The sequence below is a fragment of the Vigna unguiculata genome, chromosome 9 (genome assembly GCF_037176805.1).
Source record: "Vigna unguiculata cultivar grain cowpea cultivar isolate G323 ecotype 2 chromosome 9, ASM3717680v1, whole genome shotgun sequence".
In the NCBI taxonomy this organism is placed as follows: domain Eukaryota; kingdom Viridiplantae; phylum Streptophyta; class Magnoliopsida; order Fabales; family Fabaceae; genus Vigna; species Vigna unguiculata.
The window spans coordinates 995,767-1,050,476 of record NC_140800.1 but is presented as its reverse complement, the minus strand read 5'-3'; the positions used below and the strand labels follow the sequence as shown (position 1 = coordinate 1,050,476).

Below are 54,710 nucleotides of genomic sequence, written 5' to 3'. Positions count from 1 at the left end.
CAACAATCCAAATACAAATAAAAAAAATGACCAAATAAAATACGAATTGTGAAAATAAAGATTATTTTAAACATTTAATAAAAAATGAGGATCATTTTACATATTTTATCAAAATAAAAACCATTCACAACAAATACTACGTGAAGATGAAAAAGATATTTAAGTCTGGACAAAATAAAAACTTTTTATGTCAATCGTATTTATGAAAATGGACACAAAAACAACCTTAATGGTGGAGCTGACCTCATCCTCTAAAACCCACGCTGTTTGATGTTCTAGATGCGTGGTTCGCATGGAACCTTTTTTTATTCATCAAGCAAGGAAAACAATGCACCTCGTTTCACACAGCACTTTCCATATCATACCCCACACTTTCCTTTCCAAGTCACCATATTTCTCACCGCCATTATTCCTCTTCACCATCATCACCACCACCACCATGATCAACTGAACTTAAATCTTCTCATATTTGCACTACTCTCTCACACCTTCATATATCTACAACAATGTCACCACACTTTCAAACACTGTTACCACTTCATCTTAATCTTAACATGTCTTCTTCCTTTCCACCTTCCTGGCTCACTTCCCCTTCATGTTCCACTCTCGACATAGATTCATCTTCACCCACCGCGTTTCTCACAGTTCAGTGGCTAAGGTTTCTTCTCCTATCACCATGCCCTCAACGAGTTATTCTCTCTGGTCTTGATTCCATCTTCTTGCTCATTGTCTTCGCCTTTTCAGCTGTTAAACTCTATTCTAGATTCACTTCCCCTCGCACCTCTTCCTCTTCCGTTACCAAACCCCTTTTGCAGGAGGAAAAACGCTCTCACTATAAAGTCACCTTCTGGTTTAAACTAACCTTCTTGGTGACCACCCTTTTGGTCGCAGCTTATGCTGTTCTTGGTGTCTTGGCCTATACTCAAACGAGTCTTTCTTCATGGACAGTCATAGAGGCACTCTTTCGGCTCTTTCAAGCTGCGGCCAACATAGTGGTTGTGATCCTGTTGGTTCACGAGAACAAGTTCAAAGCTTTGGAGCACCCTTTGTCGCTGAGAATGTATTGGATTGCAAACATGGTGGTTTCGTGCTTTTTTGCCGTTTCGGCTATTGTTCGCTTTGTGATTGTGGATGGAGCGAGATTGGAGCTTAGTTTGAGAGTGGATGACGTGTTTTCTTTGGTTAATCTCCCACTTTCTGCGTTCCTTTTCGTTGTAGCAGTGAAAGGAGTAACGGGGATTCAGGTGGTTGGAATTTCTGATGAAGTGACAGCATATCAGTGCCTTTCCAGCGAGAGAAATTTGAGTCCTTATGCTCATTCTTCGATTTTTTCCAAAATAGTGTGGCTTTGGATGAACCCTTTGCTGAACAAAGGGTACCAAACACCCCTGAAGCTCGATGATGTGCCTTCTCTTCCTCTGGAGTTCCGAGCAGAAAAAATGTCAGAGCTTTTCCAAAGCAATTGGCCGAAGGAAGAGGATAACAGCAAGCACCCGGTTGGTGTCACCTTGTTTAGATGCTTTTGGAAGCACATAGCTTTCACTGGCTTTCTTGCAGTTATAAGACTTGCGGTTATGTATATTGGTCCAATGCTTATTCAGAGTTTTGTTGATTTCACCGCAAGGAAAGATAGCACCCCTCTTGAAGGACTTATTCTGATTCTGATCCTGTTCTTTGCAAAATCTGTTGAGGTCCTCTCTGTGCACCAATTCAACTTCAACTCTCAGAAACTAGGCATGTTAATGCGTTCCAGCATCATAACTTCCGTGTACAAGAAAGGTTTGAGGCTGTCAAGTTCTTCAAGGCAGACTCATGGCACCGGCCAGATTGTGAACCACATGGCCGTTGATGCACAACAGCTCTCAGATTTGATGATGCAGTTTCATCCCATATGGTTGATGCCACTGCAAGTAGCTGCAGCATTGGCACTTATCTACAACAGTATTGGCGTGTCAGCGCTTGCAGCGCTGCTTGGAACCAGTGTGGTGTTTGTTTTCACTCTCATTCGCACCAAGAAGAGCAACACGTTCCAGTTCAGGATAATGAAGAGCCGTGACCTGAGGATGAAGGCCACGAATGAGTTGCTTAACAACATGCGTGTGATCAAGTTTCAAGCTTGGGAGGAGTACTTTGGCAACAAGATTCAGCAGTTTCGCGAAGCCGAACACGGTTGGATTGGAAAGTTCTTGTACTACTTTGCCATTAACATGGGGGTTCTCACCACTGCTCCTTTGTTGGTATGTGTTCTCACTTTTGGAGCTGCTGTTCTTCAGGGGGTTCCTTTGAACGCTGGCACTGTGTTCACCGTCACTTCGGTGATCAAGATTTTGCAAGAGCCTGTGAGAACCTTCCCTCAGGCTCTCATCTTGATCTCCCAAGCGATGATATCTCTTGGGAGGTTGGATGAGTTCATGATGAGCAAGGAAATGGATGAGGGTGCAGTGGAGAGATTGGAGGGATGTGATGGTGACATCGCTGTGGAGATAAAAAATGGAGAATTCTCCTGGGATGATGCAGATGCAAATGTGTCTCTGAAAGTCGAAGAGTTGGAGATCAAGAGAGGGGAACATGCTGCTGTTGTGGGAACAGTTGGGTCAGGCAAGTCTTCGTTACTGGCTTCTTTGTTAGGGGAAATGATCAAGATATCAGGAAAGGTATGTAATTACTCTGGTTTGACTCATTATGTGCATGCTGATTACTATATATTAGATGCATTGACTTATATTTATAACATAGTTTAAATACGGGGAACTAAATTGATCCAAAGTTTCGAATAATGACTCATTTCAATGTTTACTAAAAGTTAAGGGACTAAAAACATATTTAACTCGTTATAACATGATATCTTGTAGGAATACATGTACATAAATGTGTTTTGTTGGTTTATGAATGTTCTAGCAAATGAAAATTTAGTTGTATTGTTCTGTGATCATTACTTTCTGTTTTCTTTAATCTTTTAGGTTAGAGTTTGTGGGTCAATAGCCTATGTAGCACAGACATCATGGATTCAGAATGCAACCATCCAAGAGAACGTATTGTTTGGTTTACCAATGAACAGAGAGAAGTACCAAGAAGCTATAAGAGTGTGTTGCCTGGAAAAGGATCTTGAAATGATGGAATATGGAGACCAAACTGAGATTGGAGAAAGGGGTATTAACCTCAGTGGTGGCCAGAAGCAACGTATACAACTTGCTAGAGCTGTATACCAAGACTGTGACATCTATCTCCTTGATGATGTATTCAGTGCTGTTGATGCACAAACTGGATCATTCATTTTCAAGGTAAGTAAATAAAGAACAACAGACATTGTTCACTAGCTTCATTTCCTTAAACGTTTTATGGTTTATGGTGTAATGTTTTTCATGCCAGAAGAAAATGAAAAACAAAGTATCTATGTATAAGAAATGCACATAAACCATGAAAAAAGATTTTGCCATAACCAACGAAGTTTCTAATTTCTTCACCTTGTTGCAGGAATGTATCATGGGGGCTCTAAAAAACAAGACCATTTTACTTGTAACCCACCAAGTTGACTTCCTGCATAATGTTGACTGTATAATGGTACGTGTATAAAGACAATTTTCTTACTCTAGTGTTCTTATGTTAATCGTGTCGATCAGTGACAAACCTATGTGTACACAAGGGTGTGAAGGTGTAGTTTTGTTACGATTATTACCGAATATTTGAAAATGTTTTATTTTGTTCCCTAATATTATATATTTAAATTTGGTCGGTGCTCTGCGATAGACTATGTAGTAGTTGAGAGTGTACAAATACACCACTTGAGGTGTTCTTGATGTATGAAGTCCGGACAGCCTCATTAATGGGCGTGTCCCGTGTCCGACACGTATCGGACACCAACACTTGTATGACACTTGTACGACACGTATCAGTAAAGTATCCAATTTGAAAAATATTTTTTTTGTCTTTAACATGATTTTGACATGATTCCAACATAATATTAATAACTACAAATTCAATAATTTTCTAAAAAATCCATAAAATTGTAAATTTATCACATAAATTTCTATTATGATTATAAAAATAAGGAAAAAGTATTATATGATCACTACTTTTCACTTTTTTTTTATATTAGATAAATAAATTAGATTTATTTATATGTTAGTTGAAAGTGTGAAAATAATATGTATATACATGCCGTGTCCTGTGTCCTATATTTTGCAATTTAGTCGTATCTCTATGTCCGTATCCGTATCCAAGCTTCATAGATTTAAATTTAGATTCGTTCTTGGTGTCCTTCACTAATCTTTCAACTGAGCACATTTTCTTGTTTTTGATACCATCGTCAAGGTGATGAGAGAAGGGAGAATCGTGCAAAGTGGGAAGTATGATGAACTTCTCAATGCAGGCCTGGATTTTGGTGCACTTGTGGCTGCTCATGAATCATCTATGGAGATTGCAGAATCTAGCGATAAAGGTGGTGGTGATGATTCGATTCAGTCTCCGAAACTGGCTCGAATCCCTTCAAAAGAAAAGGAAAAAGCAGGTGAAAAGCAACCTCAAAATCAAGCTAAGTCAGCTAACACCACTGCAAAGCTCATTGAAGATGAGGAAAGAGAAACCGGTCGTGTGAACCTTCAAGTGTACAAACACTACTTCACTGAAGCATTTGGGTGGTGGGGTATTGTGCTGATGCTGGCAATGTCTCTAACATGGATTTTATCCTTCTTGGCTGGTGATTACTGGCTAGCAATTGGAACTGCAGAAGGCACTAACTTTGCTCCTTCTACATTCATCACTGTCTATGCTTGCATAGCACTTGGTGTAACTGTTGTTGTGATGGCAAGATCAATCTTATTTACCTATTGGGGTCTCAAGACATCTCAAAGCTTCTTCGGTGGAATGCTTCAAAGCATTCTGCATGCACCAATGTCATTCTTTGACACCACTCCCTCTGGCAGAATTTTGAGTCGTGTGAGTTTTAACGCCATATTTCACGTTCATTTTTTTCTAGTAAACTGCATAAGCTAGCATATTCTGTTTGCTTGGACTTATTGTGTTGTGTGAAATGTTTAGGTATCTACTGATATACTTTGGCTTGACATATCAATTCCAATGTTGGTGAACTTCGTAATGGTTGCATACTTCTCGGTGATCAGCATCCTCTTTGTGACATGCCAAAATGCTTGGGAAACGGTCTTCCTCTTAATCCCACTGTTCTATCTTAATAACTGGTATCGGGTATGATATGTCTACTCACTCTTGTTTGAATTCTAGCCTCTATAATGTTATGATACAAAAAATATGATGGAGTTTTGTTGATATTTGTGAATGGATAGTGGAGAGTTCTTAGGAACTTGTGATTACTCGTAAAAGAAATGGTTAACTCTATTTTTAGTATCTGTATTCTGACGCGAAATTGTAGTTCGTTATTGTTTGAAATTTTGATATATTTTGGTTTTTAAACTTAAAAAATGAATGGATTTAAATCATTTTAATCCAATTAGGTTAAATATTTTTCACGTGTCAAATGCGTCTCATGTTAGCATCTAAGTTGTTTACACCGTCTCACATGCTTCCGTTTCAATGTTGGCCGGAAATTGCGTTTGACATTTAAAAAAGTTTAACCTAATTGGATTAAAATAGTTATATTCATTCATTCTAAAAGTTCCAGGACTAAAATATATTAAAATTTGGGATAGAAACGAATTTCAATTTTGCATTAAAGTTTTTATATTAAAACCATATTTAATCCTGAAACAAAATATTGAGTGCATTTTGACACTTGCTTGCTCTGGTTTGCAGAAATATTACCTTGCATCTTCTCGGGAATTGACTCGCCTTGATTCTATCACCAAAGCTCCTGTGATTCACCACTTTTCAGAAACCATTGCTGGTGTTATGACCATTCGTGGCTTTAAAAAACAGAACGCATTTTGTCAAGAAAATATTGACAAAGTCAATGCTAGTCTGAGAATGGATTTCCACAACAATGGGGCCAATGAATGGCTTGGTTTTCGCTTGGACTACATGGGAGTTGTTTTCCTTAGCATCAGCACTGTTTTTATGATCTTTCTCCCAAGTGCTATCATGAGGCCAGGTACACCACACTACTCAATTATTATGTCATGAATTTTCTTATAGAAGATAAAACAAGAACTAATCAAACATTGGATTTTGCAGAATATGTTGGTCTGTCTTTGTCCTATGGTTTAGCTCTGAGTAGTCTTTTGGCATTTACCATATCAATGACTTGTTCTGTTGAGAACAAAATGGTTTCAGTTGAGAGAATAAAACAGTTCACCAACCTTCCCTCAGAAGCGCCATGGAAAATGGCTGATACCTCTCCTCCTAAGAATTGGCCCAGCCATGGACACATTGAGTTAAACAATTTGCAGGTACGTAATAGTCACAAACATCTAAGTACAAACTTTTTTACATTTGACTTAAATTGCTTTAAAATAAAAAATTGAGCATTATAAGGTTTTGGATGATGTCAATCTCTTATATGTGTCGGACTCAGGTTTCACTGGTGTTGTATCTTTTCAGTGAACTTCCTCCCTCTAGACACATCAATAATAATCACAAACATCTAAGTACAAACTGTATATGTTAGGCTTAAGTTTGTTTAAAATAAAAAAAGTGTGCATGTCTTGCTCCTTGTTCAATGACCCTTGTATTGGGGATCCAAGTGTATGTCTAAGTCTCACATTGAGTAAAAATGAGAAAGTTGAGCACTATATAAGGATCAAGGTCCATAAATCCATCGCCTTAAAGTTTTGGGTTAAGAGTGGTGTCAATCCCTTATATGTGTGGTGACTAGCTTAGATAAGGCCCTGTATCGGTAATCCTCTCTTGAAAGATCCAACACCTTGTGATTCAGTAACTAGTTCTTACATAACCTTTGTTATTGAATGGTGATGAACAGGTTCGGTATCGGCCAAATACTCCTCTGGTTCTCAAAGGAATCTCTCTCACCATTGAAGGAGGAGAAAAGATTGGTGTTGTTGGTCGAACAGGGAGTGGGAAATCAACCCTCATTCAGGTGTTGTTTAGGTTGATTGAGCCTTCAGCTGGGAAAATAATTGTTGATGGTATCAACATTTGTACTGTGGGCCTTCATGATCTCAGATCTCGATTTGGAATTATTCCTCAAGAACCTGTTCTCTTTCAAGGAACAGTACGAAGCAACGTTGATCCCCTTGGCCTGTATTCAGAAGAAGAAATCTGGAAGGTATATAATTGAGAGTTCTGAAGATCTCACGACGATTATAGATAAAGTGATTTCGATTTCACAATAACATATAAGTGTGTTTATAAGTCCGTTTTCGTTTTAACCAGTTGAGTTAAGCTTAAAGTTCAATTCTTAATTGTAATTTGAGATTCTCAGAACTAATAACTGGCTTTGAATTTTGTTTCTGCAGAGCCTAGAACGTTGCCAACTGAAAGATGTGGTGGCTGCAAAGCCTGAGAAACTTGAGGCTTCAGGTGTTAACTCCTCTCACAAATCTCCTTTTAATAGCTTAGTTGGTCCAATATGTCTAGAAAGCATTGCTTAAGATATTCTTGTTGACAACATATTTACTATGTCACCAATGTTGTTTTTGTGTTATTCATGCAATTAACAGACTCAAAACAAACAACATCTAAAACTAGATAACACATTAAGACTGATATGTTTAAGTTTATTCCAAAGCTAAAAATTCTGGTATTGCTTTATGATGTTGTGTTTGTTGAAAGTATGAACTGATATACATAATGTACTTGATTTTATCTGGTAGTGGTTGATGGCGGAGACAATTGGAGTGTGGGGCAAAGACAGCTTCTGTGTTTGGGAAGGATCATGCTAAAACGCAGCAAAATACTGTTCATGGATGAGGCAACAGCATCTGTTGATTCACAAACTGATGCTGTAATACAGAAAATCATCCGAGAGGATTTTGCAGATCGTACAATTATCAGCATTGCTCATAGAATACCTACAGTGATGGACTGTGACAAAGTTTTAGTCATTGATGCAGGTAACTACAACTACAAAATTCATACAAATTTTTACAATTTCAACACAAATTTTCTGCTATAACAATGATTTGGGTGTTTGAATTTTTAACAGGGCTTTCAAAAGAATATGACAAGCCATCACGGTTGCTAGAAAGGCATTCACTTTTTGCAGCATTGGTTAAGGAGTACTCCAATAGATCTGCATAAATATAGGCTTAGATTCTGACAAGGATAATTTTTGTACTCTCTTTGGAACACATGACACCAAAGTCAAATGACTCTGGTAGATTTTGATGTTTTATCCATTCACTGGTTCAATAATTAGACTAGGATAGTATGCAATAAGTTTTTTTTTTTTTTCTTTTAATTATTGGGTTATAAATATCCACTTTAGATGCAATTATTATTATCATCATTATTCATTTTTTTCTTTTGATATGTGTATTCATTCCCTTTTTTTCGTGTGAAGCTATTTTACTCCAGAGAGTATAACAGAATTGTGTTTCGGTAAACACTTCGAAATTTGAAAAAAAAAAATTATACAGTGTCAAGTATCTATTGTATTGTACAAATAATTTTAATAATAAAATATTTATATTATCCGTTGTGAAAAACTTCACTACAATTCTCTTTAACTAAAAATTTTGTTCTTGGACCATGTTTCATAATATTAACTTCATTTATAATATTCAACTTATTATCATTTAAAAATTGATCATTCATTGCAATTTTATCAAACATACGAAGTCCATTTAGAAAAAAATAAACAAAATCCCCGAAAATGTAAAACACAACTTTTAGATTGTAGAAACAATAACACGATCTATACATAAATACATTATTTATTACTAATCCGTGTGAAAATATATTATGAATTACCTAGTATGAAGTTTGTTATATCCACTTCCAAATTAGATAATGTATGATCTTACGAATTCTTTTGAATTTTCTTTCTAATTTTTGTTTTTTAATTAAATATATAAAATAATAATTTTTTATACCGATAATTAAATATTTATAACAATATATAAAGAGAATTTCTCTTTTTGTGTCCATTTTTCAAAATATCGATTTTATCTTTTTAAATATAATAATTTATTAAATTTTTAAAATTGATCGTTACTTTTATAAACTTTTTATAAAATCAAATATTTTTATTTCTTTTTTTTTATTTATCAATAATTATTCTTTTATTTATTCTATACATTTCACTTTATTTTTAATAAATATATATATATATATATATATATATATATATATATATAAATTTAATAATATTATAATATTATCATGCATTTTGTAATATAAAGAGAAAATATATATATATATATATATATATATATATATATATATATATATATATAACTATATATAAAGGGGATTCCCTCTTTTGTGTCCACATTTCATAATTCCAACTTTACCCTTTATAATTTAATTATTTATTAAATTTTTAAAAATTAACGGTTATTTTTATAAGTTTTTATAAAATTATTTACTTATCTCTTTTTTCTTTTTTTCTCTTACTATTCATCAATAGTTATTTTTCTCTTATTTTCTTCGTACATTTTATTTTATTTTTTATAAATATACTTTTATTTTGTTTATTAAATTAATAACATTACAATATCATCAATTCTTAATATAATTCAAAAAATGCGTACACACAGGCGCGATAGCGCCTGTGTTTACACCAGTATATATATATGAATTTGAAAAAAAAAATCTCCCTGTGATACCAAATTTAGAGTTCTAAAATATAACAACTCAATTTCGATCTTCTCCCTAAATTAAAACCTAATTAACCCTTTCAGAGAAGAGACAGAACAGAAGCTTCCCTTCATTCAAACGATACTCACTCTCACTCACTCTCACTCACAGTCGCTCCGTAACCCCGCGAAAATTGTTTACGGTTTAAGATTTTCAGCAGAAGAAACCCTAATTCCCCAAATTCACGCGGTGGACATGCTTCAATCACTGTACGTTTCCAATTCGATCAATCAATGGGTGCGATGACCACCAACCGCAAGCGTACCGAAGAATGCATGAACGTGAACCTCACCAATTCAGATTCCTCCCGTAAACGCTCCAAATTATCTACCAAACCCGCTCCTTCCGCCATCAGTGCCGTCGCGCGACTCTCCCGGTATCCGCAGGTTTCCGCGCCGTTGGCGAGGGAGGTTCACGCGCCGTGTCGGCCGACAAAATTTCCACTCGCTGCTAGGGTTAGCATTCGCGTCGGCGATGCCATGGGGAACGCTCTGATCACTAAGTTCGAGAAGGCGAAGCGTTCGGCGTTGGAGAAGTGTAGGTCTGTAGTGGAGAAGGGGAAGGAGGTGATTGTAGTGGACGCGGAGAGTGATGAGCCTTGTGCGGATTCGAGTGTGGAAGAGCCGCATGGTGACGGTGACAAGTTTAGGGTTCAGCAGCAGTCGCAGTCGACGTTATCATTTGATTCGGAGCTGAGGAATGCGGAATTGAAGGTAGCGAGTAGAGGGAAGTTGTGGGGTTCTGAGACGCAGCTTGATGTTGAAAGTGTTCATGCGTATAAGAAGTTGCTTGAGGATGTTGGGAGGAGAAATGGCACATTTCAGAGGCTGACTTTTGAGATTGACCTGAATGAGAAGCGCAGGGACCATTTTAATTTGTTGAGACCGAAGAAGGAATTGGATGAGGTGATTATGATTACTTATTTGGCATTTAGCAATCAATCATCTTTTGTGGGGTGTGTTTTGTTTATGGAAATGGTTAATTTTTATTTCCGTAGGAATAAGAACGGGGTCCTTGTTTGTATTTTGTTTCTGGTTGACAGATTTTTTTTTGGGTTGTTTTCTCCATTTTTAGTATGAATTTTGGAAAATTGAAGAACGTAAAGTGTGACAACTGGTTGCAGTTATTAGTGGAAATGGAAAATTGAAACCTAATACGGAAGTTACTTTAAGTATTAGTACTAATGTGTAAGTTGAGTTGGTCTGGTTGGTTGAGGAATGAGAGGCAGGATACATGTTAGTGTCAATTTACCCTGTGTGTTGCTATGATTTACAGGAATCAGAAGCGCTGCAAGAACCATTTGTTGCTCTTAGTAGTGAGGAAGAAGATGAGGTTGAGCGTGCCTTCTCTGCCAACCGGTATGAATTTATGATTTGGCTATATGTGGGAGGTTGAGTATAATCTATAATGTATTCATTGCTTTTGCAGTTGGACAATCTTGGTTACCCATGAGCATTCTAATATTGAGATTACTGGAGAAAAGTTTCAATGCCTTAGGTCAACTGGATGGTTAAATGATGAGGTAAATTTGTTTGCTTTATTATTTGTTTATCCCTTTGTTGAGTTGCTGAAGTAGAGAAGAATTTAGTATCTAACTGTATCATGATTTGAAATTTTGGTACCATGAAACTCAGTGATAGATCATGTACCTTTATTGTGCAGGTGATAAATTTGTATTTAGCTTTGCTGAAGGAGAGGGAACAAAGACAGTCACATAAATTTCTGAAATGTCATTTTTTCAATACCTTTTTCTACAAAAGGGTAGGATAATTCTTCACGTGATTATTTAGTGTTGTTGAGCTAGAAAAACAATTCAGCTTTCATATGATTGATTACCATACCATTACTAAGGCGAGGGGGGCATTTCCCTCCTTTTGAAGCATTGGTTACTGTTGACCTAGAAACTATTAACATTTGAATCTTGTTTCAAACTAGAAATTTTTATGTTTGTATACCATTAGTTGATTGATACTCCAAAACTTATATATTGTGCTATATACAAACATGTTTACATGTGTGCGTAGATGTGAAGAAAAAGCTAGCCTGCAGATATTCATTATTGCATAGTTTGGCCTTTCCTTACTTACATATGTTTGAAAAGCGTAACCATACCAACCAGTTTAATTGACAAACTGATCCATGTTAATCCAATTGAACTACAAAGGCAGCCAGAAAATGTGCTCCATTTCGATATATCTGGTCTTATGTTCTACTCACATGTTTAAATGGTAAATGACGCTGTTGTCGTTTCTCTTTGATGCCAACTGTCTGACCTCGACCTCCCAAGTGTGCTTGTGGCCAATTCTAGTGGAGTTTACAGCTAACTTGCACACTGTGGAACTGTGCTCTCTCTCTGTTCTTTCTTTCGTATACTTTTATATTACTTGTATGTGAAAAGGCACTTTTGAGATTCAAACTTTTGGCCATTGCTACCAAGGTGCAACTTTATCAATATATAGTGCTCCTGATTGACAATTTCTTTATGTTTGGCACTCACTCATTAATATTATAATGAACCAAAGCACAGATGAAAAAAGTAGATTGTCTTAATATGATATGCATTTTATTATATTTGTAATTTAGTCATATTGACCAGACACTGATGTTTATTATTTTGAATGTTATTGCAGTTAATAAGTGGCCCAAATGGTTATGATTTCAAATCTGTCAGAAGATGGACAAGCCAACGGAAATTGGGATACAGTTTACTTGAATGTGATAAAGTAATTATGTTGGAACTAATTGTTTTTGCTTCTAGCAATTTTGATTGTTTTTTTGTATTGAACTTTCACCTGCTTTATTGTTACTACCAGATATTTGTACCTATCCATCAAGAGATACATTGGTGCTTGGCAGTCATCAATAATAAAGATAAGAAATTGCAGTATCTTGACTCAATGAAAGGAGAGGATAGTTCTGTGCTAGAAAAGCTGGTAATTTTTTTTTTCAAGTAATTTAATTGTAAATTCCATATTCCAAGATCTATTATGCTAATTTTGACCAAAGTAGGAACTATTTTTTATTTTCTTATTTAATAATTTTTCATGAAAACCCAAACTTGTGGTTTGTTTTGTTTATTTTATTTTTGTCCTTTTACTGTGCTTTTTTGCAATGTGAGGTGTTTTGGAGCTAGAGTGATTTGATTGAACCCTATCGATATCAATAAAGTGTGTAATTTGATTAAGTTCTCAATCAAGGTTTGATGAGGAAGACATATTTAAATTATATCAATAGATTTGAAATTCCATTCCTAGTCCAGTTTAGAAGTGTGTATGTGGCATATGAATTTAAACATTTAGGTAATTGATTTATAATTGTATACACTGTAGATATAAATCTATTTCCAAAGGATGCCGCATAGACATTCAATATACTATAAGTAACAAACTTAATTATGTGACATGAAAACTGTCTTTTTTCCCGCATTGTCAATTTATCTTGTTGATTTTTAAATATTTTAACACGCTGCTTTGGTCAGGTACAGGCTTTTGTCTAGCCTTTGGTGCCTTACACTTAAAACACCAGAGGTAGCCATTGTAGCAAGAGCTGTCTTTAGTTTAAGTTTTAGTGACAATGTTTTGATATTTGATATTTATGTCTTTACTTTGTAAGAACTGAGGAAAATTGTTAGTTTATATGACAATTGGCTGTTGTTAAGTTCACTTATTATTTTTCATTGATGTCTGTCAGGCTAAATATTTTGCTGATGAAGTAAAGGACAAGAATGGAAAAGATATTGGTGTAAATACCTGGAAAAAAGAATTTGTGAAAGACCTTCCTGTTCAGAAAAATGGGTTTGTATTCTGATCGCAAATCACTCTATGGGATCATTTAGTTTATTGAATTTCCCCCCAGATTTTCAAAACATATGTATGCAGTGAATTGTAGGCCTTGACACATTTTTGAAAATAAGAAACCCACAAGTATGCCATCTTTCACAGATAAAGAGCCTAATAGAATTTTGTGATCAAAGTACCTTGAGCATATCAATTTATCTCTTTTATTGTGGAGATACTACAGCAAATGTGCATACGAAAAAGGTACTAGACTAATAAGAGGGACAAAAGTTTCTTCATTAAATGATTAATAAAATTAAGAGAAATATATTGGCTTTAAGCCTATTCATCAGGGCCTTATTTCATGGAAGTTTAAGTCTTATGTTCCTCTAAAAGGTCAATCATTGGTGGTAGTTACTAATCAGTCGTCAATAGTATGGAAATGCTGTAGAGTGTTCTTTTATTAGGGCAATTGATTAATTTAGGAAAGTGAAACTCGATCTTAATATGGTTTCGGTGGACAAGTTTTCGGCATTTTTGAGATATTTTCTATGTGTACTTCTGCGGATGAACTTCTCTAATGAGAATTTCAAAGGAACGACGATGTCGCATTTTGACATTAACAGTTTTCCATTTTTATTCTTATTTTTCTTCTTTGCCTCTGCATGCCCCAAGTATCTGTTGCAACTATGACCGGTTCAAGCTAGCATAAGTTTTTGGTGAATGCTTTTTGAACACTTTTTGTTTCGTATCTAAACAGGTGTGATTGTGGGGTGTTTATGATCAAATATGTGGACTTTTATAGCAGGGGCCTGGAGCTGTATTTTGACCAGGTAGGACATGGAGCGTTTCATTTATAACAGGATAAGAGTTTTTATATTCCATATATTTTGTCAAATTTAAACATTTATAACTCGTGTTTATTAAGAAACGGAAATTATTTGCTTTAAATCTCTCCAAATCAATAACCTAGTAGCCACAGACTTGTGTTATGTATTTGCTTTAATTAATTGCCTGAAATATTTTAAATTTGTTAAAATTGGTGATATTTGCATATGGTGCATGGCATGAAAAAATCCTACTCTGACAGTACCGTACCCAGACATGTTTGATTCAAACTTAAATTTCAAGAAAGAATAGTTTTTTTTTTTCAAAGATAAGTAAAGATGCTTATTTCTTCAAATATTTAAACCCAACCTGCATCAAAAGTTCAATGATGCTTATTTCGTGCCTCATGAGATGGCGTGTAAAGTTTTGTATGGCTTAGTGACATTTTTATCTTTCAGATATCATAATTGTACAATTATAATTATTCAGATTTCCATTGTGTCAACTGGGTCCCCTAGTTACCGCAGTGTGTTTAACCCCTCTGATTCTAATTGCGTTAATTGGTTCCCTTGAGTATCAATATTATGTGACTTTACTTCTCAGAAAATTCCAACTGAATTTTGATATTTGAAAGACCCAATTGATTCATTATTAGATCCTAAAGAACTAAGATTGTTTGAGATATATGGAAGATCCTGCTGATACAATTGGATTTTGAATAACTAAAATTGTTTGAGAAGTGAAATACTCTTTTTCATTTGTAGGTAAACATGCCTTACTTCCGGCGTAGAACAGCTAAGGAGATATTGAGATTGAAAGCTGAATGACTGGGGCAACAGTCCAATACATAGTCGCCAAATTTTTGTGTGAAAGGTATGTATTTCAAAGGTCGTTACATTATTCTCTAATAGGGCATCTTTTGAGGAATGATGTCTTATTAGTGACCTTTATAGAGTTGAAGAATGTTTTAGATTGAAAACCGAAATGATTATACATGTATTGGTTATTGAGTTTGTTTGGATACAAGTTGTGTGTAGTGTAAAGTGCAGTAGGTTGTATATTGCTGCTATACAGAGTGGATTATAAAACGAGGCATACATAGTTTTATGGTTAAGGTGTCATTTCTTCCTCCCTAGTCCCATTCTTTCTACTCTCTTTCATCAATGGGACATTTTGTTCCTCATGTAGTTATTATCTCATACTCTTTTGTATTATATCAGTGCAGCTTTGCATTGTTGCTTTTATGTATAACAAAGCTTTACTATTCACACAACTATTTCTTAATTGTCTTATTTGTTGTACATATTATAGACATGCTCAATGAAGGATAAAATCAACAATGAGAGGCAGAATTCTCCCGTTAAATCCTAACTGAACTGAAGCAACCCTTTGCGAGTTTATCCATGCAATCGATAACTTTTGTTCTTTCTCAGGATACCACAATGTTTTACTAGACTTTTTACCTTTTCTTTAGTAATTTAGATCTTAAGCCATTATTCTTATATTATTTAATGTGGATATTTTAGGACTTTATAATATTTATTTTGGATTGCAAAATTTGGAAACGCAATACGAATTGATCCAAAAATTTATTATATCTTAGGTTTATGAATTGTTATCGAATTACGTAATTTATAATATTTTTAGATTTCATAAATGTATTTTAGACTGCAGTCCAAAACATGTGTCCAATCTGAAAATCTAAAGCATGAATATTTTTAATTTTTTCAACAATAGAAACCATAGGGCGCAACCATAGGGCGCTTCTTCCATTACCTTCATAGGTTAGGTAAAAAGACTATTTTGTCCTTCTTTTTCTCTCCGAGAAATAGACCATCAACCCAAGAATTGAATCTTATCCTGTATGGGATAGAAGGACCTCTGAAGGGGAATTCGTGACACAATGATGCTCAAATCGCTCCCTTCAACGAGTCTCATCGCAAATGCATTTTTTTTTTGTTTTTTACATTTTCTTAAGTTATAATAATGATAAGATCGCTACAAAACTTTTTCAAATAGATTTCCCCTCCAAAGGATCAAATCTTCATGTTCAATTAACAACATACCTACAGAAAGCTTACTAACCCTAAAAGGAATAAAATGGAGAAATGCATTCAATTTAGACACGAGAGAATACGTTCTGTTTTGATGTCATTGCCCAAAATGTTCCAAGATTGAACTAGAATCCGTAGTCATGATACGGATTCACCAATAAAAATAAACGAAAACATATACATAGACGAATTCTCGACTAAGTAACCTTTAGGAGAGGCTTTTATTTCAAGTCTCTTCTATGCGAATTGTTACTTGTACATTAGTGCATCCCGTGAGCTTGAAAATGAATACATTAGAAAAATTCCGGATGGCTAGAAAGAAAGAAATATTAAAACCTATTAATTTTGAATCTGCATATATCAAATTCTATTTTTATTTTTTTGCCCTCAAACTAAAATTTAGGGGCATACAACCTTTTTTGTGTTTTTTATAACGGCGCAGATAACCCTACATAGATTACACCAAATTTGCAAAGGCATGAGGTGGCCCAAAAGTCACACGACTCACACAAGGGCATATACATTTAAGTAAATTCAATTAGAGCATATTCACCAAAAGATTTGCTTATATCAAACAAAACCTTTCAACTATTTTGCTAACAAGCAGGAGAATAGAGATGAAGTTGAACAAGAGAAAGCGAGAAATCCCTTACTGACGCGGTACTCTTTTTCTACTTAGAATCTCCTGCTCTTTTAGTCGATGTTGGAATCTTGCGAGACGAGCTTGAAGACCCACTAGACCCGCTGCTTTGCGAGAAAGCACAAAACTCAATTGGGTAACATAGTTGTCAATAAGGCTTCCCGGTTGGTCCACTTCTGCCAGGAGTTTCATTTCCTACGAACCAAAACATGACCACAAAATGATAAATTGTCAACAAGTCACCTACCTAAAATTTAAATTTTTTACCAATTTTCCTTTTTACTATTTTATAAATTTTACAAGTGAAAAAAGTAAAACATACTTTGTCCATGTCAAGGCACTATAATTTTCCTTTTACTATTCTATAGATTAACTTGAAAAAAAATGAAAAGGCATAGAAATACATGTCAAGGTGGCACTAGCTTCTACTTTGTCTTACGAAACAAAAACTTAACTTTTACAGTTAAATGATAAATTCAATTAGAAATTGAATTCCAAAACTTAAAATAACTTCTACAAAAAACATGTAATAACTCACTTCTCGAACAATCTCCATTGTATCCTCAATTTCCTTCCTATGAGCAGCAATGAGTGCTTCTTCCTCCTGAAAAAATACAATAAAGAATTAAACAGACACCATAAACAAGTTTATATAACAGAAGCTTTATTGCACAAGTTCAGTTATATGGATAGAACAAAACAAGCACAAAGAAGTTCATTATTCAACTAAAATTTGGTAAAGAATGAGCAATTCCATATATCTGACAAACCTCAAGCACTGCATTGATATTCCCGTTAGGAGAAGATTCTCCTTCATAAGGCCTGGATCCAGTGGTAATATTGTTATAGTTCCCTGTGCTCGGCTGCTTGGAGCTTGTAGAGAACATATCAGAGTTACTGGCAACCCTTTTCATCAAGTTTGCTGACCTTTCAGATTTTTCATCCTTAGACACATTATTCCCTGTGCTCTGCTGTTTGGAGCTTGTAGTGAGAAGATCAGAACCGCTGGAATCCCTTTTTATCCAGTTTGAAGACCTATCAGACTTTTCATCCTTAGGCCCAATGTTATAGTTCCCCGTGCTCTGCTGCTTGGAACTTGTATTAGAGGGATCAGAACCATTGGCATCCCTTTTCATCCAATTTGCGGGCCTTTCAGTTTTTTCATCCTTAGACCCTTTTCTGCGTGGCGGAGACACCTTTTGCAATTTTTCACCTGTATCAATTTGTGAGTAAGAGTTCATCTTTTGACTAGTAGAGTCACCATACGAGTTCTTCAGTTCAAACCTATCCCGGTCCAATGAAGCAGAAAACAAGCCTTTCTCCTCTCGCCCATTTGATAAATAATTTGAAGAAAAACTTAATGGCTGTTTGTCAACAGCAGTCGCACCAGAGCTGTACGAAGAATTTTCCCTTTCAACAAATTTCCTGCCTATGTCCGTTGTTTTCTCTTGACGTTGATGGTTAAAATCCTCTGCACCAGCACTAGCAGGAATAGATGATGTGGATGAAATCTCCTTATTAGTTTGTGGTGCAGGATTTAGGACCTGGTCTTTTCTAGGATTCCCACTTTTGGACAGACTTTTAACTCTGTTCACATTATGATAGAACAGTTAGTATAATAAAAAATGAACGTGCACAAAAAAAAAAAGGAGAGAACATGCTATGAAACATTATGTTAGAGCACATAATAAACGCATACCGATCTGCGTATCTCAAGGTATTAAGCGTGTGTTCACAAGATCCAGCACCCGGAGATATACAAGAGATCATTACAGTCTTTGAATTTCCCACAAAGGAGTCACGAAGCACTTCTGTAAGTTTACTTCCCCGAAATGGAATATGAATCTGGTCATTGTCTAAAGCACGGATGCACTCCTTCAAAGCCAACAGGCTCTTGTTGATTTCCGCTCCTTCAATCCTATAGCAGTGATAGATGAAAAATTGCAGAGTAAATTGATAGTTAATAAAATAAAACGTGCTTGATCAGAAAGAGTGGAAGGAAGCTGCAAAATATTATATTTAGCAGTTACATCAGCACAACATGCTAGAAGTACATTTGGTTTATGTTTGTAAAGTAATTCCTTAGTATCTAAAATTTTACAAATCTATCCCAGAAGGAGGCCACCTGTAGATCCAGCATCAGTGTGTTAAAATTGAAGCATTTGGGCTTCAACTGTGTAAAGCACAGACCTGTCATCTAGATATAGTAATTTGTACAACTTGACTTGGTAGGCCACAGTTTACAATATTAAATCCAGTTTGAAGTATGAAACACAACAAAGCAATGACTCAAAATTCTAAGCAGAGTCTAAGAATACATGTGTAATTTTCTTATCGGTCTCACATTTTAAGAATAATAGGGAGCTTTATATGACACTTAAATAATGAGACCCTCCCAAACTCTAAGAGTATTCTTATCAAGCAATTGATTTTTTTCAAGAGTTTAAAAATTAAGCAATTAATTTAAATGCAGAAGTACCGTGTCTGACGATCATTATCAGTAGTGTCTGCACCTCGTTCACTTCCAGCAAGATCAATGAAAGAAATTTTCCCCACAACCTTCCCACTTCTTGCCTCATTCCCATCATTGTTTCGCTTACTCTCTTTCAGTTCACTGTGTTTCTTTACAACCAGTTGTAAGATAGCATGTGACCTCGAAGACTCCTCATTGGCACCAGTGGATCCTGTACTTCTTGCAGCATTTCCCCTTTCTATGAATTCTTTGACAATTTGCACATCAGAAACTTCAAATTCTTGCAGTCCTACGATGCAAACTTGCTGCCGTCCATCTTCCCTCATACAAAGTTTCCTGTTCATATATAGTAATAAAATAAATACAGCCATTCAACAATACATTAACACTGTAAACCAAAATGCAGGGTAGAAGCACCAAGCAAGATACATAGATAAGTATATATCTATGCACCTGAAACAGAAAGACAATACATCCACATACGGGGACCACCAACATAGAAAAATGAATACATGATATAAGATAAAGTTAGATTCATACTTGATATTAGAACAGTTCTTTAGTAAATCAATTGAACCCGTAACAAAAACAGTAAAAATGTTGTCTCCTAATTAAGCCCCTAGGCATACGGGGACCAGCAATATAGAAAAATGAATACATGATATAAGATAAAGTTAGATTCATACTTGATATTAGAACAGTTCTTTAGTAAAGCAATTGAACCAACAACAAAAACAGTAAAAGTATTGTCTCCTAATTAAGCCCCTAGGTCAACAATATATAAAGAACTTATACCAAAGGCATTCATTATAACTTCAATACCTACTTTCTGTCACTAAGAAGATCATAAAGTTTTCCGCCATATATCTCAAAATAGCTGAGCCACAATTTAAATCTCTGATTCCGGTAAATTGGCTGATGCAACCGTCGAACAAGATCTTCTGCAGCTCTGAGTGGTAAGGGTTGCATTGTGTATGTTTTGCCACTTCCTGAAAGCAAAACATTATTAGCATCACAATAAAGAAGGTGCAGTAGTTGCTTGAGGAAGCATATCAATTGAACATGAAATAAACATTCTAATATGCTGAAAACAACAAATACAGCTTTATTTAAAAATTATTTTCAGGACAAATTTCAAACACTCAATTTCAAGCATAATCACATCTATCATTGGATGCAAAATATCAACTGCATTTACAGGGCCATTAATATCTTCCCACCCTCTCAACTGTTATAATATATGAAAATGTTGACTATGTTTTGGGAGTGTCTTATATTACCCTTTAGGAATAGTTTCCATATTTCCTTAACATCTATTAGGCTTAGTTTCCTTATGTCCTTGGTTTCCTTATTTCCATGTATTTCATGATTTTTTTCCTCATTTAGTTATGATGATTAGTATAAAATGGGTTAGTGCTTTAGATTTTAAGAGAATATTATCCGTTATCCGGAGTCTACTCTTCTATCAATGTCCTTACTCTATAACTGAAACTCCATGATTTCCCCATTAACAAATGAGCATTTTAAATATTGGAATTCTTAGAATTTGGCTACTACTTACTCAACCCCACTAAACAGTTTGAAAGAACTGTCCAAGTTTTATGAGGACTGCACTGATCATATCTCTGTGGAATCTAATTACCCGAGTGTTGACCCTACAATAATGGCAGATCAGATAGGCCTCAATTTAGCCATAATCAAGACATTTTGATACTACTTAGAATACACTTTGATACCATTTTTTTAGATTTCTCACTTCAGTTTTAATTTAACCAAACAAAATCAAACTCATAAGATGGGAAATTTCTAAACTTTAGAAGGACTACATTGGTCATAACTTTAGTCATAAAGTATTTCAACAATAATAATTTTTTACATGTTGAATTTAGAGGCCAAAAACACCAGCTAGGAACAACACTACACCCTCCCCCTCCCAAAAATAGACAAAGAACTGCATTCTTCCCTTGTTCACTGGATTCTCACACTGACCACCAGTAAGGAATACTATAAAGTATATAAACAAAAACTACTAAATTTAAACCCAAAAAGAAACACACAGATAGAAGATATGAAAAGCTAAAACCTTTGAAATGTAAACTGGTAATTAATAGTTTGGTAATAGTTTTTATAGGATAATTTCTTACCCGTCTGACCATAAGCGAAACAGGTAGCTTTGGTTCGCTCGAAAATTGTAGGAATAATTGGTTCAACAGTAGTTCGGTATACCTGTCATTATAAAACAATCACACCATAAATCAAGCAAATCAAGATCAAGACAGAGACAATCTTTTACTTTCATAAACCTCAAATTCCACCAAAAACAAAGAAATCAACAGATGGTATCAAAACACCTAAATAAGTTATTAAATAACAAAATTTAGTCCACGACAAGATTAAGTCTTACTTCATCATTGGTAACATGCTCATCAAGCACAGCATCAAAACAAAACTCATGCTTCTCCACATAAGCTGTCAAATCAACCTTTTCATCATGATAGAACAATCAGATCTCGTAGCAGTAAATAAAATGAGAACATAAATAAATGGATAAAATTCAACCTTTACTTCAATGTAACATAGAGCTTAAATCCAATATCTAAACAAACCTTTAGTTTGGGTTCATGGACTGTCAAATATGCATTGTCAGGTACAGTTACAATATCATCCTCCTTCTTAGCTAGCTCCTTCTTGTTTAATGGTCTTTTGCGTACCTAAAGACATGCATTAAAAAACAATCAAATTTTCATTCAATTCGAATCTTAAAGAATCAAGAACATCTTATCTATCAAGTATCTAATGCTAGCACGAATATTATTAAATCAAGTAAAACATAAAAAATGACAATTGAAAGAAAGTTATTTGAGGGAGAAATGTTTACAATTATAGACAATAGATGGATAATATTTAAGAGAAACTGACATTAAACATAAGATATGTCCAATTAAGTCAAAGGAATTGAAATTAAAAGAGAAAAAAGATGACATTTGCCTAACGACAGCGTACATCATGAGCACAATCTAATTTAATATATACAGCAGCATTCAAAGTAATTAATTTGATAGAATCAGGAGAGAAAATATTAAGGGAACAGAGGATAGAAATCAAACTTCAAAAATGTACTCAATGCATGTCACGTCCCCGAAGCAGCACATGAAAAATAAGTTGCATAAAAGATGAAGTTATGCATGTGCCTATGAAATTTTGACATACCACAACTCTAATTTTAGCAACACTATTTTCTCTTGTGCTATACTCTTTTTCATTGATTGGTACAGAAATTGATGCTTCAGCATCTGCTTCCCCGCTTTCCAGCTTGTTGTTAATTGGATAAAAATCGTCTTCAAATACTCTAGCATCTCCAGGCATGAAGGGTGATGGCTCAAAAGGTTCTGAAACTACATGCTGACAACAAGGAAAAGAATTAGAACAACAAATACATCCAAAGAAAAATGCTAAGGTAGTGTACGACATGACTTTTATAGCAGGTGAAAGCTATTTTAAGCTGAAGTTGAAATTCAGAGGTTTAAAATAAAAGTTGAAGCTTTCTGGTAATTCTATAATTTTTTCAAGCTTCAAAATTACTAAATGAATTAATTTTTTTGAGTAATGTATTCTTAGATCTTGGGATTTGGAATAAAGAAAGAGAAGAAAAAAATAAGTAGAAGCTAAAAGCTCCTAAAACTGAGAGTTCATTTAGTTTGGGCAAATAATTTTTATGTTTGTTTTCACTATTATATAAACAAAATTTTGATGTGACGTTCTTGTAATTAAAACGGTAAACAAAAAGAATATTCTCAAATCAAATGCCACCCTAACAGAAAACAGAAGCCCGTTGTCCAGGAATACTGAAGGGATCCCGAAATTAAACATGCACAACTAAAACAAAATAACTGAAAAATTCTAAATTCGTTCAGACATTCAGATCCATCATTGCTGTCTGAATTACAGGTTCTAGGATTTTCCCCCATAGATATTACAACGTGTCAAAATTACATGAAGATATTTCCCCGTGGTAATAGTACTTGAACCAAACTAAGTCTATTGGCTTACATGAATTAACAGACCATTATGATATGATACACCAAATCATATCCATACCTCAGACAAAAGCTCTGTATCATCCATAGCATGAAGATCCAAAAGTCCGGCTCCAAAATCACCCCTGAACTCAGGAGAATAAAACCCATCCGACCCAGCCACTCCACCTAAAGACTGGGCGGTGGGCGTATATGGCTCTGAACCAGATTCCCCATTAAAATTGAGGTTTCTCATTAACTTCAAAAGTCTCTGCTTCTCCTCAGCCGACTGTGCTCCATAACCCTACAACAACATCACAACCATTTTTGTCACCTAATGAACTACCATAAAAAAGAGCAAACAACATTTAGCAAATTCAACCCGTACTGCAGTCAATGCATGCTTCTGACTAAAATAAGACCGTACCATCATTACCCCTCAAAATGCAGAACAGCTGAAGAATCATATAGAGTAATATAACCTACAAGCAAGTACTACAAAATTTCAACTTACTCAAACTCATCCAAAACTGGAAAAAACCTTACGACACGCATAGTCAACCAAACTCCCCTTTATCAAGCAAAGACCAACAAAAAAAAATCACAAAATAGAAAAATAAGAAAAAAGTACAACAAAAGTATACAAATAAATCAAGCAGCAATAGCGTAATACGCTAGTTAACACCTTCTAAACAAAAGATGAAAACAAAACGCTGAGTATTATACACGGAATCATATTAACTAACAGAAATTAAATGAAATATCGAGAAACTGCAAAATCAAAGAGGCTGACGATGCCATAAAGCGGCACCTGCATGAGAAGGTTGGGGAGGAGGCGATGATCGATGGCGGTAGAAGCTAGGGGAGAGGCGAGATGCTGCAAGCCGGCGGACTGGAGCCACCGCGCCATGACAGCGTCTCCAGCATCGCCGCTGTGGTCCAACAGAGCGGCGGCGGCGGCATTGCCCTGCGGCATCTGGCCACTCGCGTGGCGCTGCGAACGTCGTTGAGGCGCCAATTTTCAAGATCTGTTCGCACGAGCTGCACACCGAACGAATCGTCGAAATCAGGACCACGCTTACAACAACAAAAAATCGAAACGAAAATGAAAAAAGATAAAGCGACGAGGCTCACGGGAAGAGCATGAACGGTGCGAAAATTTAACGGAGAATGCCGGCACTGTGGATCTCCGAAACGGCGGCGATTCAGATCTGAAGCGGCGGCGTTGGAAGGAGTGAACGCGTCGAATTGGAATTCCACTTGCTTGGGCGATTATGGCGGAAGAAGGAGAATGCACGAGAAGAAGAGAGAGAAACCCTCTGAATGGAAATTTTGGAGATTAATAAAACGTTAAATATCATAATTCAATAATCATAATCGTCTAATTTTCAAATCTATAAAACGGCTACGTTGAACTAACCGGCTCGTGCTGCTTTTACCGAAAGGTTTTGAAATGTCTGATATACCCTCCCACTCTCCCACCCTTTTATTTCACCACCTACACGCATAATTGGAAATAATGAATCAAACAAACGCACCTCAACCATCTTACTTTACAACCTCTTTTTCATTTTCTTTTTGGCTGGTGCCTACTTTCCTTCGTGGTTATTATTATTATTCTTCACTTTCGTTCTTTAAGAGGTTGATTTGCATCAGATTTTCTGCAGAATATATATGTTAAGAAATGGGTGAAAAGTGACAAAGTAGGTGAGTAAAAAAATTGGGTTATCCGTTTTCCCCTTTGGTTTAAACCAAATTAATTTTTTCAATTATATTAAAAAATATTAAATATCTTTTCAGTCCCTACCTCTATACATAAATGAATATATTTTGTAATTATTTTTTTATGTGTGTCGAATGTGTTTTAAGATGATATTTAAATTATTTATAATATTTTGTGTTTTAATTTAAATATCAAAATATCGTTTAATAAGCTAATAAAACTTAATATTATTGGATTAAAAGAGATGAGATATTATTTATGTAATATTCAAACATTAATTATAAAGACAAAAGAAAAACATATAAATACATTATAATATTACAAAAAATATTTACTCAATGCCCCGATACGCTTTATATTTATTCTGATACACCCAATAAGTCTCACATCGCTTAAGAATTGAGGTCAAGCGAAATTTAAATACTTCTACCTTCCTTTATCCTCCGAAGTGCCTTTTAAAGACAAAATTGTGATGAAGCTCAAACGTTTCAAAGCGGACAATACTTCGGGAACGTAGTCGTTATTCCTAACTATGGCTGTCGGACAAATTTGGATCGGAATGGGAGACTTGTTCCGATCATTGTTCCTAACTATGACATGCTGGATTTTTTTTTTCTAAACCTAATCCATTAAATTGAGACTTAATCGATTAATTACGAAAATATGAGTTTTACAAAAAATATTGGTACAATGGTTAAAATTAAACATATTCGATTCGAGACACGTCTTATTCTTATATTTCATAGTTTAATTAATTACCTTAAAATATTGTTTTTATGCGAACCTATTTTATCCAAAATGGTTATGAAAAAATAAATAAAAACTTTATCTTTCAAGATCAACGGGAGAAGATTTTAAAAAGCTTTACAATCGAACTAGTAAATTCTTTTACTTCATATATGCTTAACTTGAACGTTAAAAAAATCTTATACAAGTAAAACTATCATCAATCTTTAATGAACAATTCAACTCAGATCTATCAAAAGAATCAACTCAGTTATTTAAAGATATCATTATTTCCACCTAAAAAATATGACATTCATTTGTAATAAAATCACTAACTCTATATTATCTTTTATTATAATTTATTTTATTGCATCTCCAACTCAAAAAAAAAATCCCTCTTTTTTTCTTGTATATACATCCAATCAATATTAGAATATATATCTAACATTTGTTTCTTGTAATAACTAAAACCCTACACGATTTTGTAAGATTTTTTATGTGTTAAAGACATGTGAATTTCCAGTTTGTAGCATGGGGACTTTAGAATAAAAAATATATATTTAAATACTCATGTTTTAGAAAATATTCACGATAAATAATTAAGATAATAAAACATTAACATTGTTTTCTTTTGTCAATAATATTTCGATGAATTTGGGGTAGTATGAATTTTGATGGTATATTCATATTGAGTTCAGTTCAGTAGTCATGCGAATAATTATTTAAGTGTTCATCAATATATAAAGTATTATACATCCATTATTAAAGTGTTCTCACATAATCTATATGTATTATTGTCGATATGTTAATGTATTCTTGGTAAAAAATATTATTTTTATATTTATTGAGTGTCAAATTAAACAAATATTGATTCTTGTTTTTTTTTTCTATTGGATAATTAAAATCTAAAATCTGTTTTATTTTCTGAGAAAGTACACATGGGTGTCACATGATTTTCAGAACGAAACAAACTCAGCCTAATGTAAAGTTAAATAAATAATCGTGTTTACATAATTAACATAGATCGCAAATTCCTAAATCATACAATTTTTTTATTGCACGACTACATAGTTAATTGGATAGTTTTATTCAACTGTTGTATTTGTAATTTGTTGTTGTATAACATTTAAATTACATTAATTTTGAGTATTTAAGTGTGACTTTGAGTTTTATATAGAATAAAAATTAAAAAGTTGTATAAGACATAAACAACAATTATACTTAAAGCATGTTTCCTTTATTTATTTTTTTTATTTTTACTGCTTAATGTGCAACTTATACTCTTAATTATAGAGTTAAATGTGATGTTGGTCATTAACTTTCAGTTAATTTTGGAATTAGTTCATTTCAAATATTGTATCATTCGAACAACGTGAATTTAATCATTTTAATCAAATTTTGTTAAGTTTATTTCACATTTTAAATACAATCCTAAAGTAAAAATATATTAAATAGTATAAACAACTCAAATACAATCCTAAAATACATACGAAATATCAAATAAACTCAATAAATTTTTATTAAAAAGACTAAATCTACGTATTTTGAGAGATAAAAGACTAAATTGATCCAAAATTTTGAAAAGGACTAATTCCAAAATTTAATAAAAGGTAAAGAAAAAAAAACATATTTAATCCTTAATTATATATCAATAATTTTGTTAAGTGTTTTTTTTTTCTACAAATACACTTTATATCACGATTAATTGTTATTTATATCATCATTCTTCTTAACAAGTACCGACAAGTTAGACTTAAATATCCCACATCATTGATGTGCAGTAGATCCAAGGTCCACTATGCTAGTTGAAAACCCAACTAATATGAAGAAATAATATATATATATATATATATTATATTTAACTAACTAAACGATTGGGTTCAGATATATAGGTTTAAAAAACAAAAGAATAAATCAAACAGTTTATTATTAAATAAAATTATTTCCTCTGAAGATTGTTTATAATATATTTATAACTGTCACAATAAAAATATGTGAATACAATAACAATTACGTAGAAATTTTTTTGTCACGTTTCTTTCTATTTAACAAAATTTATTATAAAATGCTAAACAAATTTATTAAAAAGAAAAATCACAAAACTTATTCAAATCAATGCAAAAAATAAAAAAAATAATGCGATTTTGTTTTTATTAGGTTTGAAATTTATATTAAATTTAAATCAAATGAAAATGAACCACGTTTATTTTTTTATATTTAGTTTATATGATTTGTTGCTTTTTTATAAAAAACTAACTAAATGAGTGGTAAACATTCACATTATGCTTTACTTATACAGTGATATCAATAATAATTTTATTTTCTTACGTTGTACTCATTGCTTTAATTGTATCTATGTTGTAATTTTTTTCCTTATTGGTTGTAAAAGAAATAAACTTTTAAATCTAGCTTGATTCTATATATTCTATAATTTTTTATTTTGTCTTTAATTAATATATTTATTGATTAAGAGGTTATTCTAATAGTATTAGTAATAATAAACGGAACAAATAAGTATTAGTATTGGTTATTCTAATAATATTTATATTCTATATATTCCATATATTGATCTAATATATCTTGCAAAATATTTGAAATGATATTTAAATTTGAAATAGTACTTTAATAAAAGAGCATTGCTACACAACGAAGAAAAAAATTCTCCTTATAAACAAAGTTATAGAATTGAAAAAAAGAAGATATATTTGATCAACAATAACTTGATCATATAAGAGTGTTATTTATTCACACAAGACGAATAAAAGTATATTTTTATAGTATATATGTTTCTTTGATTGTTTAAATATATTATGCATTTTTATCTATAACAATATATAAATATGATTTTTTTTCCACATTTTAAAATACTAATTTTATCCTTTAAAAATATAATTATTTATAAAAAATTTAAAAATTGACCATTATTTTTACAAACTTTTTATAAAATCGTTTATCTCTACTCTTCTATTTTTCTCTATTTATCAACAATTATTCTCTCATATTTTATGATATATTTTACTTTATTTTTAATAAATATAATATAATTTTATATATATTATAACTTAATAATATTATATTATCATCACTTACTAATATAATATTACATATATTTAAAAAATATGTAAACATAAATACTGTGACGTCTGTGTAGTAAAAGATAATGATAATAATTATATCATTTATATTTTTCTTGATAGATTTGGATGTTGATTTTAGGGTTGTAATAAATGTGGGTATGCCTAAAGGTAAAGGCTACGAAATCCTAATGTGAGGACCAATATTTTTACATGAACATTACGTACAAATATTTATTAATATGTGGTAGATGTAGGTGTTCCCACAAGCACTATTTCACGTTACGAATTAAACTTTATGAAAATAAAATTATCACCATGACCATTAATATATATCTATATTATTTTTATTATTTTCTATTCTCTCACTTTTCAAGTAGGTTCTGAATAAAACACTAAAACATTTAATATAGTATCAATAATTACCAAAGCATTCATAGTGTACCATGATGAGAACAGTACATTCGCAATAAATATAGTTAATGTTATACTTTGTTTTGGTGGGTGTATAATTATTAACGATATAATTTCTCATGAGTGGTTACATGTTCAATAAATTTTCATCGTTTTCACAATATGTTTTGTAGTTTTTATAGTTTTTAGATTTGTTTTCCTTTTCATTCTATATTAAGTACTATAAAATATTTCTATCGTACCTAATATTATCGTAGAAGTCAAGACATAAAACTGTTTAAATTTTTTTTTTCTTTATCTTTTGTCCTCCAAGATATCTTTTAAATACAAAATCACGATAGAGTCAATGCTTCAAAGTGTACAATATATCGGATGTATCATCCAATGCGGGAAGAGATGTTACCTTTCCATTAAGTTTTAAGAAAATTTCATTCTCTGTTCGTCAAGTTGGTAAGTGATTTTTTTACTTCTTATCTCCTCACTGAAGACAAAATATAAAAAGAATTTCTCAACCTAAGTAGACTTAAGAACACTAAGGCCAAAATAGCTATCTTTCTTGGCAAGAGGAGTGAGTGTTTTATTTATAAAAAAAAATCATACATGATCTCCACTCCCCCAAAGTCGAAAATCTTCTCACTATAAAAAATATCCATTAACTCTATCATAACTCTCTACCAACAAACTCGGCCCAGATCTTGCCCGAATTCCTTGCTCGGTCCAAATCCTGCTTGGATTCCTTGGTCGTCACCTCGGTCCATGATAGATATTTAATGAAATTCGTTATTTTATGACAAATATTTATCGCATCAGAATTAAAATGAGCATATTAAGATCGGTCATTCCTTAGACGATATATATATATATATATATATATATATATATATATATATATATATATATATATATATATATATATATATATATTTGTTTTTAAAAGAGAAGCTAAGAATTTTGACATAAAATTTTCATGAAAGCTTTCTTGGATGACACACGTGTGGTAACTTTTACATAAAATGAGTTTTTTTTTTTCTTTTTTTTTTTTAACTCGTTCAAGTTGAAGATAGAAGATTTGTGTGTATTGTTTTGGTGACATTTATGACCCACATGAATCTCAAAGGGGGCAAAGCAACCATTTATTTTTCTCTTTTTGGAAGAAAAAAAGAGAGGGAATGCTCTCAAATTATGCCTAATTTGTTGTCACATATTGATTACACTTCACTTATTGTATAGAAAAAAAGTGTTTGCTTTTGCTTAAAGCATGAGAGGAGAAGTTAAAGGTGTGTAAGCAGGATCACAAATTTAAACTAAAGATGGATCCATTGACCAAATTAGTTGTCCCATCATTTCTAAATGTACATCAAACAACAACATAACATTTTCTTTGTTAATGAATATTATGAATCTATCAAAAAGCTACATAGCAAATGATTGAACTAGAGTTCTACCGAACCCTTATAAAATATCTCTTCTTCTTTAATTTTTGTGTGTGTAGTGTGGGGTTGGAAGTTACCAAAGATGAATTTGAAGTTTTGATTTTGAATATGGGTAGAAAGTGAAAAAGGGAAATATTGAACTTTTCATCTTACTTTTTTTTTTTATGTTTGTTTTTTGTTGTGTTTAGCAAAGTGAAGGAAATATGGTGAATGAAAATAAATTTAGATGTGGGAAAATTAACGGAAGTTAAACTTGTTTGATGGGAGAAAAATATATAAAAAGGAAGAAAGATAAATAGAAACAAATAAAAAAAACAAAACTGTCAATTAGTTTCCTTTTTCTTTTTTCATCACAACATATTATTGTATTTATATACTTTTTCTTCTTCTTCTTCTTATTTTACTTACATATTTAGTTTTTTTCATGTGAAATCCATCCTGAAATATAAAATCAACGTTTATCATTGCTCAATGAAAGACTATTTAATTTAAACTTTGGTAGCAAATGATATTATGATATTATATGACTATATAGTAACATATTTTCATAACAATGCTAATAAGTTGTAATTTGTTAACTAAATAATAATTTCTTAATCAGATATACATTTACTTGATTAAATTTTCCATTGATTTGATTTCTTTATTTTAGAACAAGTATTTTGGTTTATCTTTTTACACTTAAAAATGATGAAATGATATAACTAGGGACAACCTCAGCTCCTTCTAAGTTACAACCAAAAACCTTCTTTTGGACATGGCTTCCTCCATTCTTATTTTCTTTTTCCACCCCCTATTTCTTTATTTACTGTTTAAACAAAAAACCTTACGCCTTTCATGATATCTAGATAATCTTTTACATTTCATATTTCAACTTTTTCAAAGTTATACTCTAAGGGTTATAATTACACATTTTAGAATATAATTTAAATTATATAGTCTGTACTAATATTTTGAACTCATTATATATAATCTGCAATATACATATACATGCAAAACAAGATCGTGTCTGTAAATCAACTACAGCAACAAATAACGAGTAGTGAAAGTAGAACGCGTGAATTGCTTTAAATATTGAAACAAAGAGATAGTTAAAGAATTTATTTCTCTTTATATATTCAAGAATGGAATTCGATTATGTAACACGCGATGAAATTTAAAAATGAATATTTAATTACTTTCAAGCTTTATTGAACAAAAATGTTTCGTTCTCAATACAACATGAAAAACTTAGAAAAGAATCACATTTTGATAAATAAAAAGAAAATTGAATTCGAGAAATTTGAAACTCAGAAGTTTCACGGCACCACTTATTTATTTTTTGAAAATTTATTTATCTGAATAAACAATTTAGACTTCAATTTTTATCCCTTTTCTGTCAATTTTAATCCTAGTGCTCCTCTTGCCGCTAAAGGAGTCGTTGGACTCGTATTACATGCTTTTGCCGTCAAAATAATTCAGAGTTTGAATGTTAGGTTAGATTTCACATCAAAGAGGCAATCTATGGTGATGTTTGAATTGCTTTGAACTATGACAGCAAATTGAGTCTAAGCTTTCAGATCTATATCTATTTTCTCATTCTACATACTAAATTGTTTTGTACTTCAATCCATAAATAATATGGACTTTTACGAACCAGAAATGGGTATCTAGAATTAATGGTTCATAATAAATACCCGAATTTATTATAGAGAAATTCCTCTATTATCATTTATCTTCCTTAAATTACCATATCTAAACACTTGAGAGCATTAACTTCACGTACCTGAAAATTAATAACGGTAAAATACCTTAATTTTTTAATTCAAATTTATTTTTTCTCTCCTTTCATTTTGTTCCCCATTGAAACAAAGGATAACAAACATCTGCACCTAGTTTACTCTATTTGGTTAAATTTTGAAAAATGCTGCTATGCGGAATCACAAATTTAAATACAGATATAAAAAAGGAAATAATTTATTACTTCGAAAACAAAAAAAGAGCTTCCCACTCACATTCAAAATTCATAAATTAATGAAACTACAATCCATAAATTTGATAGAAAATATAAGAAAGTACCAAATGTCTAGTCATTAAAAATCAAAATTACCAAGGCAGAGTTCCAAGTAACTTAAAAGAAAAAGATAAACTGATGGTAAATAAGCCTTGTATATCGAGCAACTTAGCACTTAATCTCCTTCAAGGCAGAAGCAAAGTACAGGAATGTCGGATCAGTGGCACCGTCCTTGTAGTAGGCTAAGACCAAGCAACCATCATCATGCATGCTCTCCCCAACAAAGCTGCAACATAAATCTTTAATTAAGCACAAGCAACAAGAATTTAAAAATAAACACAAACAAACTCATTTCACCGAAGGTAATACTCACAATTGACAGTCTTTAAGCTTAGGGAGCAGGTATTTGGTTGCCCCCTCAATGTGTTTCTTAAACAACTCCAGTTGCTCTCCTTCAAGTTTGGCAGTCAAATTCTTGATAAATCTTTTCATGAAGGTAACAAATGCTTTCTTGTCAAAAGTAGGTTGTTCCTACAGAGATGAAAAAACCTCTATTATTAAACCATCTGACAAATGGCAATGACATAAATTATATAAGAAATATACAAGAGGCATAAGGTTTGCCAAACCTGGAGTCTAAAGGTGTCAACAATATCTACAACTTTGACGGCCTGGTCATCAACACCCTCTTCATCACCACCTTCAGCAGAAGGGTTTGCCCCAATGTCTACATCAACTGCTCCTTTAACAACCCACTGCATATCAGAAAGAATAAAAATATATAGATTTAACTTTCACAAGTATCCAAAATATGACAAGAAAGAACAGAAACAAAATAATACAAAACAAAAAAGTTTGCTAACTTTGTTGAAATTGAAGGTATCACATAAGCAATCACTATTAGCTTTGGACAATCACAGAAAAAAATGCTAGAAAGCATCCGCAACACGCAACCAGAAATGGTAAAGGGATTTTCCTCGGTATATTATATTTGACTATGCAAGAAAATTATTAACTTCTCAAAAGAACGTAAAAAACGTGACAACAAAATTGCATCCATAACATAGAACAAAACTTTAGAAGCGTTGAAATTAAAATAGTACGTTTGTCATGTAAACAATACAATTACTAGCTTCCGAAAAGCACATAATACATGTTAAAAAATCCCATCCACAACATGAATGCCAACACGTATGAAGTATTGAACTTAGAAAGTTTTGTTTAACACATAAGAAGATTATTAGCTTATGAAAAGCACATAAGGAATGTGAAAAAATTGCATCCGCAACAATCAATCAACTATGTCTTTGCTTGAAATAATAATACGTTTGGTATATAAACAAGAAAAATCTGCATAACAAAACCGCATCTGCAACATAAAATCTGCATAAAAGCACAACATTCGACTAACCTTTCCCTCAACTTCCCACAACATCCCATTCTCAATTTCGTTGTAGCGGAAGGAGTCAGAGAGAAGCTCATCACCTACAGAAGACAGTTAACAAGATTAATCCATGCATACAACTATTATACACTCAAAAAAAGGTATGAAAAAACCAAATTAAATTAATAATAAAATAATAAGAATCACGCAAACATACAAACCTGCAAATCACAATCACTGACAAACAGGACTTACCCAAACGTTCGAATCAGAATTTTATACACAAACTTTAAGGGTAATAAGAATAAAAATAAAAAATCAAACTTTCCCGAATTACACACATGACGCTATCAATCAATTCAAATCGAAAAAATCATCCAGATCCAGTCATCCCAAAAAAGTTCAATACGTTACCATCAAAATCAAATCCAGAGATCTAAACACAGAAGCAAAATCAAATCTAAAGATTAAAGCATGTTTAACTTACCTGTGAGGAGGTCCTGGTAAACCAACATGTTTGCAGAATTTCTCTCGGATCGCTCCGACGATTAGAGGGTTTTGTGCAATGAAGGCTTGAACGGAGCGACGCGAGACAGAAGAGGGACTGAAGTTGGTTACGCAGCTGCTATATATAGTCCAGGGTTTCTAGATTCCTGCTTTTACAATTACCAAAACACCCTTCTCTTCATGCGCTTTATCTTTTCCATATTTTTGAGTTGGGCTTGTAATATGGCCCACATAAAAACAGGCCCAATATTGAAAACACTTCTTTTGAGCGGGAATAGATTTTGAACAGATCTTGCAGTGACGGAGGAAGACGCAGCACGATGGAAATGGAGGAAACTGTGGCTCGAGTAATCTCTGAGATAGAGGAATTCCGCGGAAACCATGAACAACCACCGCTCTCAGAACAAAGCCTAAGGGATCTTCAAATTCTCCTCAACAATTCTCTATCGGAGAGCCTCTACGATGAGCTTCCATCGAAGAATCTCGCTCCCTCTGCTCTCATTGCTCCAATTGCTTCCGCAATGGATTCTTCCCCTTCCCACCACTCTCTCCTCGCTTCCGATGTCTTCCTCTCGCTCCTCCTCGCCCCAAACGCCCCCGTTTTCACCCTCTTCACTCCCATATCCTTCCTCTCCTTCCTCCGCTCCCTCCGCCGCTCCTGCAAAGCTCACTCCAACCCAGGCCCGGCTCAAGACACCTCGCAAAACCGCAAGAGAAAGCGTGCCGGACGGACCCGTGCAAAAAATCCTCAAAACGACAACGATTCGGCGGAAATCAGTTCTCAACACGACCCCATGTTGCTCCTCCGCGTGCTGGAGAAGCTAGTCCGGGTAATGGACTTTATCCACCTGGACCGTTTTCCGGAAACTCTCCGGTCGCTTGTCCAAACTGTCGCCGAAATCCCCGTCACCGCGCTCGACGCGTGCGGGAACGCGGCGCAGTATAGCAAGTTGCTCAACCTGTGTTCTCGCGTGCTGAGGGAGGTTCTCAAACCTGAGCATGGCGAACCTTCCAACTCTGCCGCCGAGGTATTGAAGTCGCTCTGTCCGCTTGTTCTCATGGCGAAGTCACAGGCTCGGAGCTTTGCTATTGAATTTGTAACAAGTCTTGGTGACTGTTGCGATGGGGTTAAGAAGGCGCTGGTTAATTTTCCGAGGTATTTGGTGAAGAAGGCGCCAGAGAGGGCCGAGCCTAGAGCCTTGGCTGTGGACTCCATCATGGAGGTTGTTAGGGCGGTGGAAGTTGAGGATCAGATTGCGTTTGTGAAGTACGTGGTGCAGATGACTCAAGGCAAGGCGAATCTTCGGCTTTTGGCGGTTGATCTTATACTGAATTTGATGACTTCTTTGAAGGATCCGTTAGGTGTGGGGAGTGAAGGCAGTGAGGCGTGGGGAATGTGGTGCTTGGAGGCGTTGATGAAGAGGTGTTCTGATGTGAGTGGCGCGATCCGGGCGCGGGCTTTGTCGAGCTTGGCGCAGCTTGTGGGTTTGTTGTCCCGTGGTGAAAGGACTAGTGTGGTTTTGAAGGAGTTTTTGGGGTTTGGAAATGTTGGTGATGGTAATGTTGAGGGTACAATGAATGATATGCTGAGGAGAAGGTGTATGGATGATAAGGCAGCTGTGAGGAAAGCTGCATTGCTTTTGGTTACTAACCTGACTTCTCTTCTTGGAGGTGCAATTGATGAAGTGGTTCTCAAGACAATGGGCATGGCTTGTTCGGACCCACTTATCAGCATGCGGAAAGCCGCCATTACAGCTCTTTCACAGGTAGTTTATTTACTTTTCGTAAGCTATGGCATGATTTTTATTTTTTTTTGTGCATGATGATCTATTTGACAGACACGAGTGTTTAAGAAATGAGGTATATGCTTCATTTTACTTGAGTAGTTACGGAAGAATCTTGTCATGAGAACTGTAGGTTTTGGTTGGTGCTGTTAGGATCCAGTTTTCCTTGAATGTATTTGAATAGAAAGACTACAATGCATGAATTTTCAACTCGTCATTTCCCCTCCAGTTGGACAGCTTTTATGTTTTATTCTCTACCAACTGTTGTTAGGTAGCATAGATAAAATTGAATTACATTGTTGCTTATAAAGATGAGTTGTTTTTAGGGAAACAATGCTCTATCCATGGAGAACGCGTATCAGTCTGTTGTGATAAGTTTGTTCCACATGGCTGAATGAATACTCGGACTATATTTTTTTTCCGAATGAAATACTTATTTCAAATTCTTAAGTATGACTTGGATGGTTCCTTAGCTTGCCCAGTGTTTTTATCGAATTCTGCTTGACATGGTTTTGGAGAATTTTATGTTTGAAAAATTATTTATATAATCTTAGTAAATGTCATTGGTTGTGTATCTCACTGGTCGTCCCCCAATATGTTTTTCTTGGTTCCTTTTTTCTAATATGTAAAAACTGAAAATTAATTTATGAAATTTATTTAAAAAATGTAGGCTTTCAGAACGTTCTCTTCTGAAACAGTAATAACCGAGTGGCTACATTCAGTTCCCCGCATGATAACAGACAATGAATCAAGCATCCAAGACGAATGTGAGAACGTTTTTCAAGAACTTGTTCTGGACCGGATATCTAGAGCTGCATCTGCTTCTTCCTCATATAGTGTATCTTCTGATAGAAAGATGAAAGGAAAATTTATAGACAATGAGATGGAGATGCTTTTTCCCGACGGAATTCTGTATCTCCTGAGAGAGGTTTGCAACGGGGAGGTGAGCCCTTGGGTAAAGAAAATTTGCACAAATCTTGGCAAAAAGAAACGGATGAATCAGAAAATTGTTATTGCACTGCAAAATATAATCAGGCAATCGGAATCTATCTGGCTGAGTCATTCCTTGCCTATTGAAAAGTGGACTGCCCCGCCAGGTGCTTGGTTTCTATTGTCAGAGGTGTCGGCATTCCTTTTAAAAGCAGTAGACTGGGGTTTTCTTCATCATCATTGGCAGCTTCTTGATAAACATGAAGTGGAAGGTGAGTTCAAAAGCCCAATTGCACAAAAAAATTCATCTGAAGAAGAAAGCACAGAATGCAATACTGTTGCCTGGGCTAGTGACCGAGTTTTCCTCTTACAAACAATTTCTAATGTTTCTGTGGAGCTGCCCCCTGAACCCGCAGCTGATTTAGCTCATAACTTGCTCAAACGAGTTGTAGCATTCAACATGCATTCAACAGAGGTAATCATTGCATGGTATTAATGACTGAATTCGATATTGGCTTCTAAAAATTGAATTCGATATCTGGATGTTAAGCAAGTCATTTTCATCCACCAGATTTAAAAGTTCTTAACGAATTCCCTGGGACGTTTCTTTTCCTTATTATCATGTTTTGCTTCATATATTGTAATTTCTCAACACATAATATTTTGGTATCAAAATCTGTCTATGATGGTAATTTCTTGTGGACTAGACTGGACTGACGGTTGCCTTAAAACCAACACTTCTGCATGGTCTTAGCTGTGTAAATATCATTCTCCGAGTTCTGTGTTAATGTCCTATCTCTGTTCTAGTTACACTCCTACCCCGACAATGAAAAAAACTGAAAACTCTTTAAACAGCATTTTCATTGAACAAAGAAATATTAGTCCCATGATTATCTTAGTTTCTTGAGCAATTAGCCAAGCTATCTTACTTGTATATGGAACAGAGCTGGCATAATAGATTTATTAATAGTAAAGGGAACTACTATTTTCATTGAAAAAATTAGCTGGTAACCGAGTTAATAAATCTGGACAAGTTAAACTCAGTGGTGCGGAGGCAGAACAGAATGATAATTGTTCAGGTTGACGCTATGTAAATCATATAGTTAAAACGTATACCATATTGAATTGTTACTTTTGCTTGATAGGTTGACGCTCATTTAAAAGCACTAAAAACATTATGCAAGCGGAAAGCTTCAAATCTCGAAGAAGCAGAGGCATTAATCTTGAAATGGATCGACCAAGTTCTCACCAGGGCTTCTGGAATAATAGAAAAATTCATTTCAGATAATTCAGAAAAAAATGCGGAAGGAAGCTTCTTCACTCCTCCCCGAAGTAGGACCGGGAAAGGCAGGAAATCAGTAGCAATTTCCAAGGCATTGTCTAAAGCAGTTACAGCGATTTATACAGTTGGGTCTCTGGCTATTGTTTGCCCATCTGCTGATATGAGCAATGTAGTTCCCCTATTACATACCATCATTACTTCTGGGAGGTCTGGTCCTAAATTAAATAGCCTACCTGGCCCTTCAACTTCTTTACAACATGAAGCTCCTTCTTTTTATATTCAAGGGTGGCTTGCCATGGGCAAGCTTTGCCTCGCTGATGGGAAGCTAGCCAAGAATTACATTCCTCTGTTTGTACAGGTAGCTCCTGTCGCATTGATGTTTATGTTATGCCTCATTGACTATTATATTTTTTTCTCACTTATCAATATATACTCTGTTACAAAATACATATATGTAGGAGCTTGAAAAGAGCGAATCTGCAGCACTTCGAAACAACATTGTGGTCATGATGGCAGATTTTTGTGTCCGGTACACCGCACTTGTTGATTGGTTAGCCTCTTTTTACTGCCTTTAAGTGACTTTGAATTTGAAAGGGGGTAGTATTGTAATGGAATAGTGTAGGTTTCTTTTGTTCATTATGGTAGTAAACACGTAGCACACTGTACAATACGCAAAGCAGTAATTTTTGTATTGAGTCGGGGGAGAGGTCCAATATTTAAAGAAGTATTTAAATTTTATTATATACATACATACATGTAGTTGGTAAATCTTCTTCTTGTTATACTAATTTGTTTTCATGGAAGTTATCAGTTACATAACAAAGATCACAAGGTGCCTCTTAGATCCTTGTGAACTCGTGAGAAGGCAAACATTCATATTGCTATCCAGATTATTGCAGGTATTTTTTACGAGTCAACTAATTTTAATTTACGGCTTGTTTTCCTTGGCTTGTTTTCCTTTATCTCTTCTAAACGGGAAGGGGAATAATTATATTATTTATTTGCTAAACATATTTTCTCTTTTATCTAGAGGGACTATGTGAAATGGAGAGGAGTGCTATTTCTTCGGTTCCTTTTGTCACTTGTTGACGAATCAGAAAAGATAAGACAGCTAGCGGATTTTCTTTTTGGAAATATTTTGAAAGGTGTGAAGCTTTATCTTGATAGTTACATTTGCAGTGATATAATTTGATGTAAAATCTTTGTCATTGGGCTTTAACTGTTTTGTTTCTTTCAACAGTCAAGTCTCCACTTTTAGCATACAATAGTTTTGTTGAGGCTGTCTTTGTACTGAACGATTGTCATGCCCATAATGGACATCGTGAGTCCCAAGGGTCGCGAAAGGAAAGTCAAAGTTTCTCCATCAGGTAATGGAACCCCAGATTAGCAATTGGCAAGACAGCTATTTGTTTCAGATTATATATTCATATCAAATCTGTATTGTTTCTTTTACAGGGGTACTGATGAAGAGTCAAGGTCCAAAAGGATGCATATTTATGTCTCTTTACTAAAACAAATGGCTCCGGAGCATCTTCTAGCAACCTTTGCCAAGTTATGTGCAGAAATTCTAGCTGCAGCTTCTGATGGTATGCTCAATATAGAAGATGCAACTGCACAGTCTGTTCTACAGGTATTAATATGTACCACCTATGGTCACCAGGTTGTCATTAATGCTAAGCATATGTGTGTGTGTAAGGTCTTGGTAATGCGAATATATTGGAATAGGAAAGAAGCCTACAGTGCCTTTACTATTGTCTTATTTCATATGTAATTTATGCTCTAATCCTAAAATTAATTGTGGGATCAGGATGCTTTTGAAATTCTTGGCTGTAAAGAGATACGCATTCCATCTACTAGGGCATCAACAGAGTCAGCAGATATAGAGGAAGAAGGAGACAATGGATCTGCAGCTAGAGGAAAGGCCGTAACACAGGCAGTGAAGAAGAGCCTTATCCAAAATACAGTCCCCATCTTCATAGAATTAAAACGTCTATTGGAAACCAAGAACAGTCCCCTCATAGGTTCTCTCATGGAGTGCCTCCGCATTATTCTGAAGGACTACAAGAATGAGATTGACGACATATTGGTTGCTGATAAGCAGCTGCAGAAAGAGCTTATTTATGATATTCAAAAATATGAAGCTGCAAAAGCTAAAGCTACAGTTGCTGAAGCTGTGGTTGGAACCAAGTCAAAATCAGGTTCAAATCAATCACCTGATGTTTCTAAGAACCAGACCAAGGCACAAGAACAAGCAGTTGGACAAGGTATGTCAAGTGACGAGCTTCCAAGTGATTCGAAAGTGGCTTCAGCAATGGCAGATGCTGCAGCTGCAGCAACTGCTCGTTCTGTGCTCAGGGAAATAAACAAGGGAACGGGTACACCACCTCTTCGTTCTTGTAGTGTTCCTAAAGTCAAGTCTTGTACTGGTATGTTCAATTCCAGAGATGTGAATCGCATGGATGCCATAAAATCTGTAAGGAAAAAACAGTCTTTCGATTCTGATGAAGAAAACTAACAAACTTTTATTCTAGATTTTAGCATCCCAAAATCGCAGTTATATGCGACATTATGTTAATGTAAATATGATGAGAACTTTATAAGAACTGTTCTGATAAAACCTGAAGAATCTGTTGAATGTGTGTTCAGACCACAAAAGAAATTCTTTAATTACTATAAAGTAATAAAAGTTAAGAATACAAAATAATAACCAATAAAGTGTATGTATGATACTTGATTGCAAGTGTATATATTGCTTTATTGTGAATTTCAGAAAATAATTTAACAGATCAGCACAGTTTCATAAACCAAAAGGCTGATCAGCAGAAGAAAACATTACAAAAAAACGTCTTTCATTTAAGTTTTTTGTCCGTGTGCTCTTTAAGATGCCAATCCTTTCCCTCTTCAATGCAAGCGACAACATGATTCATAAAATTAACTGAGGATGGTTCCTTGTACGCACAACATGTACAAATATGCCTTCATGAAATAACATTTAAACATGATGACACGTACAAAATCATTATGAGACACTGTTGCAAAACAACCAAACCAATCATAGAACACCCAACACTGACAATCAAAGCAACATAAACTTGTCATGTGGCCCTTAACTCCACACCCACAAAAGCAACTAGATTTAATCATTTTTTTCTTGTCATGTAGATGGCCCCACGTTTCACCTTCCTTAGCCTATTAGGTGACATAACATTGGTAAGTGACCTTCCGATTCTAGGTGAAACCATAAAAAATATGTGTATTTGTTCACAAATATAATAGTACTTTTTCTCTTGAGAAATATTTTAATAATTTCGTCCTCAGAAGTATTTCAATTAATATATTATCTATCAGTAATCTGTTGATAAAGTTAATTGACATTGAATATTTTAATAACATAGGTTGTTATTAACTAAATATAATAATTGATGAAGTTAGAAGTAAAATTGGAGCCACAAATCTTTCGTTTGTTTAAGTTGGACTCAGCAAATTGACACTAATAATATTTGTTCATATAACCACCCATATCTTAGATTGGTCTCATTTTTAACATACTTATGGAAGTATTTTTTAACGATGATTGCCGAAATGAAACGTCTAATAAGATATAAGTTTAACTTATCTATAAGGGATATATTTACTTGATTATTGTTAAAAAGACGTTTTATACAAAGACTCGTTTGAGTCAGTCACTAAGACTAACCATCAATTATGATACTATTAAAGGATCTTTTGAGGAATGATCAACACTGAAGATGACAAAAATATTTGTGTCCACATGTATTCACGGATAAGATTCATGACGGATAGTTATTACTCGTAGGTACTCATTACCTATGAGTGACGGGTAGCAGATATTTTAATATTCGTTTATAAATAGGTCGGGTGCAATATTATCCGTACCTGCAAGTATATGTTACCTGCAAAAAAATTAAAATATAATTTATATTTTATTTTATATATTTTTGTAATTTTATTTCATAAATTTATAAAATATTTTTTTTAAATGGGTATTTGATGGATAACAGAACGGGTAACATGTGAATTTTTTTATTGCAGGTAGGCATTGTCCATGTCCAACCAGACATGTCGCCATCCCTAATCAATACCAATAAAATACGAGCTTAATTCACACATAAGGGATTGACACCATTTTCAACTCAAAACTATAAATCAATAAATTTATGGGTTTTCATCTTATATGATGTTCAACTTTTTTATTTTTACTCAATATAATATTTAGACTTACTTAAATATCCCAACACTTGTCAAATATCATTTATTGCCTCCCAAAATGTTTAAGAGTAAAATATATATTAAACTATATAATAATAGAAAACAATGTCAATTTTCTTGATTAATAATGTATCTACCCTACTCATTATTATAATTAGCTATGTATGTTAACATGTCTAAAACCCGATAGTTAGGGATGTAAGTATGAAATCCAAAAAATATTTTAACCACATGAAATAAGAAAAAGATAATATTTACTTGATATATGATAAAAACATAACTCATTGATAATATTTATATGTCAATACACACTTTATATCCGTAGGTCTAAAAATGTTATAAATACATGTCAGTATAAGAAGTACAATCTATCTCATTATTTACTTAAAATTTTACTAACTTGATCGATAAAAAATTCTTATCAAAATTGGATCATATGTTAATAATTCGGTCAGTCTACTTCAGAGACTGGTCAACAAAATTCAATAAAAGCAAATAATACCTTATATTAACATGATTTGTTCTTCTATTTTTTACTCTTTTCAATATCTACTTATCCCACTTACTACATAATACATTTCAATATATTGATTATAATTAATACGACCATAGATTATTAGACAAACTGCTCTAAAAAGTTCACATATCAAACTTAGCTAAGTTAGATACAACAAGCAAACTTAATTATAGTCAATTATTTGTACATAAAATAAAATTAACTACCCGTATCAATCAATTATAATATATTAATCACATAGCAAATCAAGTTATCCAAATCAAGCTTCTCAATAACTACTTCAATCAAATTATTAATCATTGTCAAAACACTTTCAATATTTAAATACAATTTCTCTTACACAATTTTACACATTCTTGATACAATTAACAATAATTACTCGTACAATTAACACGCATTAGAGGAAGATTTAAAAAAAAAAATTAAAATGCTTCTGCAGCGAGAGATTATAAATGATTTGACTCATCAGTTTGAAACGAAAAGTTCTTCCACAAAAAAGTTTTGGTATAACATTGATTCTCCTTTCAGTTCCCATTCGTGTTTATTATTGCTCAGTAAACAACACCTTCTCCCTCTTCCATTCCATCCCCAGAAAATTTATAAATCTTATAAATCACTGCAACGTTTAATTTCTCTCGATCTTAATTTGTTGTAATTAGGTTTTGCTCAATCAATTTCATTCAGCATGTGCCACTGCTCCACTCAAATTCCGAGTTAGTTAGGGAAGTAGCTGTTTCTGCCATGGAAGGTAACAAGGACGAAGCATTGCGCTGCGTTCGGATCGCAGAGGAAGCAATCGCGTCGGGGAACAAAGACCGCGCCGTCAAATTCCTCAGAATCGCTCAGCGACTAAACCGCGATTTGCCGATTCAATCATTGCTCCAAAAGTGCGAGGGCCTCGATTCTCAGTCATCCACCGCTGCCGCTCATGGCGCGCAGGCCAGCGGTACTTCTTCGCGGCGCGAACCTTTGAACGGGGAGAGGAGTCACGTGAGTTACACTGAGGAGAACGTTCGGCTGATTAGGGAAATCAAAGGAAAGAGCGACTACTACGCGATTCTTGGATTGGAGAGGAGTTGCTCCGTCGAAGAGATTCGGAAAGCGTATCGGAAGCTCTCGCTGAAGGTTCATCCCGATAAGAACAAAGCGCCGGGCTCAGAAGACGCGTTCAAGAAGGTCTCGAAGGCTTTCAAGTGTTTGAGCGATGACGGTTCTAGAAGAATGTATGACCAGACGGGAACCGTCGATGATTTCGACCAGGGCGAGGTGAATCATTTCCGGCGGAGGAGGAGAAGGACGACGACGGCAACCACGACGCGCGATTTCTTCGAAGACGAGTTCGATCCTGACGAGATATTTAGGGCTTTCTTCGGACACTCCGATGTGTTCGGGAGGAACCATGTTTTCAGGCCCCGCGGCATGGGGAATCCCCATAGGACTGAGGTTAATGATGGATCCGGAGGGAGGCATCACAATGTTATGCTTGTGATTCAGCTTTTGCCGCTTTTGATTATTGTTCTGCTCGCGTACTTACCGTTTTCTGAGCCTGAGTATTCCTTGCACAAGCATTATAACTACCAGATTCCGAAAACGACTGAGCTGCACGGTGTGCAGTTCTTCGTGAAATCGCAGGAGTTTGAAGCGAATTATCCGGTGGGGAGTGATGCTCGTGTGGCGGTTGAGGAAAGTGTGTTAAAGGATTACCGGAGTATGCTTCGGAGATACTGTCAGGTGGAGATGCAGAGGCGGAGTTGGAATAGGAATCTGCCTACTCCTCACTGTGATAAGCTGCAGAACTTTGCAGTCATGGCATGAAGGTAACTTTTTGTCTATTCACTTTGTTTCGGTCAAGGAATTGATCGGATTGGGTTAGTTTTTTCATGGATTGGAATGTGTTTATTTATCACTGTTATTTGTCGGATTATGATTGTTTTGAACTTAAAAGCGGTTTGGATAAATTCATTGGAACTGCGAGAGAAGTTTTCTGAGGAGGAGATAAGAGGAAGTAACTTTTGCTTGCTGTCCAGGGTTCCTAGCTTTGTTTTGCATTGATTTCTAGGGTGTGGTCAGTTGATATGGCTATTTTATTGCTCTGATTTAAAATTCTAATTATCTCATTAGGTTATATGCTAGTGAAGTGGCATTCAAATTAAGCTTTAAATACTGGGGTTCGTTTGACAATCTAGGTTTGTTAGGGTGCATCTATTAATGAGTTGCTCATGTATGCCTGCAACTATAGTACTGGTTTAGTTTGCTTGCTGAAAAAATTAGTTAACTAGAGTAGTGGCTTCTCGCCCAGCTTGCTTTCTGTTAAAAACTGTTTAGCACTGTTTCAGTGCGAAATGAAATGAAATTGAGAGAATAGAAATGGTGAAGAAATATAAAGGAATGAGGAAGTGAAGGGAAAGACATAAGAAATTAATAATAAAAAAAAAGACTAGTTCACTTTTTTTAAAAAAGTGTCTAGTAAGAAATGTCTTGTAACCAACAGAAACAAGGTATATTTGGGCATCCTGAACAGCAACAAGAAATCCATGTACACAGTTTTACGACCTAGGGGAGGACTATATCTTCCACAAATTAAGCAGTGCCGCAATGCATAGTTGCATACACGGGAAGAAAACATGAAATTCCTGCACGTATTCAACCCAGTTAATCTTTAATTATTCACGAGGACCAAGAGTATTCATGACTGATGAGTATTTCAGAGAAAAAGTTGGGAGCCACAGATGACAGAACCAACAATCCTTCAACAGCAAGATGGGTGAGTCAGAAGCAACAAACACAACATTTTCAATCAGCGCTTGCATGAATTTGTCACAGGTATCAAATTATCACTCAAAACTTAAAAGTTGTCCAAATAAATGAAAGAGGGCACCCAAAGCAACTTAGAACAAACAGTGAATATATCCAAGCCGTTTATGCAAGAACTCAACCTGGGTTATCAATCTAAGTCCAAAATTTTATGTCCAACTTAAAAAAGTTTTTTATTAATAAAGCTGGCACCATAGGAAACAAAAAGTGAACCATCATACAAGAATTCAACATTGGTATGAATCAACATCCATAATATTTTATATTAAACAACTTTGAACAAAAAAGGCTATTTTTTGATACAAATTCATAGAAAAACAATGCGAAAGAACTAACTTATGATCAACAAACTTTACTTTTGCTCCCCTTTCTCCTTGTAAGTATATCCCCAACCCAATACTGGTTCTATTGCTCCTCTTCCTCTGTTTATTCCTATGATCCCTATTCAGCCTGTCCATTTTACAGATCTTCCTCCAAAGTGAGGTAGAGGGGGGATTCGAATTCTGGTGCCCAAATTGGCAAGATACTTGAGAAGTTTTTGCCTTGGATTCAATTATCAACACTAAAGAAGGGCAGGGAAGGGATAGAGAAGCAACTGTTGATAGATTTCCTCTTGTTTCATAACTTGTTTGAGGGGAAAGGCAATTAGGTGAGTTTTTCTTTATCGGCAAAGAGAAAGATATTGATAATTGAGGTATAATGGGTAGTCAACCCATATACAATTCAGATGTAGTTATAGAGTTCTGATACAATGCATAGGGTTAAAAGACCAGTCAGGAAAAGAGAAAGAAACCCCCCCTCAGATTGGACATAACTAGGACCATGAACTGAAAATAACAAATTTAACAACTAAACTCTCTTATTTGGTATATCCACTCTAAACACTTCTATCCAAAACATACTATTGAACATTTTATTTTCTCTTTTCTCCATGGCTGTGTTCAGTTGTCAATTATCATTCCAATTCTAATTTGTCACCGTCATGCTCTTCTTTTTATAATTATACTGTTTATAGTTCCTTGACAAGCCACGCCAGATGCAAATTCTCATCCCTGCCCCCTCTCAACAAAAGTAATAAGAACGAATTAAAATATTCATATCATATTATATATTTAAAGAAGGGTCTTTAATACATCTTTCAAAATGGCTGTATTTCCTTTAGCACCCTTTGATGTACTTTTTCTCAGTTCTTTTATGTTGTATCCTTTCCTTGCAGCGTCAGTTGCTGCAACACCAACTTTTTCATGGCTTAAGGAAGTATTGTATCACTTGCTGAGTTTCTGTGCACATTTTTTTTTCAGGATATCAAATATATCCGTGGGAGTGACTCTTATTATAGGCTGTATCCTAACTGAGTAGCTTCCAGTCTGTTGCTGTACACTTTTTCCTGTGAGAAGTCTCTGATGAATGTGCTGAAACATGTGTTTGTATTGTTTGAGGGATATATAGATGTGATTATCTATTATGCTATACGCGATTGTTAATGACGCATAACATGTCAGCAAATAATTACACCAGTCAAAGTCATAAAAGTATCATCAGTGTTGGACATTTATTTATATACAAGCCCAAGCCCAAGACCCGAGTTTTCTTAGTTACTTGAGGGTAAGAGGTTATTTTAGTTGTAGGCGTATATGTGATGAAGGAAAACAACCTATTGCTTCATTAAGGTGAATCACTATTTCGTCAATTAAAGAAGTGTTGCAGTCATCTTATTGAATTTGATTTTGACCAGGTTTGTGAATTTTCCTTTTCTATCTGGTAAGAGTATTAATTTTGTGTGATTGGTTATGAAATGTTGGACTCTGGTAACGCCATTCCACTGTAAAAAAGTTGGCAAAATAATAATTTAATGCCTCTTGCTTACTCATACAGTTTCAATTTAGTTCACTTCCCAATATATGAAACTTTCAAGTGATTAGGATGTGAAAAATAGGATGCCTTTTCGTTATTTTACCCCACCCCTTTATGGATTTGAATCATCCAACGTAGTTGGACTTCAAATCTTCAAACACATTTTCACGTTTACTTCTTCTAGTTCCATGGCTCATTAATTGGTATTCTATTATCTAACACTTTCAAGTATTGACATATTCTGTTACCTACTGTATGAAGAAGATTCTTTTTGCCCCCTTGTTTACGCCTTTGCATAACACCCACTGCACAGAACTGCCCCATAAAAATGTGGAAAATTGATTTAGTATAAATGATCTGTAAACCCTTCTTTACTTTATTTGAAGACATTTGGTCAACGTTGTATTATAAACTGTTTTGTTAGCTAAAAAAAGTTATGTTTTTTTGGCATCTAATAAGAGTGCTCTGTTTCATTCTGTAAATAAAGAAGGGAGGGGTCGACATGAAAGCTGAAATATAGTATAGGGAAGAGCAGAAAGCAAAGAAAAGCATGATAAAAAGCATGTGAAGTGAAGAGTAAAAAAGTTAGAGAAAGGCATCACCGACACGAGATCTCAGGTTCACCACCATTCTCTCTCTGCAACTTTTTTCATTTCCATATTCAAATCCAGACACACCCACCTTTGTTTGCCCCCTCTTCAAACATATCTCTACTTCACTTCACTTTTCTTCCAACATATCTGTAAAAAATAATTACTACTATCTTTAATTTTTTAAATTAGATGAGAATATAAAAGAACAATACAAATGACAGATAAAAAAAGAAGCCAAATTAATCTCTGTGCTACTGTAACGGCAATAAATAAAATATATTTGATGAATGGTAGGCCTAACTTTTCCAAATTTTCATTTATTTTAAAATAAAAATGCTGAGAACTAAAACATGATATATCAGTACTACTACATTTCGATAAATATATTTATTAATAAGTCTTTATTACGTAAGCAATAGTGTATACACTGCTTTTCTAGGTGAAAAGGAAAAATAAAATTGAACATTTTATATAGGTTTTGAGTTATCAAAAAAACTTGTTAAAATGCACTATACAAAATCTCTGGGCATATTAAAAAAAAGTCATTAACTCTTCCAAATACTTGCCTATAAGTTTATATCATCATCATAAGATAAACACGATTAAATTTTTCCTTGAGTAATCTGATTAATTTACAATTGAAGTTTTTTTAAACACCCTAAATCACGTTCCCTGCTTAATTAAGTTCTTTATAATTTCGTGAATTTGAATTAGTTAAATACGAATATTTTAAGAAGAATGTTAACTTTTTATCAAATAGAATTTGTACTTGGAATGTACCTTCTCAATTTTTTCTTAAACTATTTATATTGAAATTCATTGCCACTGGCCACCCTTCCGCAACTTTCCTTCCTGAACCTCAAAAAGTTGATAATTTCCGAAACCAATGAAGCGTTCAAACATAAAATCAAACCCAAACAATTCCTAGCATTCTTCTACATTTAACTTTACTCTTCAAATAAAGAAAGAATACAATGTATTATTAATATAATAATAATAATAATAATAATAATAATAATAATAATAATGCAAATTCATTTTTCGTTTTCAATGAAGCTTCAAATAAATGCTTTTCGCATTACGATATTTTGAATGGGATGTTTTTGTCATTTCTTTTTATTTTATACATTATTCTCCATATTTTACATGTTTTCGCCAAATTTCGAAAAACAAAAAATGTTAGATATAATAGAGGATCTAATTTCATCGAAATAACAAGCTGACTTATTAAAATTTGGGATAAACACGTTTGTAATTTGTGTAAGAATATATATTTAGATATTATTAATGGTGTTTGTGTGGAATGGAATGAAGTTTTGTTTACATTTGCATGTGCTAAAAGGACGAAAAGAGAGAGAAGAATGTGAAAAAATTAATTAGGTGGACAAAATAGATGGGACTAAGAGGAAGACACATTGAATGCTGTGTTGTGACATTAATGGCCTCAAAGTGAGTGTTGGGTCAACACTTTCATCTTCATTAATTAACTTTAAATAAATATGGTCCCTACAAATTCATCCATTTTTTTCAAGTTTTAGTTTTATATTTCAAATTATTCGCTTGTTACAATTTTAAATTAAACTAACGCAAAATTATTTTTTCTTCAAATTATACTATAAATTTGTTATTTTTCACGTAAAACATATATCATAATAAATCTAACAAACAATAATTTTTTAAAAATTAGTTAGATGATTTTAATATCAGTTTAAAAAATGAATTTTAGATTAAATTTAAATTTATAAAATTGATTCATAAAATAAAATTTATATTCATTTATTCAGAGTAAGTTCATCCTGTCTTCTTTTGATATAAATCTTCTTCATTATTTTAGTATGGATTAATTTTTATATATTTGAATAAAATATCTTATTATCCATGTTTATTTAATTGTTATTTTAAGATAATATATTGATTAAAATATGTAATTAACATTTTTGCTTATTTTTAACTTCTTAATGACATTACGATTTCCATCTTATTTGTGACAAATAATGAGAAAGTTAAAAAATAATAATTAATGTAATCTTAATTATAGATAAATAGAAAAAAAATCTTCTATTATTTAAACTAGCTTCTAACTTATAACTGAATTAATTGTCTTCTATGTTATATTTTATATTTAATTAAAATATTTAATTATTTTTAATTTAAAATTATTTATTATTATTTATTCCAATTTCATAAACTGAAGAATTATAGTTATAGTTTTAATACTTTTTTTCACTTTTGTATGTATTTTAAATTAAAGAAAATATAAAATATTATGAATTAAAGTAGCAGATATATTTTATTTGTGATGCGATATGGAAATTACACATAATAAAAACTGTAAATAATAATTTCAATGTAACATTAATTTAAATCAATAATTAAAACAATCTTAAAAAAATAGTTTTATTTAATACTCCTTAAATCTAATCATCAAAATAAAATAACTGGTTAATATATATATATATATATATATTAAAAATAAATAAAAATATTACAAAATATATCATTTACCATTATTTTATATTAATTAGCTAGTTTATATCTAATTTTTAATCATATTTAATCTAATTAACTAGACATTTACTGAAGTTATTTGTGATGTACTTATAATTAAACATTCGAAAATGATTTTTTGAGTTCATCGTTCTATTTGATACATAATACAAGAGGAGAGGTGTATATATAGAGAGAGATATTATCTTTTTAGTTGGTAGGCCTTTAAATTTTCACCAAATCAATTTTTTTTCTAATTTTATACATGGAATAAAAAATATAAAATAATATCGTGTTAAATTAAAAAGTTGAATATTAGTTGACTAAAATTGATTAAATAAATATTTTTATTGAGAATAATTGATAAATGTTTCAATTATGAAAGATGTTTAGATAGAAGTTATTTCAAAAATATTTTGATCCAGACCGAAAGAAATAGGTCGAGAATAATTTGAATATGTCGTTGTTAAGTTTGAGTCGAAGTTATCTTAACCCTGGTTTTAATAAATATGCATAATTAAAACTTAGATTAAGAAAAAAAAAATCTTAATAAAGACTTGGATAATTGAAAATGTGATGGTTGAGACTTGGTGAAAAATAATTAAGCCAACAATAACTAAGAAAAAATTTGCCCAATTGAGATCATTTAAAGAGTTCCTAAAGGAGTTTGAATCGAGTGATTTGAACAATTCAAGATCTTTCATCTACTTCCCGTCAAGTTTTCAATAAGAACAATTACTTTAACTCTTAAATTAAAAATACTCAAAATTAAGTTATTAAAATTTGATTTATTCAAGTTTTTAAGTTAAAAAAAAATTATTTCAAACCTAGTTAAGTACATATAATTTAAGTTTAGTAAAATTATTTTTGTTGAAGTAGAGTTTGAATTATTTTAGTTAAAATCAAGTTAAACTTGATAGGAATAAGACCAAATGACACACACACACACACACACACACACACACACACATATATATATATATATATATATATATATATATATATATATATCATATAAGGTATTTGACACCACTTTAACTCCAAAGAATCGTGTTATGCGACTTTATTCTTATATAGTGTTTATTTGATACATACACACATACATACATACACATACATACATACATACATACATATGAAATTGGTCTTACACATATAAGACATTTAACACCACTTTAACCTCAAAACCTTCAGACAATTATGTTATAGATATTTATTTTTATATAGTGTTTAACTTTGTCTATTTTATCTAATGTGAGACTTTTTTGACTCATACTTAGACTATTCCCAACAATATCATTAATTAAGTGAGATTACATTAAAACCTTATAATAAAAAATGAACTCTAACAATATCTCTAAGTTGGAATTTCTCAAAATCAAATTTTTATTTTGACAAGGGTGTAGTTTGACTATTAGAGTGGTACCACAATATCTTTGGATTTACTCAATAATAGAACCAATAATGAGATCATTGGGAATAGAAAGCAAACTTGTGAATGTATAGCATAACTTATTTAATCATCAATCATTATCCATATCAATGAAAACAACCTACCATACACGTTACAACTTAATACTTCAATTTTAAGCTTTATTTATAATAATACAATGTTCAATTTTTCTTCATAGATGAAAATAATTTAAATTTAACTTTTTTGTTTATTACAGATAACACTATTTATACAGTAAAAAAAATAGAATAGTCTGGATCATAATCGAATCGTGACGTTAAGATTATTATACTTCTAAATCAAGCAAAATTATATTAAAATTCAAAATTATAATTTTTAACCTAATAATAAACGCTTGTAACATTATTATTATATTTCTAATTGACTTATTTAACTTTAGTATTTTATTATTTATTAGAAAGCCATTTCTAACATATTACAATCTAGATTAGTCTTTGTAATATTAGGCAAAAGAATAAAAAATGGCAGGATTATATATATATATATTTAAAGTTAAAAGCATTTATTACATTTATACGCATTCTTCCAAAACAATGTTAAACTACACTTAGAAAGAAAGAAAGAAAAAAATACATATCATAATTAATATAATTAATGTTATCATTATTTCAATTCATTATCATTATTAGTGTAACTATTATTAGGATCATTACACCCACTAGCATGAACCTGGTATTATTACACTAACATTTATCACTACAATGGTCATTCTCTACTTCTTTTTCCTATTTCTATTATCTCAACTTTCATAAGAATAATTTTATTATTATTTTTTGTTTGGATTTGGACTAACTTCTCTACACACGCCTTTAAAATACAAAAGAATCTAAACTATAATATTTTAACTTTTTCTAGTTTAAAAGTTACTTCTAATTAACATATTTATGTAATTTTAAAAAGTGAAAAAAATAGCATTAGTGCTTTTTATGATACAAACAGTGGATTTAAGTTGTGAAAAAAATATCTTTTCAAAGATTAAAGAAAATACAAATTAAAGCCTTGACAATTTAAGAAAGGAAAAAGTAAAGACTTGTATTTTTTTTAATAGAAAAAAGTAAAGTAAGACTTATATTATAACCGAATCTCACTAAGTTTTACCTTTGTCACAGTATAGAAAACAGTTAAATGGGAATATATAATTTATTTAAGTTTTGTTTGGATAAATTTATCTATTATAATAATTAAAATGTAAAATTGTTTTCAAAGTTAAAGTAATTTAAATATGATTTGTCATATATTTAAACTGACAGAAAAAAATTGTATCTTATAAATTTGAAACAGTGACAGATCATGGTATACAGTGTTATTCCAATATATATATATATATATATATATATATATATATATATATATATATATATAAATAAATGATTTTTTCATCACTTCCCAACTGTCAAGTCCTTTTCGTTACAGATCATGGTATAATGAAAAATGTTCCAAATTATTTGTTTGGAAATTCTTTTCTAATGGTTGTAATTCATTTTTCCACAACCATGATATGAATTTCTCTCTCTTTCTTTGTCTTTATTTTTTATTTTTTTACATTTTTTAGCTAATACAGTTTTTTACTTTGATTTGGTTTTTGAAAAATATAGGATATTTTTTTCACCAAAATAATTAATTTAATCAACAATTAAAATATATAAAAAATATAAAGTAAAATTTAAATTAAATTAAATTAATTTGTAAAATAAAATTTACACCTACTTATTTATTATAATTTGATTTTTATTCCTAATGTGAAATTTTATTTAAAATAACTAAATGAATACCATCTCTATCATATCACATTTGACATTAATATAGACAAAGAAATCTATAATACAAAACATCATGTAAACACATGCTGAAAACTCTTTGTGATGACATCACCTCACAAATAATGGAGAAACATACTATTAGAATGCTACAAAATATTATACTAGTGTAACTTTTAGGAAAAATCACAATGTCAATTCTTTTATATAAAAGTTAT

At 33.0% G+C, this 54,710-nt stretch overlaps 6 protein-coding genes across 16 annotated transcripts; 4 read left to right on the top strand and 2 right to left on the bottom strand.

Annotated features, from left to right (window-relative positions):
- Nucleotides 1–344: 344 nt before the first annotated feature.
- On the top strand, nt 345–8,396 carry LOC114162131 (ABC transporter C family member 4-like). The gene is made up of 11 exons (XM_028045914.2): nt 345–2,654; nt 2,961–3,281; nt 3,475–3,561; nt 4,312–4,935; nt 5,038–5,202; nt 5,767–6,061; nt 6,145–6,359; nt 6,890–7,195; nt 7,386–7,449; nt 7,743–7,982; nt 8,075–8,396. Exons 1-11 carry the CDS (start codon nt 507–509, stop codon nt 8,167–8,169), a joined length of 4,560 nt encoding a protein of 1,519 aa, XP_027901715.2. The 5' UTR covers nt 345–506; the 3' UTR covers nt 8,170–8,396.
- A 1,318-nt stretch (nt 8,397–9,714) lies between these two features.
- On the top strand, nt 9,715–15,914 carry LOC114164295 (ubiquitin-like-specific protease ESD4). Of its 4 annotated transcripts, none has more exons than XR_014984575.1 (10): nt 9,715–10,634; nt 11,005–11,087; nt 11,158–11,251; nt 11,392–11,490; nt 12,360–12,452; nt 12,543–12,662; nt 13,214–13,256; nt 13,420–13,523; nt 14,266–14,338; nt 15,098–15,462. XR_014984575.1 is itself a non-coding variant. In XM_028048905.2 (10 exons), exons 1-9 carry the CDS (start codon nt 9,963–9,965, stop codon nt 15,158–15,160), a joined length of 1,401 nt encoding a protein of 466 aa, XP_027904706.2. In that variant the 5' UTR covers nt 9,721–9,962; the 3' UTR covers nt 15,161–15,206; nt 15,645–15,914. The 4 variants fall into 4 exon arrangements, 2 of the variants coding, with proteins under 2 accessions (XP_027904706.2, XP_027904705.2); XR_003599527.2 differs by having other exon boundaries at nt 13,208–13,256; XM_028048905.2 differs by lacking the exon at nt 13,214–13,256 and adding an exon at nt 15,645–15,914 and having other exon boundaries at nt 9,721–10,634; nt 15,098–15,206.
- Nucleotides 15,915–16,716: 802 nt separating this feature from the next.
- On the bottom strand, nt 16,717–24,914 carry LOC114163109 (kinesin-like protein KIN-13A). The gene is made up of 13 exons (XM_028047198.2): nt 24,651–24,914; nt 24,328–24,557; nt 23,599–23,820; nt 22,711–22,902; nt 22,107–22,211; nt 21,905–21,982; nt 21,645–21,726; nt 20,327–20,489; nt 19,507–19,836; nt 18,727–18,945; nt 17,798–18,614; nt 17,566–17,631; nt 16,717–17,222 (listed from the first exon to the last, which is right to left on the bottom strand). The coding sequence occupies exons 2-13, from the start codon at nt 24,490–24,492 to the stop codon at nt 17,037–17,039; spliced, it is 2,625 nt and encodes an 874-aa protein (XP_027902999.2). The 5' UTR covers nt 24,493–24,557; nt 24,651–24,914; the 3' UTR covers nt 16,717–17,036.
- Nucleotides 24,915–32,826: 7,912 nt separating this feature from the next.
- LOC114163087 (translationally-controlled tumor protein homolog) lies at nt 32,827–34,958 on the bottom strand. Its single transcript, XM_028047165.2, has 5 exons — nt 34,751–34,958; nt 34,291–34,364; nt 33,509–33,634; nt 33,253–33,410; nt 32,827–33,165 (listed from the first exon to the last, which is right to left on the bottom strand). Exons 1-5 carry the CDS (start codon nt 34,776–34,778, stop codon nt 33,048–33,050), a joined length of 504 nt encoding a protein of 167 aa, XP_027902966.1. The 5' UTR covers nt 34,779–34,958; the 3' UTR covers nt 32,827–33,047.
- A 98-nt stretch (nt 34,959–35,056) lies between these two features.
- Nucleotides 35,057–41,383, top strand: LOC114163086 (binding protein). Its single transcript, XM_028047164.2, has 9 exons — nt 35,057–36,536; nt 37,225–37,959; nt 38,630–39,124; nt 39,225–39,316; nt 39,578–39,665; nt 39,797–39,911; nt 40,007–40,133; nt 40,222–40,396; nt 40,574–41,383. The coding sequence occupies exons 1-9, from the start codon at nt 35,091–35,093 to the stop codon at nt 41,279–41,281; spliced, it is 3,981 nt and encodes a 1,326-aa protein (XP_027902965.2). The 5' UTR covers nt 35,057–35,090; the 3' UTR covers nt 41,282–41,383.
- Nucleotides 41,384–43,992: 2,609 nt separating this feature from the next.
- Nucleotides 43,993–48,037, top strand: LOC114163119 (DnaJ heat shock amino-terminal domain protein (DUF1977)). 8 transcript variants are annotated; one of them, XR_014984646.1, is made up of 4 exons: nt 43,993–45,330; nt 46,222–46,336; nt 46,793–46,976; nt 47,629–48,037. XR_014984646.1 is itself a non-coding variant. In XM_085666921.1 (2 exons), the coding sequence occupies exon 1, from the start codon at nt 44,255–44,257 to the stop codon at nt 45,326–45,328; it is 1,074 nt and encodes a 357-aa protein (XP_085523047.1). In that variant the 5' UTR covers nt 43,993–44,254; the 3' UTR covers nt 45,329–45,330; nt 47,544–48,037. The 8 variants fall into 8 exon arrangements, 2 of the variants coding, with proteins under 2 accessions (XP_085523047.1, XP_085523046.1); XR_014984647.1 differs by lacking the exon at nt 46,222–46,336; XR_014984643.1 differs by lacking the exon at nt 46,793–46,976.
- The last annotated feature ends 6,673 nt before the right edge of the window (nt 48,038–54,710 follow it).

Bases quoted from the DNA above. Each gene is read 5' to 3' on its own strand.
- LOC114162131 (XM_028045914.2), top strand. From the start codon at position 507: ATGTCACCACACTTTCAAACACTGTTACCACTTCATCTTAATCTTAAC. The intron at 5,203-5,766 runs GTATGATATGTC...TCTGGTTTGCAG, and splicing joins ATCTTAATAACTGGTATCGG to AAATATTACCTTGCATCTTC. The intron at 7,196-7,385 runs GTATATAATTGA...TTGTTTCTGCAG, and splicing joins CAGAAGAAGAAATCTGGAAG to AGCCTAGAACGTTGCCAACT.
- LOC114164295 (XM_028048905.2), top strand. From the start codon at position 9,963: ATGGGTGCGATGACCACCAACCGCAAGCGTACCGAAGAATGCATGAAC. The intron at 11,491-12,359 runs GTAGGATAATTC...ATGTTATTGCAG, and splicing joins ATACCTTTTTCTACAAAAGG to TTAATAAGTGGCCCAAATGG. The intron at 12,663-13,419 runs GTAATTTTTTTT...GATGTCTGTCAG, and splicing joins GTTCTGTGCTAGAAAAGCTG to GCTAAATATTTTGCTGATGA.
- LOC114163109 (XM_028047198.2), bottom strand. From the start codon at position 24,492: ATGCCGCAGGGCAATGCCGCCGCCGCCGCTCTGTTGGACCACAGCGGC. The intron at 21,727-21,904 runs GTAAGACTTAAT...TTATAATGACAG, and splicing joins AGCATGTTACCAATGATGAA to GTATACCGAACTACTGTTGA. The intron at 17,223-17,565 runs GTGAGTTATTAC...TTTGGTTCGTAG, and splicing joins CAATGGAGATTGTTCGAGAA to GAAATGAAACTCCTGGCAGA.
- LOC114163087 (XM_028047165.2), bottom strand. From the start codon at position 34,778: ATGTTGGTTTACCAGGACCTCCTCACAG. The intron at 34,365-34,750 runs GTAAGTTAAACA...TGTCTTCTGTAG, and splicing joins TTACCAGGACCTCCTCACAG to GTGATGAGCTTCTCTCTGAC. The intron at 33,411-33,508 runs GTTTGGCAAACC...TCATCTCTGTAG, and splicing joins TTGACACCTTTAGACTCCAG to GAACAACCTACTTTTGACAA.
- LOC114163086 (XM_028047164.2), top strand. From the start codon at position 35,091: ATGGAAATGGAGGAAACTGTGGCTCGAGTAATCTCTGAGATAGAGGAA. The intron at 36,537-37,224 runs GTAGTTTATTTA...TAAAAAATGTAG, and splicing joins CCATTACAGCTCTTTCACAG to GCTTTCAGAACGTTCTCTTC. The intron at 39,125-39,224 runs GTAGCTCCTGTC...ACATATATGTAG, and splicing joins ACATTCCTCTGTTTGTACAG to GAGCTTGAAAAGAGCGAATC.
- LOC114163119 (XM_085666921.1), top strand. From the start codon at position 44,255: ATGGAAGGTAACAAGGACGAAGCATTGCGCTGCGTTCGGATCGCAGAG.